The sequence below is a fragment of the Saimiri boliviensis genome, chromosome 11 (genome assembly GCF_048565385.1).
Source record: "Saimiri boliviensis isolate mSaiBol1 chromosome 11, mSaiBol1.pri, whole genome shotgun sequence".
Classification (NCBI taxonomy): domain Eukaryota; kingdom Metazoa; phylum Chordata; class Mammalia; order Primates; family Cebidae; genus Saimiri; species Saimiri boliviensis.
Window position 1 is genome coordinate 10,005,380 of NC_133459.1, and position 56,423 is coordinate 10,061,802.

Genomic DNA, 56,423 nt, shown 5'->3' on the forward strand with positions numbered 1-56,423 from the left:
TTATTTTCTTTTAGATACTGGGAGGGACTCTGGCAGAGTGTAGTGACTCCTACCTGTAATCCCGGGAGGCTGGGAGGCTGAGGCGGGTGGATCACTTGAGACCAGGAGTTCAAGACCAGCCTGGGCAACATAGCAAGATCTTGTCTCTGCAAAAAAAATTTTTTGTAGGCCAGGTGCGGTGGCTTACACCTGTAATCCCAACACTGTGAGAGGCCGAGGCGGGTGGATCACGAGTTCAGGAGTTCGAGACCAGCCTGACCAACATGGTGAAACCCCATCTCTACTAAAAATAACAAAAAAATTATCCATGCGTGGTGGCATGCGCCTGTAATCCCAGCTACTCAGGAGGCTGAGGCAGGAGGTCTCAAGTTTGCAGTGAGCCATGTTCATGCTATTGCACTCCAGCCTGGGTGACAGAGTAAGATTCCGTCTCAAAAAATACATACATAGTAATAATAATGCAAGAAAATTTCCCGATTTCCCAGAACTGAAAAATGTGGTACTGAATGAAAGCGAGCCCCAAGCGCCCAGAAAAGATTTATATATAATATATATGTATATATATATATTTTTTAGATGGAGTCTTGCTCTGTCTCCCAGGCTGGAGTGCAATGGCGCGATCTCGGCTCACTGCAAACTCCACCTCCTGGGTTCAAACAATTCTCCTGCCTCAGCTTCCCGAGCTGGGATTACAGGCATGCGCCACCATGCCCAGCTAATTTTTTGTATTTTTGGTAGAGACGGGGTTTCACCATGTTGACCAGGATGGTCTCGATCTCTTGACCTTGTGATCCACCCGCCTCGGCCTCCCAAAGTGCTGGGATTACAGGCGTGAGCCACCGCGCCCGGCCTGCAAGGGTGGTTTCAATAGGAAGACATATAGGGTCCAAGAGACGGTGTTCACTAGGGGACTCCATTGGGGGCAGGGACAAGGCTCTGGACAGCTTCTCCAGAAAGGGGACAATCACAGAACACCTGTTGAGTTCAAGGAGCATTAGAGAACTGGTGAAAATTTTGGGGCTAAATTTTCGATAAATTTATTGAAAACTAAGTAAATGAGAAACAAACAGAAAATTCCAGGGAAAACAAGAAGCTCTGTAGGAAATAAAACGTTATCGTAAGGCGGGGCGGTGGCTCACGCCTGTAATCTCAGCACTTTAGGAGGCCGAGGCGGGTGGATCACTTGAGGTCAGGAGTTTGAGACAAGCCTGGCCAACATGGTAAAACCCCAACTCTACTAAAAATACAAAAATTAGCTGGCGTGGGGTCACATGCCTGTAATCTCAGCTACTCAGCTATTCGGGAGCCTGAGGCAGAAGAATCACTTAAACCTGGGAGGCAGAGGTTGCAGTTGAGCAAAGATCATGCCATTGCACTCCAGCCTGGGTAACAGAGTGAGACTCTGTCCCGTTTATATGTATATATTATATATGTGCAGGGCACGGTGGCTCACACCTGTAATCCCAGCACTCTGGGATGCTGAGGTGGGTGGATCACCTGATGTCAGGAGTTCAAGACCAGCCTGGCCAACATGGTGAAACCCCGTCACTGTTAAAAATATAAAAATTGCTGGGCGCGGTGGCTCAAGCCTGTAATCCCAGCACTTTGGGAGGCCGAGGCGGGCGGATCACGAGGTCGAGAGATCGAGACCAACCTGGTCAACATGGTGAAACCCTGTCTCTACTAAAGATACAAAAAATCAGCTGGGCATGGTGGCGTGTGCCTGTAATCCCAGTTACTCAGGAGGCTGAGGCAGGTGAATTGCTTGAACCCGGGAGGCGGAGGTTGCGGTGAGCCGAGATCGCGCCATTGCACTCCAGCCTGGGTAACAAGAGCGAAACTCTGTCTCAAAAAACTAAAAAAAAAAAAAAAAAAAAAATATATATATATATATATATATATATATATATAAATTAGCTGGGCGCGGTGGCTCAAGCCTGTAATCCCAGCACTTTGGGAGGCCAAGGCGGGTGGATCACGAGGTCAAGAGTTCGAGACCATCCTGGTCAACATGGTGAAACCCCGTCTCTACTAAAAATACAAAAAAATTAGCTGGGCATGGTGGCGCGTGCCTGTAATCCCAGCTACTCAGGAGGCTGAGGCAGGAGAATTGCCTGAACCCAGGAGGCGGAGGTTGCGGTGAGCCGAGATTGGGCCATTGCACTCCACAGTCCAGCCTGGGTAACAAGGGCGAAACTCCGTCTCAAAAAAAAAAAAAAAAAAAAAAAAAAATATATATATATATATAAATTAGCCAGGCGTGGTGGCAGGTGCCTGTAATCCCAGCTATTCAGGAGGCTGAGGCAGGAAAATCACTTGAACCTGGGAGGCGGAGGTTGCAGTGATCTGAGATCTCCTGGGCAACAAAACAAGACTTTGTTTCAAAAAAAAAAAAAAAAATGTTATCATAGCAGACTCCTCGTCTCAGCCGCTGTGAATGACTTTGTAACCCTAATAGGTTTGTTGTCCGGTGGGTGAAGCGAGTCAGCACATGGAGACACCTGGTCGCAGAAGAGGAAGAGGATTACTTAATGCAGGACTGCCGAGGAGGAGACAGAACTTCAAATCCACCTCCCCAAGGGGTTTGGGACAGGATTTTTTTTTTTTTTCTTTTGAGACGGAGTTTCGCTCTTGTTACCCAGGCTGGAGTGCAATGGCGCGATCTCAGCTCACCGCAAACTCCGCCTCCTGGGTTAAAGCAATTCTCCTGCCTCAGCCTCCTGAGTAACTGGGATTACAGGCACGTGCCACCATGCCCAGCTAATTTTTTGTATTTTTAGTAGAGACGGGGTTTCACCATGTTTACCAGGATGGTCTCGATCTCTCGACCTTGTGATCCACCCGCCTCGGCCTCCCAAAGTGCTGGGATTACAGGCTTGAGCCACTGCGCCCGGCCTTGGGGACAGGATTTTTGTTTTGTTTTGTTTTAAGATGGAGTCTCGTTCTATCACCAGGCTGGAGTGCCATGGCATGATCTTGGTTCACTGCAACTTCTGCCTCCCAGGTTGAAGCGATTCTCTTGCCTCAGGCTCCCAAGTAGCTGAGATTACAGGCACCCACCACTACACATGGCTAATTTTTGTATTTTTAGGAGAGAAGGGGTTTTACCATGTTGGCCAGGATGGTCTCGACCTCTTGACCTCGTGACCTCGTGATCCACCCGCCTCGGCCTCCCAAAGGGCTGGGATTACAGGCTTGAGCCACCGCGCCCGGTGGAAGCAGAGTTTTTAAAGATAACCTGGTGAGTAGGGGGAAGCCCATGAGCCAGGAATGCTGATTGGTCAGGGCTGAAATCATAGGGAGTTACAGCTGTCTTCCTGCCCGGAGTCCCTTCCTGGGTGGGGACCACAAGATCAGATGAGCCAGTTTATTGATCTGGGTGGTGCCAGCTGATCCATCAAGTGCAAAGTCTGCAAAATATCTCAAGCCCTGATCTCAGTTTATGGAGGGTCCGAATCTTGTGTCCTCCTGCCGCAGGACTCCTAAACCAGCATTTCTAATCTTGTGGCTGATGTTAGTCCTACGAAGGCAATCTAGCCCCAGGCAAGGTCTGCTTTGAGAAAGGGCTTTGTTTAAAGTATAAACTATAAATTAAGTTTCTCCCAAAGTTAGTTCATCCTCTGCCCAGGAATGAACAAGGACAGCCTGGAGGTTAGAAGCAAGATGGAACTGGTTAAGTTAGATAGATCCTTTTCACTGTCTCAGTCATAATTCGGCAAAGGCAGTTTCACAACCTCCACCTCCTGGGTTTACTTGACTCTTCTGCCTCAGCCTCCCGAGTAGCTGGGGTTACAGACGCACGCCACCACCATGCCTGGCTGTTTGTATTTTCAGTAGAGACAGGGTTTTGCCATGTTGGCCTCCAGGACTTCTGGCCTCAAGTGATCTGTGCACCTCAGCGCCCCAATGTATTGGGATTACAGGCTCGAGCCACCACCCCGGGCTGCGCTCATGGTTCATGAGTTTGTAGAGCTGCACTTCTGGCCCTCTCCTGATGCCTTCCTGGTGGTCGTTGGGTGGGGTGAAAATCCCAACTCTCCAGTCGAGGTCTTACTGGTGACCAGCCCCACCCTTAGGCTCCCCCGGGAGCCTACGCTAAATCACTGTATTGCATAAACTCCACAGTTCTCCAAAGGAGTGTATAATGAATGACAAGACACTCCCACCAATCAGGAATTTCCAAGGGTTTTAGGGGCTCTGTGACAGGAACTGGGGACAAATACCACATTTCTTCTACTACAGAAGATAAACACCAGAATAATCAGCTCCAACAGGGAAAGGGGCCATGGGAGGACTGTGATTTTTCTTCTGACAAGCCACATGAATCCTGAAGCAGGGGCCTGGCTCATTTTCATAAATAACATTTTGAGAAGATAGGATTGATGAAACTCCCCATGCCACACACTGGGCCTGTACGTGGCCCAAAGACTTCCGGGACATTGGGGGACCCAGGTCGTATCCTCATCGAGGCTGCTTCTGTTCAGTAGACCAGCCTGGGCTGCCTCACACCCACCCAGTCGTGGGGTTCAGGATCACCCCGGCCCTGGCGCATGCCCCTTCGAGGAGGGCAGTTGTGTATACACACTTGACTACAGGCTGGGAAAGCGGTACACGTGCCGGCAACTTCGTCTTCCAGGTTAGGCTCTCCGGCTCCAAAACCTGGGTCACCGCCTCCCCCCACCCCTGCTCCCTTCTCATCCAGACGGGTGGTCCTATGCGGAGCGTCAGCACTGGTGAGCGCGGTGTCACAGGCACTTCTCACGGAAGGTCCGTACCAGGGACGGGGTCCTCCCCCTCTGACAGTCAGGGTAGCCTGCATGGCTGCAGGTCACAGAGCTAAGGGAGGCAGAGTTGAGATCTGGATCCAGAGCCCTTGGGGAAAGGCCCTCACACTTAGGGGGTCATGGGATCGTCCTTCTAAGGGGGCAGCATTCCCTGACTGAATCTTGGCCGGGGAGTAGATGTCAGAGAGACCATCCACGCCGGGACCCACAAGGGCCTGGCCTGGGCTGCAGGAGACGCTGGGGTGAGCAGGGTGGAGTGACCTTGGACCCCTGCTGCTGCTGCTTACTGGCTGTGTGGCCTTGGGCACATCACCTTGCCTCTCTGTGCAGGAGCAACAATCCCTTGCTGGCAGGTGGTTGTGAAGATTACGTGAATGAAGGTGTTTGGTCCTCCCAGCTGCAGCCCGGCCTGTCAGGCTCCAGAAACAGCGCCCGCCAACCCACTTGACTACTGGCTGCTCCACTGAGGCCCTCCTTGGGAGTGGGGAGGCCCTGGGGCAGGCATGCTCCCGGGACTGATTTGAAGGGTTAGGGTGGCCTGGAGAAGTTAGCCTGACATCGGATCGGCTGATAGGGCCAAAATTCTGAAGGTGCTTAGTCTGGTGAGCTCTCACAGGGGTGGGGAGTGGAGGTCAGGTGGAACCTGGAGGGCTGTGACTGGCTTGAAGCCAGAGTTGGTGGCGAAACCAGATTCCCATTATTCTGGATGTCCCAGAAACATTCCTGGCTAAATAAGGGCTCCAAGATGGCTGCCTCAGCTGGGAATGGGATGAGGGCCACTCCCTGCCCCCAGGCCTCCCACCCTAATGGGTTCTCTGGCCCAGCCCCTGCCCAAGGTGGGGAAGGGGTTGGCAACTCTAGCATGTGCACGGCGGGGGGTTCCCTTCTTGTACTCCCACCATCGTGGTGACCCGGTTGGGGGGAGTTCAGCACCTTGGAGAGGGGACAGCCCTGATCCTTGGAAGTCCCTGGTTTGGTCACCCACACCTGCATTCTCAACTTGTTCACACGAAGTGGGTGAGGGGCACGGTGGAATTTGCCTGAAGGCACTCACAGGGGGACAGGCAGAATTTGAACCCAAGTCTGAGTCCCAAGTGGGGTCAGGGCATAGTCACTGGGCTAGTGTTAAGATCCTGATGTGCTTAAAAAGGCCCAAGGTAACTGAGCCCCACTACCCGCTTCTGGGGTCACCTCCGGTATCTGCCCTGCAGGCACCTGGATGGGACCTTTCACCTGTGAGTGGCCCCAATTCTGAGAATTGGCTCCCGGGGCAGCCCCAGGAGACACCAGCAACCCCACCCTGATCTCACCCACCCCACAGCCCTAGGGGGCTGTCACCAATGGCCTTGTGAAGGGCTTGCTGAGTCAGCTTCCCAGGACAGCTCTGAGTCCGGCGTGATGACCAAGGTGACCCTCTGTGCCCGCGCTATCTACGAGGGCCCACCACAGCCCCAGCCCTGCAGCAGACATGTGTGGGGGGGGGGGTCAAACAGCAAGGCCCTGCAGACCCTCACCCCAGAAATACCCAGTGGTGAATGTGGCTCTGCCTGGGCCCAGCCAAGGTCAGGGGACACAGGACTCTGATCTTTGTTATAAATACACGTGTTTGGTGAGTGAGGGGCAACAGAAGGCAGAGAGATGGCGCTGTACACAGCTGGTATAGGCTTGGAGGTGGAGCGCCGAGAGACACACAGACAGTCCGCCCAGCAGGGCAGGCCGGGCAGCATTCTGGGGCTTGTAACACTTGGTTGGTGGGCGAGAGCCGCAGGAGGGCTGGCCCAGGGCTGCAGGGGCCCAGGCACCCTGCAGGCTCCCTGGTCCGAAGTCCTGGGTGGCATCAGTGGTGGCGCCTGGGCTCAGCTCACATCATTCAGGGCCTGGAGGGACACAAGGCGAGTCAGGAGGGTGCTCTGGGGCCCTGGGGCCCACCACCTGGCCCTGCAGGCCACCTACCTTGCGGGCAAACTCGGGCAGCACGAAGGCGGCGCGGTGCACGTCGGAGTTGTAGTACTTGAGCTGCATCTGCGCCACCTGGTGCTGCGTCAGCGGCTGCACTGGCTCCTGGAAGTTGGTGCTCTGGGGACCAGGACAGAGGGGCATATGGTGGGGGCGCTTTTTTTTTTTTGAGACAGTCTCACTCTGTTGCCCAGGCTGGAGTGCCGTGGCACCATCTCAGCTCACAACAACCTCTGCCTCCCGGGTTCAAGCAATCCTCCTGCCTCAGCCTCAGGTGTGTGCCACCATGCCCGGCTAATTTTGTTTTTTGTATTTTGAGTTAAGACTGAGTTTCTCCATGTTGGTCAGGTGGGTCTTGAACTCCCGACCTCAGGTAATCCGCCCGCCTTGGCCTCCCAAAGTGCTGGGATTATAGGCGTGAGACACCGTGCCCAGCCTGGTGAGGGCACTTTATGCCCACCTGCCCCAGGCCCCCACAGCCCCTGGCACCCCATCTCACCGGGTTCTTGCTGCACAGCATGAAGCCGATCTGGCCACTGGGGTAGGTGGGGATGGTGCAGTAGGCGTAGGCCACCACGGGGAACAGTGACTGGCAGAACTGCCGCATCTCCTTGATGAGATCCAGGTGCAGCCACTGGCACTCACCTGGGGGCCCCACCAGCAGCATTAGCATCCAGCAGGGCCCGTCCCATCCCGTCCCGCCCAGCCCCATTGCTCCAGGCCTGTGGCTCACCCTGGCAGCAGAGGACACCATCTTCCTTGAGGGCCGTCTTCATGAGCTGGTAATAGGACTCTTTGAAGAGACTTTCGGCGGGGCCTGGGGAAGGATGGAGGCAGGCACACTGAACACAGCCTGGCTGAGACCTCCAGGGCCACTGTCACCCCACTACACAGACCCACACAGCTGCCCAGTGGCCAGAGCCAGGATCTGAACCCAGGTCCGTGGAGGCTCCATACTTTTTTTTTTTTTTGAGACGGAGTTTCACTCGTTACCCAGGCTGGAGTGCAATGGCGCGATCTCGGCTCACCGTAACCTCTGCCTCCTGGGTTCAAGCAATTCTCCTGCCTCAGCCTCCTGAGAGGCTGGGATTACAGGCACGTGCCACCATGCCCAGCTAATTTTTTGCATTTTTAGTAGAGATGGGGTTTCACCATGTTGACCAGGATGGTCTCGATCTCTCGACCTCGTGATCCACCTGCCTCGGCCTCCCAAAGTGTTGGGACTACAGGCTTGAGCCACTGCGCCCGGCCGAGGCTCCATACTTTAATCCCATTCTTGGGGCAGTCTCACTGGCACCGCAGCAGAGGAACCTCCATCCCAGGCCTTGGTTCAAGACTAGAACCCACCCTCACTCCAAGGATGACCAGTCCAGAGCAGAGGAGAGGCTGAGGAGGACACAGGGGCCTCAGTGTCCCAAAGCCAGATCCCCACTCTCCTTGGGCCCCAGCTTTTGAACTCTGGGCAGCTGCCTGGCTCCTGCCTACTGTCCCAAGCCATGTTTCAGGGGCAGGTAACAACACAGAAGGAAAAAGTACAGCTCCAGTTCGAGGGCTGGGAGGTCCCTCTATCGTCTACTCTGAAGGCCTGGAGGGGGCTGACCTCCAGACCTGCAGCTGCCAGAAAATTCTGGGACCCATCCGCTGCTTACCCATGGGGTCTGAGGAGTCAGTGATGATCACATCAAAGGCATCCTGATTCTGTTTCATGAACTCAAAACCATCACCCACATGTAGGGTCAGCTTCGAGCTAGAATAGCCAACAGCCATCCCCGGCAGGAACTTCTTGGAGACTTGGATGACATCCTGGAGGGGATGGGAGGGACCAGACTGGGCCAAGGGGGCTGGGGGACCTGGAGCCAGACACAGCCATGTGTGACTTCTGAACTGCCTGAGAGGCAAGCCACCTTGGGCAAGCCCCCCCTCTCCCCTTTTTGGAGATGGAGTCTCACTCTGTTGCCCAGCCTGGAGTGCAGCGGTACGATCCCCGCTCGCTACAACCTCCACCTCCCAGGTTCCGGCAATTCTCCCGCTCAGTCTCCCGAGTAGTTGGGACTACAGGTGCATGCCACCGCACCCAGCTAATTTTTTTGTATTTTTAGTAGAGATGGCGTTTCACCATGTTGCCCAGGCTGGTCTTGAACTCCTGAGCTCGGGCAGTCCACCTGCCTTGGCCTCCCAAAGTGCTAGGATTATAGGTATGAGCCACCGTGCCCACCTCCCCTCTTTTTTTTGAGGCTGGGATTGATCCGTCTACCACTGTCTCCCCATACCCGGGCAACACCTGGCATGTAGCATGATTTTAGTGAGCAGCTATTGAGTGTAAGGGGCAATGTACAAATAGTTGAGCTGTCTCTGGCCCCTGCCTGGGGCTGAGATTAAAAATCAGCTTAGTTGACTGGGTGAGGCGGCTCATGCCTTTAATCCCAGCACTTTGGGAGGCTGAGGTGGGTGGATCACCAGATCAGGAGCTCAGCCTGACCAACATAGTAAAATCCTGCCTCTACCAAAAATACAAAGAAAATATCGGGCATGGTGGTGGGCACCTGTAATCTCAGCTACTAGGGAGGCTAAGGCAGGAAGAGCTCTTGAACCTGGGAGGCGGAGGTTGTAGTGAGCCAGGATCAGGCCACTGCACTCCAGCCTGGGCGACAGTGCAAGACTCCTTCTCACAAAAACAAAACAAAACAAAAAACCTATCAGCTTAGTCTAACTAAAAACTTGCCACGCAGGCGCCCTCACCACCTGCCAGGCCCTCTGCCATCTGGTTTTCCTACCGAACCCTCCCCGCCAGGTGTTTCCCAGATGGGGAAACAGGCCCTACCTGCCTTGCTCAGTGGTGTGCAGCCATTGCAGGGCCAGCTGGCCATGGCCGGAGGGAGAACCAGGAGTCAAACCCCACCCTGCTGGCTCTGTGCTGGCACTCACCTCGTCGATCTCACACTGGACCACGGACTCCACGGAGGGGTGCTTCACCACCTCTCGCAGGACACCTCCGTCTCCGCCCCCAATGATCAGCACCTGGGAGGAGGGGGCAGTCAAGGCAGGGGCCCTGGAAGGACTGGGTGCCCCTAGGCACCTGAAGCAGGCCCCTGGCCCCTCCAACCCAAGGGTCTCATCATTTTCTACCCTCGGAAATGCTTTCGTGCCGGTGTTCCCTTTCCTGGAAGTTCCTTCCAGGGCTGCCCCAGGCTTCAGAAGCCGCGTCAGCGTCCGCCTCCACCTCTCTGCGGGACTCCCTGTCCGCCCCCACCCCTCTGCGAGACCCCCTGGCCGTGCTTGCACTTTCTCTGACGACCGTACGGGCAGCATCTGGACGGAGCCTGTGGCACACCTGGGACACCCCCCCCCACAACGTCGTCGTCCAGCACTGTCCCAGAGGACAATGGGGTACCTTTCGTGGATTGGGGTGGCTGCAGAGAGGCAGGTTGGCGATCATCTCCTGGTAGGAGAACTCATCCCTCTCTGTGCATTGGATGACACCGTCCAACACCAGCACGTTGCCATAGGTCTTACTGCGGGCGGAGTGACAGTCGGGGACCTGGGTTCTCTGGGGTAGGGAAAACGTACCCCAAGCCGCCCTGGGTGAGGAGGGTCGCCCTACCCCGTCTAGGGGTCCCAGGGGTGAGGGTCGATGGTGACACGTGGCGAGGAACGCCAGGCGGGCCGCCGGGCGGAGGCTGGGCTGAGACCCGGGGTCTCCTCGGGTTCTGACGTGTCCCAGGGCTGACACGTGGAGCGGGGCGCAGACTCCGGCTCCACCGCCCAAAGGCCTGCCCGCAGCCCCAGCCCCGGCCCCAGCCCAGGGAGGCGGGGTGAGGGGTGGCGAGGGGGGCCAGGGCAGGACGGGGTCCGGCCGGCCTGGGTCCCGGCGTGGAAGGACCCGAGAGGCGGGCAGCGGGCGGCCCGGGATGAGCCGAGGGGGCCGGTGCCCGCGGGCAGCGGCGGTACCTGCGAAAGACGAGGATGTCCTGGTAGCGCGAGCGCCGGTGGTGGAGCAGCTGCTCCACCTGCAGCGACAGGGCCTGGCCGGGCCACAGGCTGCAGGTCTCGCGGAACCAGCCCTCGCGGATGGCGGCGGGGCCGGAGGCGGCTGGGCCGTCGGGGCCGGACTCCATGGCGGGCGGGCGGGCGGCGCGGGGCGCGGGCCCGGGACTGCAGGCCGCGCGGAGCCGCAGCACAACGGGACCAGCTCCGCCCGCCGCCCGCGCCGCAACCTAACCCGGGAGCGGGGCGGGGCTTGCCGGCAGGGGCGGAGCCCACGGCCGCCAATGGTAAAGCGGCTGCGCCGGGCGCTCATTGGCCGCCGGCCCTCAGAGCGGCACGGAGTGGCTGGGGTGCGCCGTCAGTCGGCGGCAGCAGGGTAGTGCGGTCCGCTCCGGGGGCCACGTGGGGCCCGGTCGGGGCCGGACGGCCGAGCCGGGTTCCGGGGCGGGCTGGGCCGGCGGATCCTCCACCCCTGCCGGCCCGGGCCGTGCACCCCCGACCCCTGCTCCCTTCTCGGGGTTGGGAGGCACCGAGGGCCTCGAGAGGCTGCGAGACTGGGGCTTGGTGCGGAGTGCGGGAGCGCTGGGACGTGCGGACCGGGGCGTCAGCCTTTAGGCTGGAGACGGGGGAGCGGGCGGCTACATTGGGTTACGTTGTTGCAAGATGCGAGTAGAACGTATCCCTCGCCGCGTCCAAAATCTGGTTCCTTGTTGGACTTGAACAGATTATGTGGTTCGTCGGGGCGCACTTAAGATTTTTATTTACTTGGAAAGAATCATCACAATCCGCGAATTAACGAGCTGGATTTAGCCATTTTCCCTTAGATTCTCTGAGCCATGAGCCTATGGGTGGTGAATACGAGAGAAGTGCTTTTCTAAACGACTTTCTAAATTTACCAGCAGTGTCCAGGAAGAGGCCCAGCACATACATATTCAGCACCAGAAAAGACTGGCACGCAATGTTTCTCGACAAACTGGGTCTTGCTCCTTGAAGGGTGGGTGGGACTGTGCTGTTTTTATGAGAATGTCAGAGAACTTCTCAGAATCACATTAAGCATGCTAATTACCAAATATTAAATGCTAATTGTTCTACAGGAAGTTCGAATGCCAAGGAAGGAAGATGAAACTGGTATAAGCTACTCCTGACATTTCAGGGATGGTTTGACTGACGTTTTGCAGCCTCCACCTGGAGGTGGGGAATCCGTTTCCTGTGTCGTCCCAAGAGCTGAATACAAGCGTTATCAGTGAGAGCAAGCTTCGCGCCTAGGCAACAATGTGCCTTGCTTGACTTCAAGCTCCTTCTAAAGGCGAGGTAGACTGCTAAAGAATTGCTAGGCATAGGCTGAGTGCGGTGGCTCATGCCTGTAATCCCAACACTTTGGAAGGCCAAGGTGGGTGGATCACCTAAGGTCAGGAGTTTGAGACCAGCCTGGCCAAGACGGTGAAACCCTATCTATACGAAAAATACAAAAAAATTAACTGAGTGTGGTTGCGGACGCCTGTAATCCCAGCTACTCGGGAGCCTGATGCAGGAGAATCGCTTGAACCAGGGAGGTGGAGGTTGCAGTGAGCCAAGATTGTGCCACTGCACTCCAGCCTGGGCAACAAGAGTGAAACTGTCTCAAAAAAAAAAAAAAAAAAAAAAAAAGCCGGGCGCGGTGGCTCAAGCCTGTAATCCCAGCACTTTGGGAGGCTGAGGCGGGTGGATCACGAGGTCGAGAGCTCGAGACCATCCTGGTCAATACGGTGAAACCCCGTCTCTACTAAAAATACAAAACATTAGCTGGGCATGGTGGCGCTTGCCTATAATCCCAGCTACTCAGGAGGCTGAGGCAGGAGAATTGCTTGAACCCAGGAGGCGGAGGTTGCGATGAGCTGAGACCACGCCATTGCACTCCAGCCTGGGTAACAAGAGCGAAACTCTGTCTCCAAAAAAAAAAAAAAAAAAAAAAAATGGCTAGGCAGTTGGGTGCAGGGGCTCACACCTATAATTCTAGGATTTTGGGAGGCTGAGGCAGTGAGGCAGGAGGACTGCTTGAGCTCAGGAGTTCGACGCCAGCCTAGGCAACATAGCAAGACCCTGTCTCTAAAAAATAAATGGTGGCTCAGGCCTGTAATCCCAGCACTTTGGGAGGCTGACGTGGGCAGATCACAAGGTCAAGAGATTGAGATCATCCTGGCCAACATAGTGAAACTCAATCTACTAAAAACACAATTAGCTGGGCGTGGTGGCGCATGTCTGTAGCCCCGGCTGCTTGGGAGGCTGAGGCAGGAGGATCGCTTGAACCTGAGAGTCAGGTTGCAGTGAGCCAATGTTGTGGACCATCCGGGACAGGTAGGCACGTCTGCCCGGGGTCTCTCGACCTGCAAAAGGGTCCCAATACCTGGAAGAGGGAGTGCGCCTGGAAAATTAATAAAAACAGAGAGAGAGAAAGCGAGGCGTCTGGAGGGCTGATAGGCTGTGCCTAAACAGCAAATTTTATTTTTCAAAGGCCAAGGATAAATACACTTTCTTGGCTCTAGTTTACGTCATAGCAAGAGGAAATGCAAATGTATGCCTCACATGGCCTATACAATAGAGAAGTCAGATATGCAATCAATGGTTGTAAAAAGTAACAGAATTTCCTGTAATCACAAAGCTTGTTTGCATCCAAACATGATTCACAAAGCTTGTTTACATCCAAACATTATTCACCCTGGCTGCAGGTATCTCTGGTTTGACCTTGTTTTAGAACTGAGATGTGAAGAGGTTTTCTGGTTTTGCTCATCAGAATATCTTTTAATCGGATTCTCCTTTGTCTACTCCTGACTCAACTTAACTCAGCTTCCCCATTCAGGAATCTCTGAGTCAGAAATCAAAGCCATCCCTTATGGTGGCATTTTGCTTTGCAAATGCCAGTTAAACCATTATCTACGGTACAAGGCAGTCAGGTAAGGTTTAAGGCTTATTCTTAAAGAGTCATAAAAAGGTTAAAAGCAGGAACTGGTTGCCGGTAGGGGGTCACTCAGTCTAGCAGCAACGCATAGTTTTAGGCCCAAAACGATATTGCGGTTGATATTAGAAACTAATCATTCATCTTTCAGTTCCTATACTTCCGGATAGCTCGACTGCCTCCAGTAGGAAACTGTGTTTGGGATCAAACTCACCGTATAGTGAGACTCACGCCTTTTGGGGGTCTCACATGGGAATGTTCCCCACAAGCCAAGATTGCACCACTGCATTCCAGCCTGGTGACAGGGCAAGACTCAAAAATAGAAAACATTGTTAGGCGGCAGCTCCCATGGACCTGTTCAGGACACAAGATTCATGAAAGCAGCATGTGGTGGTACACACCTATAATCCCAGCTACTTGGGAGGCTGAGGCAGGAGAACCACTTGAACCCAAGAGGTGGAGGTTGCAATGAGTCGAGATTGCACCACTGCACCCCAGCCCAGGCGACAGTGAGATTCTGTCTCAAAAACAAAAACAAAAACACCCCCACCCACAAAAAAAAGCCCTCAAATGTACAGCACTGTGAACCCAGAAATGCCACTTGATTTCAGGTCACAAAAACAGGATTGGCTGGGCACGGTGGCTCACACCTGTAATCCCAGCAGTTTGGGAGGCCAAGGTGGGTGGATGACTTGAGGTCAGAAGTTCGAGACCAGCCTGGCCAACATGGTAAAAATCCCATCTCTACTAACACAAAAATTAGTGGGCATGGTGGCATGCACCTGTAATCCCAGCTACTTGGGAGGCTGAGGCATGAGAATTGCTTGAACCCGGAAGGCGGAGGTTGCAGTGAGCCGCAATCACACCACTGCACTTCAGCCTGGGTGACAGAGTGAAACCCTGTCTCAAAAAAACAAAAACAAAAACCTAAAAACCAAAAAATGAAAAAAAAAAAAAAAAAAAAAAAAAAGGATTGAGAAAACCAGGCTTTATCATGAAATGTTTTTCCCTAAATTCAGACCAACATAACCTCAAAAATCCAGTTTACTATCCCACCCAAGTGCCTAAAAAGCGTTATTTTAAAAGGGAAAAGGGGAGAGAAAGGTGGGCCAGTGGCTGCTGTTGAAGGAAACAGTTTAAATGGGGCTGCCACATGTTATGTCTCTCTAGAGTCTAAGGAGACTTGTTAAGCAGTTAGCACTTGAGAGCCATTTTTAAAGCCTTCTCTTCAGCCAGGCAGACAGCTGTGGTTATATGAGTGGGAACAATTTTGGTTATTATGTGGTGTGGCTTGGTTGAAATGCTTATGGCAAGCTGCCTCCGTGAGCACACAGCCTTCTGCTCCTCAGTTCTCTCCCACATCCAACCCAGCAGCCCTGCCGGATCCCTTTCCCCTCTTCCTGGAGCACAGGCCCAGCCATGGCCTCCGCTCTCAGTCACTGCACAGTTCCTGACCCACACACACTGTGTGTGCTCCCTGAGTCACCTGACCTTGAGCTCCAGCTGTTCTTCCAACTCCCCAAGACCCTCATCTCTGCCCGATGGCTCAGGAGTTCTGGATTTCGGGTCTGATGGATCAGTAAAACTGTGCAAACACATCTAGAGACTGACACTGGGCTGTGAACTTTTTATTTGGAGAAATGAACATTTGAAAAGATTTCAAACTCCTGTGTAAGGTTCCTGTCTTAAAAAATAAACAGAAGGCCAGGAGCAGTGGCTCACGCCTGTAATCCCAGCACTTTGGGAGGCCAAGGTGGGTGGATTACCTGAGGTCAGGAGTTTGAGAACAGCCTGGCCAACATGGTGAAACCCTGTCTCTACTAAAAATACAAAAATTAGTTGGGTGTGGTGGAGGGCACCTGTGATCCCAGCTACTTGCTTCTGAGGCAGAAGAATTGCTTGAACCCAGGAAGTGGAGGTTGCACTGAGCCGAGATGGTGCCACTGCACTCCATCTTGGAGGAAGACTCCATCTCATAAAACCCCAAAGAAACGAACAAACGGAAAAACATTGTTACAAAGACGAAACCAGTATGGAAAACTTCCAAATAAAAGGTGTGGCATCATTTAAACTCTCTGGGAGAGTATTCTCATTCGCCTCTAACCAGTGCTAAGACCCCTGCACCTGCTCAGCCAGCCTTAGGCCCGTGGCTTTAGCTAACGGCGGTTCCCAATCACCAGCAGGCGGAAGAATCAGCAGGAGAGGCGGGTGAGCACAGCGGTCCAGGGCGGCCTCCAGGCCTGCTCGGCACTGGCTTCTGACAAGCCCCCCTGTCTGAACTGTTGCCACAGAGCTCTCTGATAGTCTCTTGCTCCTCAGGGTCCAGTCCGATGCCTGTTTCACGAGACCTCTCAGGCCATCCTCAGTATAAAATTCTCACTTTGGCTGGACGAGGTGGCTCATGCCTGTTAATCCCAGCACTTTGGGAGGCTGAGGCGGGTGGATCACCTGAGGTCGGGAGTTTGAGATCAGCCTGACCAACATGGAGAAACCCTGTCTCTACTAAAAATACAAAATTAGCCAGGCATGGTAGTGCATGCCTGTAATCCTAGCTGTTTGAGAGGCTGAGGCAGGAGAATCACTTGAACCTGGGAGGTGGAGGTTGCAGTGAGCTGAGATCGCACCATTGCACTCCAGCCTGGGCAACAAGAGCAAAATTCTGTCTCAAAACACAAAACAAAACAAAAATTTCTGACTCAGCGTGGTGACTCATGCCTGTAATCCCAACACCTTGGAAGGCCTTGGTGGGTGGATCACTTGAGGTCAGGAGTTCAAGACCAGTCTGGACAACATGGTAAAACACTATCTCTATTAAAAATACAACATTTGGGTGGCCGGGCGCGGTGGCTCAAGCCTGTAATCCCAGCACTTTGGGAGGCCGAGGCGGGTGGATCACGAGGTCGAGAGATTGAGACCATCCTGGTCAACAAGGTGAAACCCCGTCTCTACTAAAAATACAAAAAATTAGCTGGGCATGGTGGCGCGTGCCTGTAATCCCAGCTACTCAGGAGGCTGAGGCAGGAGAATTGCTTGAACCCAGGAGGCAGAGGTTGCAGTGAGCCGAGATGGCGCCATTGCACTCCAGCCTGGGTAACAAGAGCGAAACTCCGTCTCCGGAAAAAAAAAAAAAAAAAAAAATACAACATTTGGGTGGGTGTGGTGGTGGGCACCTGTAATCCCTCCTACTTGGGAGGCTGAGACAGGACAATCACTTGAACCTGGGAGGCAGAAGTTGCAGTGAGCTGAGATCACGCCACTGCACTCCAGTCTGAGTGACAAGAGAGAAACTCTGTCTAAAAAAAAAAAAAAAATCCACCTGTGGGGCCAGGCACAGTGGCTCGTGCCTGTAATCTCAGCATTTTGGGAGGCTGAGGTGGGTAGATCACCTGAGGTCAGGAGTTCAGATCAGCCTGACCAACATGGCGAAACCTCACCTCTCCTAAAAATACAAAAATCAGCTGGGCGTGATGGCAGGCGGCTGTAATCCCAGCTACTCGGGAGGCTGAGGTAGGACAACTGCTTGCACCCAGGAGGTGGAGGCTGCAATGAACTGAGATTGCGCCACTGCACTCCAGCCTGGACAAGAGCAAAACTCCGTCTTAAAAAAAAAAAAAAAAAAAAAGGCCAGGCGCGGTGGCTCAAGCCTGTAATCCCAGCACTTTGGGAGGCCGAGGCAGGAGGTCAAGAGATTGAGACCATCCTGGTCAACATGGTGAAACCCCGTCTCTACTAAAAATACAAAACATTAGCTGGGCATGGTGGTGTGTGCCTGTAATCCCAGCTACTCAGGAGAATTGCCTGAACCCAGGAGGCGGAGGTTGTGGTGAGCCGAGATCGCGCCATTGCACTCCAGCCTGGGTAACAAGAGCGAAACTCTGTCTCAGGAAAAAAAAAAAAAAAAAGAAAAAAATCCACCCGTCCATTTTTAATAGCAGAGACTACCATTTTTTGGCAATGACTGTTCTTTGTCCTTTAATTCTGTTCTTACCAAATTGTGCAATAATAGAACCCTGGGCTTTTAGCTGGACACATGGATGACTGAAATAGTGACATTTCCTAGTACCCCTTGCTGTGGTCACGTGCCTAAGTGTTGACCAACAGGAAGTAGAAAAGGACAGTATCTTAGGTCAGGTGTGGTGGCTCATGCCTGTAATCTCAGCACTTTGGGAGGCCGAGGCAGTTGGATCACCTGAGGTCAGGAGTTCAAGACCAGCCTGACCAACATGGTGAAACCCTGTCTTTATTTAAAAAAAAAAAAAAAAAAAGCCGGGCGCGGTGGCTCAAGCCTGTAATCCCAGCACTTTGGGAGGCTGAGGCGGGTGGATCACGAGGTCAAGAGATCAAGACCAACCTGGTCAACATGGTGAAACCCCGTCTCTACTAAAAATACAAAAAATTAGCTGGGCATGGTGGCACGTGCCTGTAATCCCAGCTAATCAGGAGGCTGAGGCAGGAGAATTGCCTGAACCCAGGAGGCAGAGGTTGTGGTGAGCTGAGATCGCGCCATTGCACTCCAGCCTGGGTAACAAGAGCGAAACTCCGTCTCAAAAAAAAAAAAAAAAAAAAAAAGAAATGGGCAGTGTCTTATTCAGAGACTGGGTGCTCTTCTTTCCTCCTTCCAGCTGACTGGAAAGGAATGTAGTAGCTGGAGCAAGGGCAGTCACCCTGCACCATGAGGTGGCAGCCTTGTGTTTGAGCTGAGGATAGTAAAACAAGATAGAAGCCTGTGTCTGATGATCATGAGCATCATACCAGCTCTGGACCAACTATATTTACAAAAGAGGAAAATCATCTCTCTTGTTAAGTCACTAATAGTTTGGCTATTCTGTCACTTTCAACCAGTCTAGTCCTAGCTAACACAAACTCAAGCCTATCTTAGGACAGGCATGTCCTGTCCTGTTCTGCTTGACGGAGAGCTGTCTGACAGCAGTGATTTGTGACTTAGCTTGGTATACCCCAAAGGGTATTATATCCAGTTGTCAATCTCAATGATTTGTGGGATGGATTTCAAAGAAAACTGGCTCTTAGTTTAAGTATTTGTAAAAAACAATGGCATTCTGTGCTTTCTTGATTTAATAGCCTATCTCAGGATTAAAATAACATGAGATTCCAAAGAAATAACCAGAGATTGGGTCACAAATTTGTATAAGAAATTCACTGCTGCATTATTAAGAATAGTACTGAAAATGAAAACCTAAATGTTTAACATGGGGGTTGGCAAAAATAAATTTTACATTGAGAAAAGTCTCATAAACTTTAAGGTGAAAAATAATAGAAACATAAACTCAGACTGTAATTTTAAAAATATATCTATATACACATAGCAAAAGCTTATAAGAAAATAAAGCAAAATGTTAAAGATTATCTTGTCCAGGTGTGGTGGCTCCTGCCTGAAATCCCAACACTGGGAGGTCAAGACGTGAGGATCGCTTGAGGCCAGGAGTTCAAGACTGGCCTGGGCAACACAGCCAGAACCCGTCTCTAAAACATAAGAAAAACTACGCAGGTGTGGTGGCATGTGCCTGTTGTCTCAGCTACATGGGAGGCTGAGGTGGCAGTTCACTCGAGCCTGAGAGGTCAAGGCTGCAGTGAGCCGAGATCACACCACTGAACTCCAGACTGGGTAACACAGTGAGACCCTGTCTCAAAAAAAGAAAAAAAAAAAAAAAGAGCACCTGGGTGTGGTAGGACTATAGATGATTAAAATTTTCTGGTCACATTTTCTTTTTTTTTTTTGAGACGGAGCCTCGCTTTGTCGCCAGGTTGGAGTGCAGTGGCGCGATCTCGGCTCACTGCAACCCCTGCCTCCCACGTTCAAGGGATTCTCCTGCCTCAGCCTCCTGAGTAGCTAGGACTATAGGCGCACACCACTATGCTCAGCTAATTTTTGTATTTTTAGTAGAGATGGGATTTCACCATGTTGACCAGGATGGTCTCAATTTCTTGACCTTGTGAACCACCTGACTTGGCCTCCCAAAGTGTTGGGATTACAGGCGTGAGCCACTGGGCCTGGCCTTGCATTCTACTGTATTTCCATCATTTCTTGCAATGAACATGTTGTTACTTCTACAATCAGAAAAGAAACAAAGTTGATTTAAAAAAAAAAAAAAGCCGGGCGCGGTGGCTCAAGCCTGTAATCCCAGCACTTTGGGAGGCCGAGGCGGGTGGATCACGAGGTCAAGAGATCGAAACCATCCTGGTCAACATGGTGAAACCCCGTCTCTACTAAAAATACTAAAAATTAGCTGGGCATGGTGGCGTGTGCCTGTAATCCCAGCTACTCAGGAGGCTGAGGCAGGAGAATTGCCTGAACCCAGGAGGCGGAGGTTACGGTGAGCCGAGATCGCGCCATTGCACTCCAGCCTGGGCAACAAGAGCGAAACTCCGTCTCAAAAAAAAAAAAAAAAAAAAAAAAAAGGTGAGAAAGGAACAGAGAAGAGAACAGGTCCTCAGGAGCCACGGCTGATGCTAGAGCACCTTACCGGTTCCTCTCCCAATGGTATTTTTTACCAGTTGGCTCCATTCACGTTATCTGAAGGCTTGAGAAGGAAGTGAAACGGCCCAGAGAACCCCCTAAAAGTGGAGACAGATGACCATCACACCTTGTGCTTTGCAGGTGCTGCCTGCTTCGGAGCCCCAGGAATTTGTCTCGTATTCCTTCTTGGGTGTGGCTCTGGATTCTCTAGAAGTCACTGTAACCCCAGGACACACTTACCTGCCCAGACAGCGGAAGATGATTGCCTAAACAAGATGGGATCTATCCTTCCTGCCAGAGCTGTGGCGGCAGCAAAATAAAAATCAGAAATCAACTTTCTTCCAGGAAGAATTTTTTTTAATGGTTTAAAAATACGTGTGTAGAAAAGCAGCACCGACATCTGGTGCTTCTGGTCCGTGGGCGTCACGCAGTCTTCCAGGACTATCTCTGCGGCCAGTTGTACCTGAAGCCTCTGCAGAGACAGTACAAAAACAACAGTTATTTATTCCGGGTTGGTTGGATGTTCTCAGATGGTTTACAAGATGGTGCAAACCTTAATCATGCAGAACAGGGGAGAATGGTTTGTTCAGGGGTCCCAGGGACCTCGGCGGCCCACCAGAGTTGGCTGAGCTGAGCAGCATCTAAAGGAGGCAGACCTGTCCTTCCTGCCCTCAGGCAAGTCCCCTGACCTCAGGGTCGCCTTGATTATTAGGATGTTATGCTTTTTTTTTTTTTTTTTTTTTTTTTAACAAAAGAAAGAGGTTTAATTGAACTTATAGTTCCATTTGGCTGGGGAAGCCTCATAATCATGGTAGAAGACAAAGAGAAGCAAGTCCCATCCTACATGGATGACAGCAAGCAAAGACAGAATAAGGAAGACGCAAAAGTGGAAAAGCCTGATAAAACCATCAGATCTCTGGAGACTTATTCACTACCATGAAAACAGTGTGGGGGAAACTACCCCACGATTCAGTTATCTCCGAGTCCCTTCCATAACACCTGGGAATTATGGGAGTACAATTAAAAATGAGATTTGGGTAGGGAACACAGAGCCACTCCGTATCATTCTGCCCCTGGCTGCTGCCAAATTCATGTCTTCACATTTCAAAACCAATCAAGCCATGCCGGGCGTGGTGGCTCAAGTCTGTAATCCCAGCACTTTGGGAGGCCGAAGCGGGTGGATCACGAGGTCAAGAGATCGAGACCATCCTGGTCAACATGGTGAAACCCCGTCTCTACTAAAAATACAAAAAATTAGCTGGGCATGGTGGCGCATGCCTGTAATCCCAGCTACTCAGGAGGTTGAGGCAGGAGAATTGCCTGAACCCAGGAGGCGGAGGTTGCGGTGAGCCGAGATCATGCCATTGCACTCCAGCCTGGGTAACAAGAGCGAAACTCCGTCTCAAAAAAAAAAAAAAAAAAACAAAAAACAACCAATCCTGTAGTCCCAGCACTTTGGGAGGCCAAGGCGGGTGGATCACGAGGTCGAGAGATCGAGACCATCCTGGTCAACATGGTGAAACCCCGTCTCTACTAAAAATACAAAAAATTAGCTGGGCATGGTGGCTCGTGCCTGTAATCCCAGCTACTCAGGAGGCTGAGGCAGGAGAATTGCCTGAACCCAGGAGGCGGAGGTTGCGGTGAGCCGAGATCTCGCCATTGCACTCCAGCCTGGGTAACAAGAGCGAAACTCCGTCTCAAAAAAAACAAAAAACAAAAAACAAAAAACAACCAATCAAGCCTTTGCAACAGTCCCCCAAAGTCTCAACTCACTTCAGCATTAACTCAAAAATCTACAGTCCCAACTCTCATCTGAGACAAGGCAAGCCCCTTCTGCCTATGAGCTTGTAAAATCAAAAGCAAGCTAGTTATTTTCCAGATACAATGGGGGTATAGACATTACATAAATACAGCCATTTCAAATGGGAGACATTGGTCAAAACAAAGATGCTGCAAGAACCATGTAAGTCCAAAATCCAGTGGGACAGTCAAATCTTAAAGCCCCAGAATGATCTCCTTTGACTTCATGTCTCACAGCCAGGTCACACTGATGCAAGAGGTGAGTTCCCATAATCTTGAGCGGCTCCACCCCTATGGCTTTGCCGAGTACAACCTCCCTCCTGCTGCTTTCATGGGCTGGCATTGAGTGTCAGCGGTTTTCCAGGTGCAAGGTTCAAGCTGTCAGTGAATCTACCATTCTGGGGTCTGGAGGATCGTGGCCCTCTTCTCAGAGCTCTACTAGGTGGTACCCCAGTAAGGATTCTGTGTGTGGGCTCTAATCCCACATTTCCCTTCCCCACTGCTGTAGCAGAAGTTCTCCGTGAGGGCCCTCTGCCTGCAGCAAAATTCTGCCTGGGCATCCAGTTATTTCCATATGTCTTCTGAAATCCAGGGGAGGTTCCTAAACCTCAATTCCAGGCTCAACACCACATGGACATTGCCAAAGCTTGAAGCATCTGAAGCCATGGCCTGAGCTCTATGTTGCCCCTTTCAGCCATAGCTGGAACAGTTGAGGATGTTATGTTTTTAACAAAAACATCTGGCCGAGTGCAGTGGCTCATACCTGTAATCCCAGTACTCTGAGACGCTGAGGCGGGAGGATCAACTGAGGCCAGGAGTTTTGAGACCAGCCCAGCCAAAGAGGCAAAACCCCATCTCTACTAAAAATACAAAAACATTAGCCCAGCATGGTGGCAGGCACCTGAAATCCCAGCTGCTTGGGAGGCTGAAGCGAGAGACTTGCTTAAACCCAGGAGGCAGAAATTGCACTCCAACCTGGGAGACAGAGTGAGACTGCCACAAAAGAGACCAAACCACTCTTCAACAACAAGGATAACCCACACATGCTTCCTTTTTCCTCATTCCTAACAGGCTGGTCCAGGAAAATTTCACAACTATTCATGCCTACTTTTACTGAGTGACTCCAGGAAACAGTAACTGGAGAGCCAGGCGCAACGGGAATCTGCGTCCTGGGGCACAGTGCCTGCCGATGTGACGTGTAGCACAGAGCTAATCACCTCCTGCCCATGTTTTTCGAGTGTCGAGGGGGACCTGGCTGTGGGAGTTTCTCTGAGTCTTCCTGTTGAAGCCCCTGGGCTGTGGCTCCACAGCTGCTCCCCACCAACAGCACCACACACGGCAGGTGCTCTCTCACTGGGCAACCTGGGCTGTGCAGCTGTCTACCACGTACCTGTCTGATTTTCCAGTTGGAAAGGACATGCTTTTATTTCCCAATGACTGTTTAATTTTTTTGGCTGCAATACATTTCTGAAAAGATAAGAAACATTTAAGCTGGATGGCCACCATAACCACAAGACATGCAGAAAAACACACCTGAGCTCAGGTGGCCAAAGATTCTAGCACCACAGGTGTGACTTTTGATTCCTGGCAAGAGGACATTTCTGTGTTTCTGAAGGCAGGGCTGCTCGGAAGTGCAGCAAGAGGAACAGGAGGGCCCCAAGCAGCCCTGCCTCCCACATGTAGAACCTGCGGCCACGCTGGTTGCCTGCCAGCGGCACCAACACCCACGTGGGGCGAATGCAGGCTTGTGCTGGCCCCAAACGGGGTGCTTTTGGCCTGCAGCTATAGTTCCCATGGTAGGAAACACAAATAATACCTTTAAAACCACACAGCAGCTTTTACGACCTCATTTTATGAGTTGCTGGGGTAATTGATGGGTATTGTCTGCACTTGGGAAGAAATGAGGTGAGGAAAAAGATATGCAAAGAAATGGATTCCTAGATGGGCCTGTCTTCTCAGCAGGGGAGGAGGTCAAAAATAGGTGCTACCGCTGTGCTCAAATCCTCCAGGAACAGTTCTTACCTTGCCGGACAGGGTCTGTTTGTTTGGATCAAACTGGGAAGCAGCTTTGGATTTGCTTATTCCTGAAAGGTAAGAGATGAGAGAGCTCTGCAGTCAGGTCAGTGAGTTACCACACATCACAGGCTCACAGTGAGGCGGGGACCACAACTCTAGGGGAAGCCTTGGCTGTCAGAGCGCAACCCCAGTAACCATGAGGGGCTCGTGGCTCATGTAAATGACCACATGGTGATCCTGGTTCCTGCGGGCAGTCCAAAGACCAGGCCTGCTTCTCTCGGCTCTAGTCCCAGGATGTTAGGGACAGGTGGCTAGAGCAGTGGCCCCTGCATGTAAGGAAATGCATTCTGATCTCTGTGCTGGGTGACACCATCAGGAACTTGGGCTCCGAGGCGACACTCCTGTATAAAGCAACATTGCATGTTGTTCTGGAAGCTGCTAGAGCCGGGAATGCCATCTGCAGCCCCTTCAAAGCAGGCAGACTCTCATGGCCCAAGCAGCCCTAGGGCTTCATGTCATAGGCATTGAGATTTTTCAACAAACAAAATCTTTACTGTGTGTTGTGTGTGTGTGCGTGTGTGTGTGCGTGTGTGTGTGTGTGTGTGTGTGTGTTTTTCTGGGCACAAGTTACAGTGAAGAAGGATGGAGTGTTGGTCCCAATGGAAGTGACAGGTGATCTTGCTAACCTACCACAGAGGCCACCGTGGCAGTGAGCTCCTGGGGAGGAAGTGGTGATGGGGCTGCAGGCATCTGTCCACATTGCCATGGCCCCTCTGGACCACTCCAATAATTCCTGGCTAACGCCACGCCTCGTGCAGGACTGACTCGGCTCCTATGTTGCGGTCTCTTTACTCTATGGCTTCCTCCCACCTGATGCACACAGATGTCCCTGTATGGGCCCCAGAACTTCCTCACCAGCAAAAGCCTTGAAGTCTGACTGGCTGTAGTCGTAAGGCGTAAAATCTTTTTCTGGGGGCCCTGGGTCCTTTGGCTTCTTGGAAATTTTGAGTCGTTTCTTCTCCTGTTTCTGTTCTGGGGTCCTTGGGTCACTTGCTGTTCGCTCTCTCTTCTTCGCAGCATTTTCTAGCTGTAGACCAGGAACACATGTGGGTGAGGAACAGGGAGGTGCATGGGAGAGGGAACCCCACTGGCCTCAGCGGTAGCCAGGACCCAGCTGCTTAAGTGGTTAGAAGAACAGTCAGTTAGAAGAACAGTCAGTGGCCGGGCCCACTTATAGGCTGCCAGCACTTTGGGAGGCTGAGGTGGGTAGATCAAGAGGTCAAGAGATCAAGACCATCCTGGCCAACGTGGTGAAACCCCGTCTCTACTAAAAATACAAAAAATTAGCTAGGTGTGGTGGCACATGCCTGTGTCCCAGCTACTTGGAAGGCTGAGGCAGGAGAATTGCTTGAACCCAGGATTGGAGGTTGCAGTGAGCCGAGACTGTGCCACTGCACTCCAGCCTGGGAACAGACAAAGACTTCGTCTTAAAAAAAAAAAAAATAGTCAGTGGTGGTGGGAGAAGAGCAGTGGCTGGAACATCCAGACCAACACTCAGGGTTAGTTGAAACAAATTCCTCACTGGACAATGACATGAGGTCATTTAAGAAAGACAAGCAGGTCAGGTGCAGTGGCTCACGCCTATAATTCCAGTGCTTTGGGTGGCCGAGATAGGAGGACTGCTTTAGGCCAGGAGTCTGAGATCAGCCTGGGCAACACAGCAAGACCCGTCTCTACAAAAAAATGAAGAAAACCTAGCCAGGCAAGGTGGTGCGTGCTTGTAGTCCTAGCTACTTGGGAGGCCAAGGTGGGAGGATTGCTTGAGCCCAAGAACACAAGACTGCAATAAGCTATAATCACACCACTGTACTCCAGCCTGGGCAACAGGGTGAGGGTAAGACCATGTTACTATTTTTTAAAAAAGTAAATGGAAAAAAAAAAAAAAGAAAGAAAGAAAAGGCAGGGGGCAGGGGTTAAGAATCTGAGTGATAGCCTGGGCAACACTGCGAGGCCGTCTCCACCAAAAACAGTAACAAAAGAGAGCTGGGCATGGTGGTGTGTGCCCGTGGTCCTAGCTACTTAGGTGGCTGAGGTGGGAGGATCGTTTGAGCCCAGGAGGTTGAGGCTGCAGTGAGCTATGACTGTGCCACTGCACCCCAGCCTATGCAACAGAGGTAGACCCTACTTCAACAAACAAACAAACAAACAAACATTTTGCAGGGTAAGGCAGGACACACAGGCTTCAACGCTGTAACTTCAGTACCTTTTCTACTACTACAGTTGAGTAGTCTGGCATATTTACCACAAATGCAGGGGAAGAAGGGCAAGAGGAATTACAGTATCAGCACTGTGGAGGTTTTGGAAATGAGGTGGACCCTAATGGCTAAGCTAAGGTGACCTAGAAAGAAGGCGGCACTTAAAATAAAGCACGGGGCAAGCCCCTAAGACACCCGAGGAAGACCCTGTCCATAAGCAGGGGCATCGTTTCTCAAAGGAAAAAGGAGAGAAAAACTGGCACGTACGGCGGCCTGCTGTCGGACGGAGGCGGCCTGCTGTCGGACGGAGGCAGCCTGCTCGGCTGCAGCGCTGCCTGCTTCCTTTGCCTGTTCCCGGGCAGCTGCAAGGGAGAGAACTGTCTCTGGAGTTGCTGAATCCAGCAACCACCCTCCTCCATCTCCATCCTCCTCCAACTCGGCCCAGCCACAGGGCTTGTCACAGCTGATCCCCCCTCCCTCTCAGCTCCCTGGTCTCCCAATCTCTACAGGACAGGCTGCCTGGGACTCAGGCTGCTGTCCTCTGCTCACCTTCACCTACACGTGAGCTGATCCTCCCCAGCCCTGCCTGCTCCTCTCCTGTGAACCTGAACGCTCAGTGGCCTGTGGACCTGAGGGTGTTTAATAGGATCGTCACCATCATGGACAAGCCCACTCAAACCAGCTACTTTGGCTGCCAGCAACTCCAGCTTTCCAGCTGCTCAGGACAAAACCATCATCTAACGCTTACTCCTTTCTCTCACATGCCACATCCACCCTCATCATCAAATGCTGTCAGGTTTGCTACAGGCTAGATCCAGGCTCTGACAGCTTCTCACCACCTCCCCTGCTCCCATGCTGGTCTCAAAGCCACCATCCCCTGTCACCTGGGTCACTGTCATGTCTCCTATCCCTTCCCGGGCTCTCGTCCTTTCCTCTCTAGTCGATTCTCAACACAGCGGCCAGAGGGCCACAGCCCCCTCCTGGCTTCTGAACTGGGAGTAAAAGGCAGCGTCATCCTGTGGGCCCCTGCTGGCTCCTTCCCCATCTCCTGCTCTTCTCCTGTTCTGCTCTTGTGGGCCCACTTGCTGCTGCTGAGCATGCCCAGTGAACTACCCCAGGGCCTCTGGGCTCGCTGTGCTGTGGCTCCAGAACACTCTTTGCTAGGTTGTTCAGGTGTCTTCAATGTTGCATTCCTTAGACTGCCTTCTCCAGCCACCGTCAGCCCATAGCGACAGCACCCTCGGCACTCCCCACAGTCAGTCCACATAGCACCTGCTGCCATCTGATGGGAGGGACACTGAGTGCCCACCATCCCTCAGCAGAAGGGAAGCCCAACAGGGCAGGGCTGTGCCGATTTCACTCGAGGCCAGATCTGGCACTTGGCTGAAACAGCTGATGTCAACAGCCATCCCTTAGCAGCCGACTGAGTGACAGGGAAGTGAACGTTACCTGTTTGCTCAGCTGCCTTCTTCTTGTCAGTTTCGTTAGACTCCTTTTGCACTTGTATCTGAGCCAGCTTCCAACGGTTGCTGATCTATAATGAAAGCAAATATAACCAAAAAAGCCCTCCGAAGTCAGCTGCCTAAGTCTTACTTTTCACGAGGTGATGTAGGGCAGGTTAAACTAAGTACACACTTTTTTTTTTTTTTTTTTGAGATGAAGTTTCACTCTTGTTGCCCAGGCTAGAGTGCAATGGCATAATCTCGGCTCACCGCAACCTCTGCCTTCTGGGGTCAAGCAATTCTCCTGCCTCAGCCTCTCAAGCAGCTGTGATTAAAGGCATAAGCTACCATGCCCGGCTAATTTTGTATTTTTTTTTTTTGAGACGGAGTTTCGCTCTTGTTACCCAGGCTGGAGTGCAATGGCGCGATCTCGGCTCACCGCAACCTCCGCCTCCTGGGTTCAGGCAATTCTCCCGCCTCAGCCTCCTGAGTAGCTGGGATTACAGGCACGCGCCACCATGCCCAGCTAATTTTTTTGTATTTTTAGTAGAGACGGGGTTTCACCATGTTGACCAGGATGGTCTTGATCTCTTGACCTCGTGATCCACCCGCCTCGGCCTCCCAAAGTGCTGGGATTACAGGCTTGAGCCACTGCGCCCGGCTAATTTTGTATTTTTAGTAGAGACGGGGTTTATCCATGTTGGTCAGGCTGGTCTCGAACTCCTGACCTCAGATGATCAACCCGCCTCAGCCTCCCAAAGTGCTGGGATTACAGGTATGAGCCACCAGGCCCGGCCTAAAAGTACACACTTCTAAGTCATAAATTTCAAATCTAAGGGCATGAAGCACAAATCTCTCTCTTTGTTTTTTTTAAAGACGGGGTTTCACCACGTTGGCCAGGCTGGTCTTGAACTCACGACCTCAGGTGATCTGCCCGCCTTGGCCTCCAAAGTGCTTGGCTTACAGGTCTAAGCCACCACGCCTGGCCAAAACACAAATCTCATGCTAGGCCAGGTGCGGTGGCTCACGCCTGTAACCCCAGCACTCTGGAAGGCCGAGGCAGGCGGATCACCTGAGGTCGGGAGTTCAAGACCAGCCTGACCAACGTGGTGAAACCCTGTCTTTAAAACAAAAACAAAGGCCGGGCGCGGTGGCTCAAGCCTGTAATCCCAGCACTTTGGGAGGCCGAGGTGGGTGGATCACGAGGTCAAGAGATCGAGACCATCCTGGTCAACATAGTGAAACCCCGTCTCTACTAAAAATGCAAAAAATTAGCTGGGCATGGTGGTGCGTGCCTGTAATCCCAGCTACTCAGGAGGCTGAGGCAGGAGAATTGCCTGAGCCCAGGAGGCGGAGGTTGCGGTGAGCCGAGATCGCGCCATTGCACTCCAGCCTGGGTAACAAGAGCAAAACTCCGTCTCAAAAAAAAAAAAAAAACAAAAACAAGGCCGGGCGCGGTGGCTCAAGCCTGTAATCCCAGCACTTTGGGAGGCCGAGGCGGGTGGATCACGAGGTCGAGAGATCGAGACCGTCCTGGTCAACATAGTGAAACCCCGTCTCTACTAAAAATACAAAAAATTAGCTGGGCATGGTGGCGCGTGCCTGTAATCCCAGCTACTCAGGAGGCTGAGGCAGGAGAATTCCCTGAACCCAGGAGGGGGAGGTTGCGGTGAGCCGAGATCGCGCCATTGCACTCCAGCCTGGGTAACAAGAGGGAAACTCTGTCTCAAAAAAAAAAAAAAACAAAAAAAACCAAACAAACAAAAACAAAACAACAACAACAAAAAAACACAACCAGATCTCATGCTGGCTTTACTGCTAAAATCCTTATTAAGGAGGACAAAGTACTACTGTCCTCCAGGCACTAAGACATCCGGCATCTTGTTCAATCCCCCTGTAACCCTGAGTCAAAGGTACTGTCGTCACCCTCTCTTTAGAGACAAACAGGCTTGGGGAGGCTAAATAACTTGTCCAAGGGACAGGGCCAGGAAGTGACAGAGGTAGTAGACTCAAGGCTGGGCTTCCACACGTCTGCTGTGTTACCTCCTGACACCATACTGACCTACAGCATCAGAACACATGTAGGTAACACTAAGCTTAACACACAGACGGGATGTGCGGTTGTTCAATGTGCCACAACCCGTGGGAGGAAAGAGGAGAGAAGGCAGAAGCTCCATCTGATTCCCCACTTCTAAAAACAGCAAGTTAACTCAGGGACAGGAATGGGGCCGGGAGACCTCTTAGTCTTGCCTAACGGAAGAGCTCTGCTGCCGTGCAGGGGGAGCCAGTCAGCTATGTGATCTAAGCAGACGCTTCCTGGAGGCTGGGAATGGTGGTTCACATACTAGCTCCCAAGAGCACCTTAAGGGGGTCCCAGGGAGGTGTGTCCTCATTCTTACTCATCATGCTGGTAAAAACAAGCCAGATAAATAAGATGGAGTGTTTTAAAGTTAAAGCTGTCACCTTTAAGAGCCTTAAAGTAACAGATATGCATCAAGCTGTGTATTTAATATTTGTATACTTTATTACATATAGATTAAACCTCAATTAAAAAAACGAAAATAAGGCCGGGCGTGGTGGCTCAAGCCTGTAATTCCAGCACTTTGGGAGGCCGAGGCGGGTGGATCACAAGGTCGAGAGATCGAGACCATCCTGGTCAATATGGTGAAACCCCGTTTCTACTAAAAATACAATAAAGTAGCTGGGCATGGTGGCACGTGCCTGTAATCCAAGCTACTCAGGAGGCTGAGGCAGGAGAATTGCCTGAACCCAGGAGGCGGAGGTTGTGGTGAGCCGAGATCGTGCCACCATTGCACTCCAGCCTGGGTAACAAGAGCGAAACGCCGTCTCAAAAAAAAAAAAAAAAAAAAAAAAAAGAAAATAATGAATTCTTTCTTATAAGGCTTCCAAGTGCTTTTGAGCATCTGACTCAAGTTCTGGGCCCTGTCCCTAGAAATAATATTTCAAAAATAAAGGGCTTTTGCATTCATGTTCAGGGGATTCACAAATGAGATGAGCTTGTCTAAAACAGAAACCTGGTACAAATAATTAAGAAATCCCCTTTTCTTGGAAAGTCTCTTTTAGAACAGGGGAAAAGTCCACTTACTTACTTCATAGATTTTCGTTGATGGATCGAACTTCGCTGCCTGAGAGATGGGAGCGCGGTGTCCCAGTGAAGGCAGAAACTGAAGAAAGGAAATGACTGTGTGAAATGCTGCCCGGAATGGAATCTAGACCCACAGGGCAGAGGCACTCAGATGGGGGTTGCTGGTGTCATGTCAGCATCTTTGCCTGGATACCAGGAAAGTTAACACACTGGATTCAGAGGCTTCCTTCTGAGGCAACAGCATGTACAGTTGCAGGTATCTCTGTGTATCTTGTCAGCCCTGAGCACACAAAACTACTACTCACCATCCTAAATGGATTTTCAAAGGACTCCATGATGTTCTGGGCTTTTTTCTGTGCAACTGTCAACGGACCCTTCTTATTGTCTTCAGCACTAGGTTCCTGCAGAGACAGACAAAAAAATTATCACTAATAACCATGATCAACTGTGATATCAAGATGCAAGCAAGATAGCAACAGTTAACAGTGATTTCTTTTTTTTTTTTTTTTTGAGACAGAGTCTCACTCTGTTGCCCAGGCTGGCGTGCAGTGGCACGATCTCAGCTCAATGAATCCTCCACTTCCTGGGTTCAAGCAATTCTGCTGCCTCAGCCTCCCGAGTAGCTGGGATTACAGGCACATGCCACCATGCCTGTCTAATTTTTGTATTTTTAGTAGAGATGGGGTTTCACCATATTGGCCAGGCTGGTCTTGAACTCTTGACCTCAAGTGATCCACCTGCCTCGGCATCCCAAAGTGCTGAGTTTAAGGTGTGAGCCACTACACTCAGCCAGTAACAGTTATTAATACCAATGGCTAAGGCTGATTTTCATACACTCTCCTACGTATAACAACACACAGTAACAACAGCACACAGTACACAGTAGCGTTTCATTATCAACGTGCTGGATCACTGAATTCTCACCATCCTCACTGCCTATGAGGTGGTATTACTCTCACCACTTTACAGAGGAGGAATCTGAGGGCTACAGAGGTTGTGACAGTCTTCTGGAGGCTGGCAGTGAATACGAGCAGAACAGGAATTTAAACCCAGCATGGTTTGGCTCTAGAATTTGGGGTCTTATTTGATGTCTGAATTTTATTTTATTGATTGACTTGACTGAGATGGAGTCTCATTCTGTCACCCAGGTTGGAGTACAGTGGCATGATCATGGCTTACTGCAACCTCTGCCTCCTGGGTTCAAGTGATTCTCCTGCCTCAGCCTCCTAAGTAGCTGGGATTATAAGCGTGAGGAAAAATGCCTCGCTAATTTTTGTATTTTTAGGAGACATGGGGTTTCACCATGTTGGCCAGATGGGTCTCAAACTCCTGACCTCAGGTGATCTGCCAGCCTTGCCCTCCCAAAGTGCTGAGATTACAGGTGTAAGCCACTGTGCACAGCCTGAAATTTAATATTTCATATATTTATAAGGAATAATTGAAACTATGCAACAAAATGCTGCCTCCAGGTGGGTCCATAAATACGAGCTATCCTTTTATTTCATTTCTAATTATGCCCCTTGCCATATAGAGTGCAGGGAGCCCACAGCCTCCTTTACATAACATAGCACTTCCGTGTCAAAGCAGCCCAGAGTTCACACTAACACTTTTAGCTGATAAATCACCTTCATGACTCAAATCAACTCTGAGGTCGACTAAAGCGCCTAGAATTTTCTCATTAATTGCTGAAGCAAGGTCCGATCTACATTTATGTAATTAAGTTAAAAACGAAAGTGAAGCCTGGGCGACATGGTGAAACCCCATCTCTACAAAACATACAAAAAGTAGCTGGGTATGGCAAATGCCTGTAGTCCCAGCTACTCGGGAGAAAGCTGAGGCAGGAGTGCTTGAGCCTGGGAGGCAGAGGTTGCAGTGAGCCAAGATGGTGCCACTGCACTTCCACCTGGGTGACAGAGTAAGATCCTGTCTCAAAAACAAAACAAAACAAAACAGGGAAATAACTGGGTATAATGACATGCCTATAATCCCAGTTACTCGGGAGGCTGAAGCAGGATTGTTGGAGCCTCAGAGGTCAAAGGTGCAGTGAGCTGTGACTGTGCCACCGGATTCCAGCCTGGGCAGTGGAGCGAGACCATCTCAAAAAAAAAAAAAAAAAAAAAGCATTTCAAAAGCATTTCTCTTCTTCACCGAAAGCACACACACAGGTGCTGGGGTCAGGCAGGAAGCTGCAGGCAGTGCACATTCTACAGTTCGCTGGACAGCACACCCACACCACCCCTGCTGGGCATCCGGGTGAGCCGCTCTTCCCCTGCCCCTGCTGCAGCCATGTCTGGAAAGCCCTGCTCGTATGTTCTCTGCACAGGCCCTCCTCCCACTAGGTGCTGTGTCAACACCGGGACTTCAGCCTTTCCTTGAAGATTTCTTCACACATGGAGCTCAGAGAATCCTCCATCCACTTCCCGAGACCACCTCCTCCAGAGTGGTGAGTGCCCCTTACTCATCTGTCTCCATGCCTCTCCCACCACTACTGGGTTTTGCTCTCAGCATTAGTCTCCAAGTGGATGCAACCCTCCAGGCAGACAGCCTGCTGGATAAACCCAGTAAATCCTAAGGGGTGCTACTCACATTAAATAATGTGATGACAGCTGTGGCAATCAGGCATGTGGTACCCAGCAAGTTATCTTCTTTTTCATCAGGGAAGAGGTTTGCCTGGTTCTGAATTGGCACAGATCCTAGAGGAGCAGAAGTTAATAAGGTCAAGGCCTACAGAATTTTATTTCATTAATTAATTTATTTTGTTTTATTTTTTCTTTTTGAGATGGAGTTTCGCTCTAGTCACCCAGGTTGGAATGCAATGGCACAATCTTGGCGCCCTGCAACCTCCATCTTCTAGGTTCAGGTGATTCTCCTGCCTCAGCCTCCCAAATAGCAGAGATTACAGGCACCCGCCACCACGCCCAGCTACTTTCGTATTTTTAGTAGAGACAGGTTTCACCATGTTGGCCAGGCTGGTCTTGAACCCCTGACCTCGGGTGATAAACCTGCCTCGGCCTCCCAATGTGTTGGGATTACAGGCCTCAGCCACCACACCCAGCCAAGCCTACAGAATTTTAGACATGGCAGGTGTGTCCCAACCTCTTTGGGACAGTCAGGGGGGCTCTCGACTTTACCATTGGTTGGGATGATTGGATAGCCATCCGGAGGGGCATGGGAGCAGTCGTGAGGTCCAAAGAGAACATTCTCCAATCTCTGCATAAAAAAGACACCAGCAGGCTGGCATGTAAAACGTGCCATCCAGCAGTAGCTTCCCGCCAGCTGTCAGCACAGGCCTCTGGCAGAGGTGTACTTGAACTGGCTGCAACTGATGTCTTCCCTCCCGGGGCAGACAATGGATCCGACACTATACCTCCGCACTGGGCAGTGGTGCGCTCTTCTTCACTCCGGCTGCAACTTCAGACTAAGGGTAAAAACAAAGGGAACTGAGGAAAGTTGTCTAAAGGCCTCAGGTCCAACGCCCAACCCCCAACACTGTGTTCCTTCACCAGACTGTTTCTCAAGAGCCCAGAGATTTTCTTTCCTCCCTTCACTCCTTGCAGTGCCTGGCAGGAGAATTATTTGGTGCTCAATAATTACGTGTAGGGTGAAAGAATAAAGCTCTTTATTGTGACTAAGCACAACAGGAAGGGTGCCAAAGAGCTTGAAAAAGACTCTTCTCTAGTAACCAGGGTCTCCCTTTACTTGGACAAAATACAGAGCCTACAAAGACATTTTTTTTTTGAAATAGAGCTTCACTCGTCACCCAGGCTGGAGGGCAGTAGCGTGATCTCGGCTCACTGCAGCCGCCGCCTCCCAGGTTCAAGCAATTCTCCTGCCTCAGCTTCCCGAGTAGCTGGGACTACAGGTGCACGCCATCATACCCAGCTAATTTTTGTAATTTTATAGAGAGGGTTTTGCCATGTTGGCCAGGATGGTCTCGATCTCCTGACCTCATGATCTGCCTGCTTCAGCCCCTCAAAGTGCTGGGATTACAGGCCTGAGCCATCGTGCCTAACCCCAAAGACATTTTTAACATAAAAATTGCAAATGTAGGGCTGGTAGGTGGCTCACAACTGTAATCCCAGCATTTTGGGAGGCCGAGGTGGGAGGACTGCTTAAGCCCAAGAGGTCAAGACAGTCTGGGAAACACATCAAGACCCATCTCTACAAAATATTTCATCACTTGAGGTCAAGAGATGGAGACCATCCTGGACAACATGGTGAAACCCCATCTCTACTAAAAATACAGAAATTTGCTGGGCATAGTGGCACATGCCTGTAGTCTCAGCTACTTGGGACATTGAGGCAGAAGAATCGCTTGAATTTGGGAGTTGGAGGTTGCAGTGAGCCAGATCACACTACTGCACTCCAGCCTGGCCACAGAGTGAGACTCCATTTCAAAAAAAAAAAGAATGGAGACCAGCTTATGTATTTACAAGGCCACAAGGAATAAGATGCTGGCAGAAAGAACAGGCCTGCTAAGCCTGGGCGCAGTGGCTTGCGCCTGTAATCCCAGCATTTTGGCAGGCCGAGGTGGGCAGATCACCTGAGGTCAGAAGCTTGACACCAGCCTGACCAACATGGTGAAACCCTACCTCTACTAAAAATAAAAAATTAGCCAGGAGTGGTGGTGCATGCCTGTAATTCCAGCTACTTGGGAGGCTGGGGCAGGAAAGTTGCTTGAATCTGGGAGGCAGAGGTTGCAGTGAGCCAAGATTGCACCATTATACTCCCGCCTGGGCAACAGGAGCAAAACTCCATCTAAAAAAAAAAAAATGCTTGGTGTGGTGGTGTGTGCCTGTAATCCCAGCTACTTGGGAGGCTGAGCCAGGAGAATCGCTTGAACCTGGGAGATGGAAGTTGCAGTGAGCCAAGATCACGCCATTGCACTTCAGCCTGAGTGACAAGAGTGAGACTCCGTCTCCAAAAGAAAAAAAAAAAAATCAGGTCTGCTAAATTGGGAATCTTTAGTAGAAGAGCTTTTTCTTTTTTTGAGACAGTCTCCCTCTGTCACTGTATGATCTCAGCTCACTGCAACCTCCACCTCCTGGGTTCCAGCGATTCTCCCACCTCAGCCTCTGGAGTAGCTGGGATCACAGGCATGCACCCCATGCCCAGCTAATTTTTTGTATTTTTAGTAGAGATGGGGTTTTACCATGTTGGCCAGACTGGTCTCGAACTCCTGACCTGAAGGGATCCTCCTACCTTAGCCTCCCAAAATGCTGGGATCACAGGCATGAGCCATCACGCCCGGCTGGAGAACAGCTTCTTACCTTGAGCAGAGGCATCTCTCGAGCCTGCTGGATTAAAAGGTGCATTTCATTGATCTGCTGCCGCACAAGGGGTGGTACTGGGTTGCAGCATGCGATGATGCCCTGAGGTTCCCTGCAGACAAGTAGGAACACACACTCAACTTGTCACTCAGAAATGCAGCCTTCAAAGGCTTCCAGATAAGAATAATGACTGGGTAAAGCCACGGTGCCACACTTAAGCTGAAGCTACAGCTTGGTGACTAAGCAAACACTAATATCAGGACAGCCAAGGCCAACTTCTCCATGTGTTCTTTGCAACATCAAGCTTTAAGTGGATTCCTCTTAAAGCCTGACTCCTGCAGTCAGGGAGAACTGGAAGTAAGTACCACAGCACTACAGATTCTCAATTCTGCAGGGGGGAAACAACAGACTGTGGACTTTGATTCTTGCTTATTCTTCAATCGATATCACAAAACATTTAAGATCATGAGATGTTTTAATTTGGAAGAAAGTATACATGAGAAAATCTGGGGCTGGGTGCGGTGGCTCAAGCCTGTAATCCCAGCACTTTGGGAGGCCGAGGCGGGTGGATCACGAGGTCAAGAGATCGAGACCATCCTGGTCAACATGGTGAAACCCCGTCTCTACTAGAATACAAAAAAAATTAGCTGGGCATGGTGGCACATGCCTGTAATCCCAGCTACTCAGGAGGCTGAGGCAGGAGAATTGCCGGAACCCAGGAGGCGGAGGTTGCGGTGAGCCGAGATCGTGCCATTGCACTCCAGCCTGGGTAACAAGAGCGAAACTCCGTCTCAAAAAAAAAAAAAAAAAAAAAAAAAAAAAAAGAAAATCTGGGATATTTTCTTTCCTTGCAAGTAGATGCTATAAGGCTTGGGGACTTAGATGAACTCAAACTAAGGCATAATCATTGAGATTATTCCAGTTCAGAAGTTTTGTGTTTTTTTTTTAATTTTTTTTTTTATTGCGCTTTAGGTTTTGGGGTACATGTGAAGAACATGCAAGATTGTTGCACAGGTACACACATGGCAGTGTGATTTGCTGCCTTCCTCCCCCTCACCTATATCTGTCATTTCTCCCCATGCTATCTCTCCCCACCTCCGCACCCCGCTGTCCCTCCCCCATTTCCCCCAGAAGTTTTAGTTCTTAAATGGCAGCCTGAGGGCAGATATTCTGGATCCCTTGGACTTGCTACCTTCCAAGCTTAGAGTATTAATCTCTGAGTAAACAACCTTGGGTAACAGCAACCAGAAAAGCTTGATTTTGAAGAACATGTGATCTACTGAGAAAGCTGAAACATATTAATCAGCTCTCAGACTCACTTAGGCAGTTCTTCAGCTATCTTCAGCATCATATGGTTTGGCAGTACGTATCTGAAAAAAACACACACATTGGGGACACATTACATTCAGCCAGTGAGTTCCATTAGATGCTGTCCTACAGGGGAAACAACCAGCTTTCACGGCAAAAGAAAAAAAAGAGCCCATTATTTACTTGCTATTAGATGTGCTCAGTCTGGAAGCAGGCATCAGAAGTTCTAATTCCTTACCCGTAACTTTCATCTTCCCTGCGAGCTGTTTTATCCCTCCAGGCAAACAGCAGCTGAAAGGCTGTCAACTGCTGTGTGTTAAGGTGCTTCTTTTGCTTCCTATAGAGTTCGAGGTAGGACTCATCCGTGAAGATAGGTTTGATGAATTTCTACAAAGTATTAGAGAATATTCAAAATCAATGGGAATCAAAATTGTGCCCTGGGCTCTGTAAAACGTTTGGCTCTTTTCATGAATGTAAGGAGCAAACCTAAGAACTGGAACCTGGCCAGACACAGAGCCTGAAAGTGTCGCAGTCTGTGACTGCGGCGAAGGCGTACCTTGAGGCAGATGTCCCTGCTCCGCTGCCACACCACCTGCAGCTGCACAGGCTGCCCGTTGCTGCGCTCCCACAGCTCCAGCCTCATTTTGTCATAGATGTATAGCAAGTAATGGGTGTCATCCCGGGCGTAGCTGAGCATTTCCTCAGGCAGAGGGCTGGAATTGCAGAGGACACTGTTTCACTGACTGCCCCCAAGGACAGCAATTCAATTTGTCCACTCCGTGGGTGCTGGGACGTCCTTAGACCCTTCTGATATGGAAGATCCTTTCATAGCCAATATTGTAGTTCTGCCAACACTTCCGGCATTTTAACATGCTAAGCCATTATTTTAATAGCTGGGTAGGGGGAGGCAGGGTAATACGATAGTTAAAATAAGGGCACTGTCGGCTACTCTGGACACACACAAGGAGCGGCAGAAAAGGGGACACTGTCCTCCTGAGTTCAAATCTCAGCTCCAGCTGTCTGTCCTTAGACAAGTTCCTTAACCTCTTTGGGCTTACCCAGCTAACTCGTGAAATGGGAACCAGGTACTTCACAGGCTGTTGTGAGAACTGCTTAGGACCACATCCTCGAAGCACTTAGCACAGAGCTTGGCACAGGGTAAGGGCTCCGTAACAGGGAGTGGGTTTTTAGATTTGATCAATTTTTACCTTTTATTTGGACTTTATCAGTCCTAATGCAATTTTATTTTTATATTTAGAGATTCTGGCATTCTGGCATGTGGAATTCCTGGAAAAGTTCAGTGGCACCTTCCTATGACAACTGCGACCTCGGGGAGACAGCAAACAAGCGGAAAATGACCAAGCTAAGCAAGGCCTGTAGGAAATGGGGCAAAACTGCTACCTTATGCCACAAAAAACATTCATTATAAAGCTAAACCAACAGTGTCCCTTAGAATTCTTCTAATGGACAAGAGAAGATCAGAAGATCTTCTTATACACACACACACACACACACACACACACACTCACTCATCCCTACTAGGGAGATTTGAGTTTCAAACAAGAGACCAGCATGGACAAATACTGATGTGGCACCTCTTTTTCAGCCACTATTTCCATGAAACACAGTGTAACTCAATCAGTCCATCATAAAGTCCACATTATCATTAAAGAATTTCCGCACTTTGGGAGGCCAAGGCGGGCGGATCATGAGGTCAGGAGATCGAGACCATCCTGACCATGGTGAAACCCCGTCTCTACCAACATACAAAAAATTGGCCAGGCATGGTGGCACACGCCTGTAGTCCCAGCTACTCAGGGGGCTGAGAAAGGGGAATCCCTTGAATCCGGGAGATGGGGAGGTTGCAGTGAGCCGAAATCGTGCCACTGCACTCCAGCTTGGCGAAAGAGCAAGACTCTGTCTCAGAAAAAAAAAAGAATTTTCTGCCACTTTTACGCTGCTGAAGATGACTAGCAAAACGCCTGATGCCACTCATTTCAATGAATATGGTATGGCCCTAACCCAGGTCTCTGTGAATGACAGGTTAATGAATAATCACACCTTCTTCTGCCACCCACGTTTCCTCATTAAGAGCAAACTGACCGTATTCTCCAATCAGCCAGCTGATACTGCTTGTTTGATTCCACGCTGCAGTAGAGTTTCAGGAGATGATCTAGTGAGTGCCTGCCCAGGTTAAGAAGGCGTGCTGCCTGATGGGTATCAAACATGTTTACTACATACAACCCAAAGTCTTTCTGTAGCCATTCTATGTCTGAATCGGCACCATGGAAGACCTGAAAAGAGAACCAAAGTCATGCAGTACACTGGTATCAGGCCACTCGGGCTCTGCAATTAACTCTGCTTCTAGTTTATCAGAACACTGAAATTAGACAGTAATCTGTTGTCCAGTCTGTAGTGCACTGGTGTCATCTTGGCTCACTGCAACCTCTGCCTCCCATGCTCAAGCAATCCTCCCACCTCAGCCTTCCAAGTAACTGGCACTATAGGTGTGCCACAATGCCCAGCTAACTTTGAATTTTTTTGTAGAGACGGGGTTTCACTATGTTCCCCAGGCTGGTCTCAATCTCCTGGACTCAAGTGATCCTCCTGCCTCAGCTTCCCAAAGTGCATGGATTACAGGCCTGAGCCACCTCGCCTGATTGAAGCGAATATTCTAATCAAGATCAGATCTATGCAGCTAGGCATGGTGGCTCACACCTGTAATCCCACCACTTTGGGCCAATGCAGGTGGATTGCTTGAGGTCAGGCGTTTGAGGCCAGCCTGATCAACATGGTGAAACCCTGTCTCTACTAAAAATACAGAAATTAGCCAAGTGGGGTGGCAGGCACGGCAATCCCAGCTACTTGGGAGGCTGAGGCAGGAGAATCGCTTGAGCCCAGGAGGCAGAGGTTGCAGTGAGCTGAGATATCACCACTGCACTAAAGCCTGGGGGACAAGACTGAAACTCCATCTCAACAACAACAACAACAACAACAACAACAACAACAACAACAACAAATAAGATACATGCAGTTTTTGTTTTTTTTTTTGAGACGGAGTTTCACTCTTGTTACCCAGGCTGGAGTGCAATGGCGCCATCTCGGCTCACTGCAACCTCTGCCTCCTGGGTTCAAGCAATTCTCCTGCCTCGGCCTCCTGAGTAGCTGGGATTACAGGCACACGCCACCATGCCCAGCTAATTTTTTGTATTTTTAGCAGAGACGGGGTTTCACCATGTTGACCAGGATGGTCTTGATCTCTTGACCTCGTGATCCACCCGCCTCGGCCTCCCAAAGTGCTGGGATTACAGGCGTGAGCCACCACGCCCAGCCCTATATATGCAGTTTTAAATGTTTCTTTTGTCTTCAGTCACAGCTTTCTACACTCCAAATTCCATACTCTTGAAGTCTGTAACTGTTATGAACCAATGAGACTCATGAAAGCAGCTCTAGCAGCTTCAGTATGGCCATGAAGTCCAAACAATCTTGACAGCTGGGGCTCACTGCAGTAGTCATGAAAATGATTTAACATTTTTCTGGGTGGTATCAAGCTAAGTCTTAGCTGTTATAACAGGGATTTAGAAACAAAAGCCATTTAGCATGGTACCCTAGTTAGGAAATGACATGATTCCTCCCAACTTTACTGGGTCTAGGTTAAAATAATGAAATAGTAGACTAAAAAGCACTAAAAATCTTGTATGAGCTCACAGGCATGAGCTACAAAAGGCTTGCTCACCTTAACAATAGCTGGGTCTGTGAGGCTCTCATTTAGAATGTACATGTCACTTCGAAGCTCGAGGGTGTCAATGATGAAGTCTTCCGTCCGAGTGGAAATTTGCATCAGGCAGGTCAGTCCCAGGAAGCTCCTATAAGAGTGGTGCTAAACCACATAGAAGGAAGGGAAAATAGAAAAAAATCAAAGATTTTATTAGACTTTCCTTTATTGATGTCAGCTACAGGCCGGGGGTGGTGGCTCATGGCTATAATCCCAGCACTTTGGGAGGCCGAGGTGGGTGGATCACCTGAGGTCAGGATTTGAGACCAGCCTGGCCAACATGGTGAAACCCCATCTCTACTAAAAATACAAAAAATCAGCTGGGTGTGGTGGTTGGCATGTATAATCCCAGCTACTTGGGAGGCTGAGGCAGGGAGAATCACTTGAACTTGGGAGGTGAAGGTGCAGTGAGCTGAGATTCCCACTGTTGCCCTCTAGCCTTGGCAACAAAGTGAGACTCCACCTCAAAAAAAAAAAAAAGAAAAGTCAGCTACAAAGCTAAGTTATATGTACCAATTTTATACTTCTTCAGTAGATAAACTCCTAGAAAATGTAAAAATTTCACCCAGGGCCATATACAAGATACCTCCAAGTCGACTGCAAATTCCTGACAATTCAAGAGCTTTTCGTTGAGTTCCACAAGTTCATCCAGGGAGGATATGAAATGGCACGGTGTCTCTTCTATAGGTCTGTATAACTGAATCAAGAGAATAGTGAGAAAAAGGGAGGAATATAGAAATCGCCCCCCCCAGGAAAGTACAAAGTGAACTACGAGTTTGAGAAATGACCCAAAACTGGAACTTCTACCTTACAGATATTTAAGGAAAGTCAAAATTACATCAGTGACTCTACTTGCTTCATTCCTCCTGGGCTACTACACGCCACCTTCAACTAAGGTACTAACCTGGGGTTGTGGCTTTTGAAGCACTGAATCTGGTGGAGTAAAGTGATTTAGTTCATATTGATAAGGATGTGCAAACCTGAATAAATAAAACAAAGAGAAATCATTCTGATTAATTCCATAATTCAAAGGAAAAACAAAGGCTCTTATCCAATCTGTAAAAACAAATGAGAAAAGTCCACTGTGAAAATATCTTCCCTTTATAAAGAGCATTATTATTTCAGCAATTTGAGTAAAAATCATAAATCAGGTGATATTTGCTCACCCTTAAAACATGATAATTAAGTCTTTTCATTTCTTTAGAGAGCTGGAGACCCAGGCAGCTTTATTAAGGTTTGAGTACTTATTTGCAAAGTACTGTACAGTTGATGTTGGGATAACACCAAAATGAGAAATATACCATTCCTGTGGTTTGGAATAATAAATCTGTAAAGTCAGGATGAAGCAAATGTTTCAGTTGGCCAAGAGCTTAATGTTCTATTTTCTTCTGATCCTAAGAAATCTGTATAAAAATCCTCGCCCTGTGAGACGTTGAGAATCCCTGTGGCCCAGGAGCGCCGGGCTGCCTTTCATGACCTTTATTTCGCCAGCACTTAGCTTGTGGCCTCACAATGCAGAGCTGGGGCTAAAGGCATGAATGCCCAGATAGACTTTGGCTCTATGTGAGGAAAAGGCCAATACTAACAAAATTTTTATCACCGTTTTCATTATACTAAAGGCAAAGTCCATTTGTCTATTTTAAGTGAAGTTTTTCCAAGATTCTTATATTGTCAGTCAAAAATGCCTTTTTAGCCAAGCATGGTGACTCACACCTGTAATCCTGCACTTTGGGAAGCCAAGGTGGGTGGATCCCCTGTGGTTAGGCGTTCAAGACCAGCTTAGCCAACATGATGAACCCCGTCTCTATTAAAAATATAAAAAATTAGCTGGGCATGGTGGTGTGCGCCTGTAATCCCAGCTACTCAGGAGGCTAAGGCAGGAGAATTGCTTGAACCCAGGAGGTGGAGGTTGCAGTGAGCCGAGATGGTGCCATTGCACTCCAGCCTGGGCAACAAGAGCGAAACTCCATCTCAAAAAACAAACAAAAACACACACACACACATGGGCCAGCTCTGGCGAGGTACAATGGCTCACGCCTGTAATCCAAACACTTTGGGAGAGCAGGTTGGGAGGTTTGCTGAGGCCAGGAATTCAAGACTTCAAGACTAGCCTGGGCACACAGAAAATACAAAAGTTAGTTGTGCATGATGGCTCACACCTGTGGTCCCAGCTACTTGAGAGGGAGAGGTGGGAGGATGACTTGAGTCCAGGAGGTAAAGGTTGTAGTGAGTTGTGTTTATGCCACCACACTCCAGCTTGGGCAACAGAGCAAGATCCTCTCTCAAAGAAGTTCCAACTCTCTGAGAAGTCAGAATCTCTAATTTTGCTTTTTACATCTTTTTTTTTTTTTTTAGACAAAGCTTCCCTCTTGTTGCCCAGGCTGGAGTAGAATGGTGCGATCTTGGCTCACTGCAACCTCCGCCTCCTGAGTTAAGCCTCCCGGGTTTAAGCGAATTCTCCTGCCTCAGCATCCCAAGTAGCTGGGATTACAGGCATGCGTCACCATGCCCAGCTAATTTTTAAATTTCTAGTAGAGATGGAGTTTCTCCATGTTGGTCAGGCTGGTCTCAAACTCCTGACCTCAGGTGATCCGCCCACCTCAGTCTCCCAAAGTGCTGGGATTACAGGCGTGAGCCACTGTACCTGGCCTTTATTTATTTATTTAGAGATGAAGTCTCACTTTATCACCTAGGCTGGAGTGCAGTGGCGCCATCCTGGCTACCGCAACCTCCGCCTTCTAGGTTCAACTGATTCTCCTGTCTCAGCCTCCCGAATAGCTGGGATTACAGACATGCACCACCACGTCTGACTAATTTTTGTATTTTCAGTAGAGATGGGGTTTCACCATGCTGGCCAGGCTGGTCTCGAACTCCTGACCTCAGGTGATCCATCTGCCTCAGCCTCCCGAAGTGCTGGGATTACAGGAATGAGCCACTGTGCCCAGACTTCACTTTTTACATCTATACAATGAGAATGAGAGCAACTGCAACCTCTCAGGACTGCAATGAGGTTTCCATGAGGCAATGCTGTGCAGGCCCTTTGTGAATAGAAACATGATAAACCCCGTCTCTACTTATTGCTAAGGCCCAGGGTGGGATAAAAAAGGAAATCACTGCTCCTCAGATTGTTTTCATGTATATACTCCACAAAAGTGAAACTGTGAAAATGTGGCAAAAAGGTAAGCACTCACACAGAAAGGTCAGACATAGGCAAACACTTACATGTCTTGCTCAACCTGCTGGGTTCTCTGCTGATAGATGAAATCGGCCAGTGCAGGGGGGACATCCAAGTCCTCAGGACGATCCTGTGGGCGTTCCCGCCTTTCCTTAGAGAGGGCTGAAGACCCAAGCAGTGACAAAAACAGCATCACAACAGAGATAAGCACATTCGTGTCTTTTCTATCTAGTTACTGGCTCCCTTTGTTTTATTTTTTTTTTTTTCGAGACCCGGTCATGTTCTGTCCCCCAGGCTGAAGTGTGGTGGCACAATCACAGCTCAATGCAGCCTTGGCCTCCTGGGCTCAAGTGATTCTCCCACCTCAGCCTCTGGAATAGCTAAACTGGGCTCCCTTTGAAGAAAGGAGGGTGGTAGAGAGACATGTATGGCTTTCCTGGTTTTTGCATCAAACAAAGTGAGACTCAAATGCAAGCAAAGTATGAACTACTTACCTTGAGGGAGAGGTTTCTGAGCATTGGGTTTAATGAAGATTTTAGGAAGAAATGGTGTGTTGGAATTGTCAATCTTCTCTCGAAACTTGAGCTGAGGTCGGATGATATTTTTTGCATGAAGCAGACGGAAAGTTTCAGATTTTGCTTTTTTGCCATATTCTGCTGCCTATGATCAATGCATACAAACACTTTATAACAAAGCAACTTGACGAATTAGGAAAGTAAATTCCAATTTATGACTTCAGAGGAGACAGTATCCCACAGGCCAGTCATTTAAGAATGCAGGTGTATGTGGATGTCTCCAGAAAGTGAAGAGGGTGTAATTAGGTTGTGTGTTTATGAGAACAAATTAAAGGAGGCAGTGATGAGTTCTCTAATAAATTTGAACAGAAATCCATGTTACAATGAGCAAAATCCCTATTATGAAGTTGACATCAAGAGCTCTAGTTAATCTGAAAAGTCCTCACCTTACGGTTCCAGCTGGACACTACCGTTTTGGGGACCTGCAGGCCAGCAGGGAGGACAGGCTGTTGATTCTTATTTACACCTGAGGCTTCATCCAGTAAAATACCCTAAGAATAGAAGAGGTACTGGTTTAGTATTTTTCCTTTTGAAGTCAACAGAGTTAATTACCTATTTATTTATCTGACACACGGAGTCTCACTCTGTCGCCCAGGCTGAGTACAGTGGCGCGATCTCAGCTTACTACAGCTCTTCACAGTCTGAATCGGGCTCACTGGAACCTCCACCTCAAGCATTCTCCTGCTTCAGTCTTCCAAGTAGGTGGGATTCAGGCACATACCACCATGCCTGGCTACTTTTTGCATTTTTAGTAGAGACAGAGTTTCGCCATGTTGCCTGAGCTGGTCTCAGAACTCCTGACCTCAAGTGATTTGCCTGCCTTAGACTCCTAAACTGCTGGGATTACAGGTGTGAGCCACCACACCCAGCCTAATTACCTAACATTTAAAAAAATATATATTCAGAGATGTTTACATAAGAAAATATACATATATAAGAACAGATCAGCCGGGCGTGGTGGCTCAAGCCTGTAATCCCAGCACTTTGGGAGGTCGAGGCGGGTGGATCACGAGGTCAAGAGATCGAGACCATCCTGGTCAACATGGTGAAACCTTGTCTCTACTAAAAATACAAAAAATTAGCTGGGCGTGGTGGCGCGTGCCTGTAATCCCAGCTACTCAGGAGGCAGAGGCAGGAGAATTGCCTGAACCCAGGAGGCGGAGGTCGTGGTGAGCAGAGATCGCGCCATTGCACTCCAGCCTGGGTAACATCAATGTATATGTCAAAACACCATGTTGTATGTCATAAATATATACAGATAGTCCCTGATGTATGATAGTTTGACTTTTTTGAGTTGGCCGGGCGCGGTGGCTCAAGCCTGTAATCCCAGCACTTTGGGAGGCCGAGGCGGGTGGATCACGAGGTCAAGAGATCGAGACCATCCTGGTCAACATGGTGAAACCCCGTCTCTACTAAAAATACAAAAAATTAGCTGGGCATGTTGGCGCGTGCCTGTAATCCCAGCTACTCAGGAGGCTGAGGCAGGAGAATTGCTTGAACCCGGGAGGCGGAGGTTGCGGTGAGCCGAGATCACGCCATTGCACTCCAGCCTGGGTAACAAGAGTGAAACTCCGTCTCAAAAAAAAAAGAAAAAAAAAAGAAAAAAAAAAAGAAAATATTTTGAGTTTATAGTGGTGTGAAAGCGATTTGCATTTAGCAGAATCCATACTTCACGTATACTTATAACCTGTTTTTCCTTTTTGAGACAGAAGTCTTGCTCTGTTACCCACGCTGGAGAACAGCAGTCCAATCTGGGTTTACTGCAGCCCCCGCCTCCCAGGTTCAAGCAATTCTCATGCCTCAGCCTCCCAAGCAGCTAGGACCACAGGTGCACAGCACCATGCCTGGCTAATTTTTGTAATTTTTAGTAGAGATGGGGTTTCACTATGTTGACCAGGCTGGTCTCAAACTCCTGACCTCAACTGATCCTCCTGCCTCAGCCCTTCAAAGTGCTGGATTAGGCATGAGCCACCATACCCGGCCACAACCTGTTTTTTTACTTTCAGAAATATATTCAGCACTACTTGAATTACGTAAGATATTCAACACTGTATTATAAAAAGAGGCTTTGTGGCCAGCTGAGATGGCTCATGCCTGTAATCCCAGCACTTTGGAAGGCTGAGAGATGGCCGGATCACCTGAGATCAAGAGTTTGAGACCAGTCTGGACAACCTGGTGAAACCCCCTCTCTACTAAAAATACAAAAATTAGCTGGGCATGGTAGAGGGTACCTGTAATCCTAGCTACTTGGGAGGCTGAGGCAGGAGAATCACTTGAGCCTGGGAGGCAGAGGCTACAGTGAGCCAAGATCCTGCCACTGCACTCCAGCCTGGGTGACAGAGCAAGACCCTGTCTCAAAAAGAAAAAAAAAAGAGGCTTTGTGTAAGATTGTGCCCAACTTGGCTGGGCATGGTAGCTCATGTCTGTAATCCTAGCACTTTGGGAGGCCAAGGTGGGCAGATCACAAGGTCAAGAGATCGAGACCATCCTGGCCAACATGGTGAAACCCTGTCGCTACTAAAATACAAAAATCAGCTGGGCGTGGTGGTGCACACATGTAATCCCAGCTACTTGGGAGGCTGAGGCAGGAGAATCACTTGAGTCCAGGAGGCGGAGGTTGCAGTGAGCCAAGATCGAACCGCTGTACTCTAGCCTAGTGCCTAGAGACAGAGCAAGACTCTGTTTCAAAAAAAAAAAAAAAAAAAAAAAAGATTGTGCCCAACTCTAGACTAATGGAGGTATGTTAAATGCATTTTTGACTTATAATATGGGTTTATTGAGACATAACCCAATTAAAATCAAGGAGCATCTGTACAACTTTTGTCAATTAAAAAAATAAAAATTTTAAAGAGCTGATCAATATATGAAAGGTGATTAGTATATCATGCCAAGTAATTAATGCATTATTTGCTCAAAGGCAGGTAGGACAGTAATTACTCATGCCCAATACTCGACTGACTCTTTACAGCTCTGAATTGGGCTGAAAATTCTAATATGATTTACCAGTGTAATGTGGCCACTAAAGTAACTAAGAAGTCCCTGGACTGCATACATTAAATATAGACGTATGCTACTTAGAATGAGACTGGAGGGAGTCCTGATCTATTCTGTACTTTATTTATTTATTTATTATTAAGACGGGGTTTCACCATGTTGGTCAGGCTGGTCTTGAACTCCCGACCTCAGGTGATCCGTCCACCTTGGCCTCCAAAGTGCTTGGATTATAGGCGTAAGCCACCATGCTCAGCCTATTCTGTACTTTATTCTTTATTTTTGAGATGGAGTCTTGCTCTTGCCCAGGCTGGAGTGCAGTGACGCAATCTAGGCTCACTGAAACCTCCGCCTCCTGGGTTCAAGCAATTCTCTGCCTCAGCCTCCTGAGTAGCTGGGATTACAGGTGCCCGCCACCACATCTGGCTAATTTTTTGTATTTTTAGTAGAAAGGGGGTTTCACCATCTTTGCCAGGCTGACCTTGTGATTCACCCTCTTTAGCCTCCCAAAGTGCTGGGATTACAGGCGTGAGCCACCTCTCCTGGCCTTTTCTGCACTTTAAAGCAAGACATGAAATATCAGCTTGGGCACTACTAACAGAGGCACACCCAGGTGACACATAGAAGTATGGCAGGACTTGAAATCACAAGGTATCAGAAACTGCTGAAAGATCTGTGGGCATTTAGGGAAGAGATGACTTCATGGGACAGGAAAGCATGCCTTAAATATTTTTAGTACTGTCAGATGGTTGAGATTAGATTTGTTTTTCATGATCTCTACATATTTCTGTGAAAATAATGTTCTGCCATAGAATTAGGCATAAATAGAAGGTAAGCAAGATAGAATAATACTTGTCTCCTTCCAATCCTGTGAACTGAGGTGTTCAGTAGATTTTGAGTAACAGTACAAATAACCTAAATTTTAGTTGGGTAATATAAGGGCTTATTCTCTTGCAATACAAATAGAATTTGCAAATCTTGTCAGGCACAGTGGCTCAGGCCTGTAATCCTAGTAACTAAGGAGGCTGAGGTGGGATGACTGATTGAGACCAGGCTTGTTTGAGGAGCTCAAGATCAGCCTGGGCAACATAGTGAGACATTGTCTCTATAAAATAAAAAAATCTAGCCAGACATGGTGGTGCACACCTGTAGTTCTAGCTATGTGGTAGGCTGTGGTGAAAGGATCACTTAAGCCCAGGAGTTCAAGGTTGCAGTGAGCTATGATCATACCACTGGACTCCAGCTGGGTGACGGAGCAAGACTTCAGTCTTCAAAAAAAATAAAAACAGGGCTGGGCAAGGTGGCTCATGCCTGGAATTCCAGCACTTTGGAAGGCCGAGGCAGGTGGATCAAGAGGTCAGGACACGGAGACCATCCTGGCCAACATGGTGAAACCCTGTCTTTACTAAAAATACAAAAAAACCAGCTGGGCGTGGTGGCACTTGCCTGTAGTCCCAGCTACTTGGGAGGCTGAGTGAGGCAGGAGAACTGATTGAACCCAGGAGGTGGAGATTGCAGTGAGCCGAGATCGTGATCACACCACTACACTACAGCCTCGGCGACACTGCGAGACTCCGTCTCAATTAAAAAAAAAAAATAAATAATAATAATAATAAAACCAGAATTTGAAGATCTGGAAGGAAGATTTTGAATAAGTACTTTATTTACTTATTTATCTATTTTAAACAAAGATGAGGTCTCACTAAGCTGTCCAGGCTGATTCTGGAATTCCTGAGCTCAAGCAATCCTTTCAACTTGGCCTTTCATAGTGCTAGGATTTTAAGCCACTGCACCTGACCAGAATGAGGCGTTTCAACGTTTTTGTTTTCTTTTTTTCCTTTGTTTTTTTTGAGATAGAGTCTCACTCTGTTGCCAAGGATGGAGTGCAGTGGCATGATTTTGGCTCACTGCAACCTCTGCCTCCTGGGTTCAACTGATTCTCCTGCCTCAGCCTCCTGAGTAGCTGGAATGACAGCCATTCGCCACCACAGGCCGGCTAATTTATATATATATATATATATGTATATTTTTGAGATGGAGTTTCGCTCGTTACCCAGGCTGGAGTGCAATGGCGTGATCTCGGCTCACCGCAACCTCCGCCTCCTGGGTTCAGGCAATTCTTCTGCCTCAGCCTCCTGAGTAGCTGGGATTACAGGCACATGCCACCATGCCCAGCTAATTTTTTGTATTTTTTTAGTAGAGACGGGGTTTCACCATGTTGACCAGGATGGTCTCGATCTCTTGACCTTGTGATCCACCCGCCTCGGCCTCCCAAAGTGCTGGGATTACAGGCTTGAGCCACCGCACCCGGCCTAATTTTTATATTTTTAGTACAGACGGGGTTTCGGCATGTTGGCCAGGCTGATCTTGAACTCCTGACCTCAGTTATCACCTACCTCAGCCTCCCAAAGTGCTGGGATTATAGGCCTGAGCCACGGCACTTGGCCGGAATAAGGCACTTTAAAAACAGGCTTCCAGGCCCAGTATGGTGGCTAATGCCTATAATCCCAGCACTTTAGGAGGCCAAGGCAGGTGGATCACTTGAGGGCAGGAGTTTGAGACCAGCCTGGCCAATGTAACAAAACTCTGTCTCTACAAAAATTAGCCAGGAGTAGTGGTGGGTGCCTGTAATCCCAGCTACTTCAGACGCTGAGGCAGGAGAATCACTTGAACCTGGGAGGTTGAGGTTGCCATAAGCTGAGATCATCCCACTATACACTCCAGCCTGGGTGACAGAGCAAGACTCCATCTCAAAACAAACAAACAAAAAACAGGCTTCTATGGGGTAGTAATTTTTTAAGACAACTGTAAATATTTTCTAGAAAAAAACATGCCAACTATCAATAGTGAATGTTATTACAAGAAATGTTAAGCTTACTTCCTTTTCATTTTCTAAGGTGTCTGTGTTTTTCCTGTATATTTTAATAATAAAAGTTCTTTTTTTTTTTTTTCTTTTTTTGAGACGGAGTTTCGCTCTTGTTACCCAGGCTGGAGTGCAATGGCGCGATCTCGGCTCACCGCAACCTCCACCTCCTGGGCTCAGGCAATTCTCCTGCCTCAGCCTCCTAAGTAGCTGGGATTACAGGCACGCGCCACCATGCCCAGCTAGTTTTTTGTATTTTTAGTAGAGACGGGGTTTCACCATGTTGACCAGGATGGTCTCGATCTCTCGACCTCGTGATCCACCCGCCTCGGCCTCCCAAAGTGCTGGGATTACAGGCTTGAGCCACCACGCCCGGCCAATAATACAAAGTTCTTTGTTAGTTACCGTAAGAGTAAAGGAAAATACTCACCACTCTCTCCAGAATTACATCATTGGTATCAACTAGTAAATCAAACTTGTCTTCCAACTCAGTCACTTTACTTTGATCCTTAATGTTACTGCGACACCCATGGTACTGCATTACTCTGCTCATGCTAAGGAAAGGATAACCAAGATTAGATTGTAGATATTTATTTCCTATTTCATTTGTTTACAATCTGTGAGAGAGAATGCTTAAATTGGGGCCGGGCGTGGTGGCTCAAGCCTGTAATCCCAGCACTTTGGGAGGCCGAGGCGGGTGGATCACGAGGTCAAGAGATCAAGACCATCGTGGTCAACATGGTGAAACCCCGTCTCTACTAAAAATACAAAAAATTAGCTGGGCATGGTGGCGCATGCCCGTAATCCCAGCTACTCAGGAGGCTGAGGCAGGAGAATTGCCTGAACCCAGGAGGCGGAGGTTGCGGTGAGCCGAGATTGTGCCATTGCACTCCAGCCTGGATAACAAGAGTGAAACTCTGCCTCAAAAAAAAAAAAAAAAAAAAAAGAGAATGCTTAAATGACGTTACTCAGAATGTTTCCAACACTTTTTTTTTTTTTTTGAGACAGAGTCTTGCTCTGTTGTCCACTGGCACAATCCTGGCTCACTGCAACCTCTGCCTCCTGGGTTTAAGCAATTCTCATGCCTCAGGCTCCTAAGTAGCTGGGATTACAGGCATGCGCCACCAAGTTGGGCTAATTTTTTGTATTTTTAGTAGAGATGGGGTTTTTCCATGTTGGCCATGCTGGAATGCAGTAATGCAACCACAGCTCCTTGCAGCCTTGAACCCCTGGGCTCAAGTAACACTCCCACCTCAGCCTCCCAAGTAGCTGGGACTACAGATGTACATCAACCCTCCCAGTTACTTTAAAATTTTTTTGCCAGGACAGAGTCTCCCTATGTTGCCCAGGCTGGTATTGAACTCCTGTTCTCAAGAGATCCCTCTGCCTCAGTCTCCCAAAACACTAGGATTACAGGCATCAGCGACCATGTACAGCCTCCAGTACTTTTTGATGAGACCAATAAAACTTGCCCTCTAGCCGGGTGCTGTGGCTCACACCTGTAATCCCAGCACTTTGGGAGGCTGAGGTGGGTAGATCATGAGGTCAGGAGTTCAAGACCAGCCTGGCTAATATGGTGAAACCCTGTCTCTACTAAAAATACAAAAATTAGCTGGGCATGGTGGCACACACCTGTAATCCCAGCTACTGGGGAGCCTAAGGCAGGAGAATCGCTGGAACTTGGGAGACAGAAGTTGCAGTGAGCCAAGATTGTGCCACTGCACTCCAGTCTGGGCGACAGAGCAAGACTCCATCTCAAAAACAAATAAACAAACAAAAAATACAAAAAATTAGCCAGGCGTGGTGTGCTGCGCCTGTAATCCCAACTACTTGGGAGGCTGAGGCAAGAGACTTGCTTGAGCCGAGATGGAGCCAATACACTTCAGCCTGGGTGACAGAGCAAAATTGTCTCAAAAAAAAAAAAAAGAGAGAGAGAGAGAGAGAGAGAGAGAAATACCTGTTAACATTACAAGTTTATGAAAGAATCTTTTATCTATGTGTTTAAGTCCCATATTAATTCAAAAAGATTTGCAAGCCGGGTGCTGTGGCTCATGCCTGTAATCCCAGCACTTTGAGGGGCTGAGGCGGGTGGATCATGAGGTCAAGAGATTGAGACCATCCTGGCCAACATGGTGAAATCCCGCCTCTACTAGAAATACAAAAATTAGCTGGGTGTGGTGGCACGCGCCAGTAGTCCCAGCTACTCGGGAGGCTGAGGCAGGAGAATTGCTTGAACCTGGGAGGCGGAGGTTGCAGTGAGCCAAGATCACGCCACTGCACTCCAGCCTGGCACCTGGTGAAGGAACAAGACCCTGTCTCAAAAAAAAAAAAAGACTTTTACAAAAGTCAATACATTTCTTAAAAGCTAAACTAAAAATATGCCAAGTAATATTTCCCTAATCAAAATCCATTGCTTCATATTTCACATTTTATATCTCTTCATACCACAGAAAATGTTTAAGGAAAAATAAATTTCAGGAAAAAATTTATCTACCTCTTCATTTTCATTTCTTTTCATTAACACAAGATAACAAAATATAGTACTTACCACTGAAGCAACCTGTCTCCCTGTGTTTCACAAAATGCTTGGAAGCCAGGAAAACTTCGGTAAAAGTCATATTCATCACCGAACTGTGGTAGGCCCCCAGATGCTTTGGTGACTGCCACCACGGACCCAAGAGCAAACTGTCAAAAACCAGAAAAGAGGGCATGTTTTACACATGGATTCCCATTCATTGGGTATATCATTTTTTTTGATCTATTGTATATAGCGCATTGCAATAGACATTGAAGATGTCTACTCTTCATTCATCAAAAAAATACTCATTTAGGGCCGGGTACAGTGGCTCACACCTGTAATCCCAGTACTTTGGGAGGCCAAGGCAGGCGGATCATGAAGGAGTTCGAGATCAGCCTCGCCAATACCAATACAGTGAAATCCCGTCTCTACTAAAAATACAAAAATTAGCCGAGTGTGGTGGTTTGCACCTGTAGTCTCAGTTACTCAGGAGGCCAAGGCAGAAGAGTCGCTTGAACCTGTGAGGAGGAGGTGGTAGTGAGCCGAGATAGTGCCCCTGCATTCCAGCCTGAGTGATAGAGTACAATGGCACTATCTCAAAAAAAAAAAAACAAACAACAAAACTCATTTAGTGCCAAACCTCAATCTAATCTAGGCCCTGAAAATACAATCGTGAACAGAAACCAGGTTTGGAGCTTATATTCTTGGGAGAGTTGAGAGACAGAACAAACAGGTATATAATATGATTAATATGCACAAACACCTACAGTTGAATCTTGACACTGCTATGTATTAACTGAGTGATTTTTTTTTATTTGGACCTTAGTTTTCTCTTCCGAAAAAAAGGGAAAAATAAAAAAGGCCTGCACCATAGTTTTTGTGAGGATTGAATGAATAAGCTAATAAAAGCACTTAGGACAGTTCTTGGCAGATAAATGCTATTATGATGACTCAAGTTCAGCTCCAAGAGCTTTCTACAGGAATTTGTTTCTCTATTTCCATTTTGATGAGCATCTTAAAACAATGCAAGCTTTTCCTAGATCCTTGGAAGATCAATTTATAATGGCTACTATCTAAAACTGGATTTGTGTTTATTTTTCAGTTAGTGTCAAGTGGTTCTCTATTTTAACTCTTGTGAGGTAAGTGAAAAAATGCGAAGTGATATAAATGATGGCTGATCACGTGAAGGCCAAATGTCACTGTGAGTCGTGTGAATAAACATTTCCCAAGAAAAAAGCAGAGATAGGAGGTGGGAAATTAAGTCATGGAGGGGCACATGGTAGCTTATAAGCATAACTGCCACACAGTCAGGACCACAGTTAGTGGTCCAGGAACTACTGAGAGCCAAACGAATGAATAGCATTAGCTAATGGCAAATTAGATAGATATAACGTGAGTGGAGTTTCTGTAAACTTACAGAGCTAATTTACAAATTATGTTAGAGTCATGGCTTTGTAAGAGCTATGCACAGTTTAAACCTAGTTGTATGTTTGTTCATGTGTAAGCTAAGTTATACAAAGAACTTAAATGAACCCTTCTATGTACCTTCCAGGAGTTACTGAGAAACGTGCAATGCGGCTTTAATAAGTGACATTTAACTTAGGTTTAAAAATTATGTAGGATTGGACCTCGGAACAGAGGAAGGGAAGAGGGGCCATCCCGGCCGCGGGAGGGGGCGATTCCGGACAAGTGTGGGGAGCGCGAAACAGCCAAGCCCCTGAGGAGAGTTGGCCGGGTGGCTCAGGAGTGGCGGGGGGTACGCTGCAAGGGCTGGGGACGTCTGGGTGGCAAGGAAGCCCTTTCTAGGATGCGATACGGCTTTCCACATTTGGGCCTACGTGGACTTAAGCTGGCAAGCGGGACGTCCCTAAGCGTCCGTTTCCGAGGACCCATCCGCAGGGTGCAGGTAGAGTCCGCGCTGCGGACAGTGGCCCCGCGACCCTCGTCGTGGCTCTAATGCGACGAGCTGGCATTGGCTGCCCAGAGCGATCCGGTCGGCTTCCGGCGGCCGCGGGAGACTCCTGGAACCCCCGAGGCCCCGCGAACTCACCTTCACGAAGCTGTCGGCGTCCAGGAAGCCTGGCAGCACCATTTCCCCGTCAGATTTGCCGGCGCCTGTGGCCGACAGCACCCCAGGCTCGCGGGTATTGGGTGGCGCCATTTTTTTCCCCTCTGCACGGCTCTTCTCGCGATAGCGTCTCGGCCGACGCGACGCCACGTGTGCGCGCCTCGCGTACGCCGGGGCGGAGGGTGGGACGGAGGGAGGGGCGGAGGGGCGGAGGGAGGGGCGGAGGGGCGGAGGGAGGGGCGGAGGGAGGGGCGGAGGGGCGGAGGGAGGGGCGGAGGGGCGGAGGGGCGGAGGGAGGGGCGGAGGGGCGGAGGGGCGGAGGGAGGGGCGGAGGGGCGGAGGGGCGGAGGGAGGGGCGGAGGGGCGGAGGGGCGGAGGGGCGGAGGGGCGGGCGGAGGGGCGGAGGGAGGGGCGGAGGGGCGGAGGGAGGGGCGGAGGGGCGGAGGGAGGGGCGGAGGGGCGGAGGGAGGGGCGGAGGGGCGGAGGGAGGGGCGGAGGGGCGGAGGGAGGGGCGGAGGGGCGGAGGGAGGGGCGGAGGGGCGGAGGGAGGGGCGGAGGGGCGGAGGGGCGGAGGGGCGGAGGGGCGGAGGGGCGGAGGGGCGGAGGGGCGGAGGGGCGGAGGGGCGGAGGGGCGGAGGGGCGGAGGGGCGGAGGGGCGGAGGGGCGGAGGGGCGGAGGGGCGGAGGGGCGGAGGGGCGGAGGGGCGGAGGGGCGGAGGGGCGGAGGGGCGGAGGGGCGCTCTGTCATGAACTTCAAATTCTTTTACCTGGCTGGCGTGGTGGCTCACGCCTGTAATCCCAGCACTTTGAGAGGCTGAGGCGGGCGGATGACCTGAGGTCAGGAGTTCCAGAACAGCCTGGCCAACGTGGTGAAACCCTGTCTCTACTAAAAATACAAAAATTAGCCAGGTCTGGTGGTGTGTGCCTGTAATCCCAGCTACTTGGGAGGCTGAGGCAGGAAAATCATTTGAACCTGGGAGGAAGAAGTTGCAGTGAGCCAAGATCATGCCATTGCACTCCAGCCTGGGCAGCAGAGTAAGACTCTGTCTCATTAAAAAAAAAAAAAAAAAAAAAAAAACAGAAAAAATTTTAAGGAAAATATATTTACTATTCATTACGTGGCTCATCATA

General features: G+C 49.6%; 2 protein-coding genes across 2 annotated transcripts; both read right to left on the bottom strand.

Moving 5' to 3' along the window:
• Positions 1-6,337: 6,337 nt before the first annotated feature.
• Positions 6,338-10,970, bottom strand: SRM (spermidine synthase). The gene is made up of 8 exons (XM_039474044.2): positions 10,689-10,970; positions 10,132-10,252; positions 9,666-9,758; positions 8,390-8,543; positions 7,474-7,557; positions 7,240-7,385; positions 6,738-6,860; positions 6,338-6,661 (listed from the first exon to the last, which is right to left on the bottom strand). The coding sequence occupies exons 1-8, from the start codon at positions 10,853-10,855 to the stop codon at positions 6,641-6,643; spliced, it is 909 nt and encodes a 302-aa protein (XP_039329978.1). The 5' UTR covers positions 10,856-10,970; the 3' UTR covers positions 6,338-6,640.
• A 9,496-nt stretch (positions 10,971-20,466) lies between these two features.
• Positions 20,467-55,444, bottom strand: EXOSC10 (exosome component 10). The gene is made up of 25 exons (XM_039474422.2): positions 55,276-55,444; positions 53,256-53,392; positions 51,138-51,261; positions 45,240-45,344; positions 44,773-44,938; positions 44,326-44,440; positions 42,008-42,083; positions 41,690-41,800; positions 41,065-41,208; positions 39,432-39,622; positions 37,885-38,041; positions 37,567-37,715; positions 37,340-37,390; positions 36,021-36,132; positions 34,118-34,168; positions 33,882-33,960; positions 33,337-33,443; positions 31,056-31,151; positions 30,755-30,829; positions 27,652-27,736; positions 26,470-26,564; positions 24,863-25,034; positions 23,954-24,015; positions 23,322-23,398; positions 20,467-20,603 (listed from the first exon to the last, which is right to left on the bottom strand). Exons 1-25 carry the CDS (start codon positions 55,384-55,386, stop codon positions 20,573-20,575), a joined length of 2,679 nt encoding a protein of 892 aa, XP_039330356.2. The 5' UTR covers positions 55,387-55,444; the 3' UTR covers positions 20,467-20,572.
• Between the last annotated feature and the right edge of the window lie 979 nt (positions 55,445-56,423).

Bases quoted from the DNA above. Each gene is read 5' to 3' on its own strand.
- SRM (XM_039474044.2), bottom strand. From the start codon at position 10,855: ATGGAGTCCGGCCCCGACGGCCCAGCCGCCTCCGGCCCCGCCGCCATC. The intron at 9,759-10,131 runs GTACCCCATTGT...CCCTCCTCCCAG, and splicing joins GCCACCCCAATCCACGAAAG to GTGCTGATCATTGGGGGCGG. The intron at 7,386-7,473 runs GTGAGCCACAGG...TGGGGCCCCCAG, and splicing joins TGGTGTCCTCTGCTGCCAGG to GTGAGTGCCAGTGGCTGCAC.
- EXOSC10 (XM_039474422.2), bottom strand. From the start codon at position 55,386: ATGGCGCCACCCAATACCCGCGAGCCTGGGGTGCTGTCGGCCACAGGC. The intron at 53,393-55,275 runs GTGAGTTCGCGG...GGTTTTTGACAG, and splicing joins ACGCCGACAGCTTCGTGAAG to TTTGCTCTTGGGTCCGTGGT. The intron at 31,152-33,336 runs GTGAGTAGCACC...CTGTCTCTGCAG, and splicing joins CTGTCATCACATTATTTAAT to GAACCTAGTGCTGAAGACAA.